The 72089-nt window shown below is 40.4% G+C and overlaps 1 protein-coding gene across 1 annotated transcript; it reads right to left on the bottom strand.

Annotated features, from left to right (window-relative positions):
* Positions 1-31061: 31061 nt before the first annotated feature.
* On the bottom strand, positions 31062-42281 carry ISL1 (ISL LIM homeobox 1). The gene is made up of 7 exons (XM_050328862.1): positions 42187-42281; positions 41966-42074; positions 40882-41071; positions 37685-37944; positions 35459-35745; positions 33844-34011; positions 31062-31509 (listed from the first exon to the last, which is right to left on the bottom strand). Exons 2-7 carry the CDS (start codon positions 41991-41993, stop codon positions 31393-31395), a joined length of 1050 nt encoding a protein of 349 aa, XP_050184819.1. The 5' UTR covers positions 41994-42074; positions 42187-42281; the 3' UTR covers positions 31062-31392.
* Between the last annotated feature and the right edge of the window lie 29808 nt (positions 42282-72089).

The raw sequence follows: 72089 nt of genomic DNA, 5'->3' as shown, positions 1-72089 counted from the left end.
ACCACAAAGATATTCATACAGTGGAAATTATTGAAGAGTGTTTTAAATAAAATTAAAGCAACTTGGACCAAAACCTGTGGGCAGGGACATGTCTTCGGACCTGATCTCCTTTGTTCACCAGCTGGAGATGTACCCATACTGTCTAACATTGGGCAGAGACACCTGGTGGTTGATGGACACACTGCCAAGGGGCTTTCCAGCCAGGAGAGGCCTGAGAGCCCATGGTGACTCCTCTGGACACACACTTTCCAGATTCTTCTGTAGCCTCCACTGCCATGTGCAATTTTCTGCCTGTACATGGAGCCCACCAACTTTGTACTTCTCTCCAGGAGTCAGTGGTTTTCCTTGGGTCCCCATCGGCACAACTGGTTGTGGTCACTCTGTGTTTCCTGTAAAACTCATTGTCTGGAAAATGAGTGAGACGTCTCTCTAAACTGGCATCCTGTGGGGTCAGTTTGAAGACAACACAGTTTACTCCACACTCACATGCCTTCAACTACCAAAAGTTCTCTTAAAACATATTGGGATAGCAGATCTTTCGTGACCAATCTTCATAGGCCCTTTTGTCTTTGAAGTGGGTAGCTACAAATTAAGCCAAAGTCACCGAGCATCAAATATTCCCAGGAGTAGGAACGAAGAAGTCAGATTTCAAGGAAAAATTTGAAACCTCTCTGAGGAGACTGCCACACCAGCTCTGGTACATCATACTGTAATGCCTCTGTTCAGCCAATAAAATCATACTTGCCAGAAATGTAAGCACCAGAATCTTCAGGAAGGCAAAGTAGCATTTTTTAAATTTAAAGAATGTTAAATTTATTATAGTTTAAAGTAAAATAGATTAAAATATGTTTATTCCAAACAAAATACAAACATTTCCACTTTATATGTAGAGTAGAGATTCTTAAAGCAATTCCATATTCCACCACTCACAAAATCTACAGGAGTCTGTTTGCTTGCACACAGACCTTTTCTTTTGAAAAATCTATAAAATGATCATCAATGTTAGCAGTCAAAGCAGTACAGGACAAGGAGCTACCACAAACCAACAGTACTGAAGATTTGAGGACTAACGTGTCTTCAGCAAAGTATAGAATCATCCTAGAAGAAAGCCTAGCAGACAGCACAGAGACATTGTGCCTGAAAATCTGCATTTACACTCAACCTGGGAGCCAGTTTAGGCTTATATATAGTGTTACAGTATGGTATTGCAGGACTAGATTTTTAACTCTCCAAAATTTTACACATCTGCTCCTCTACAATATCTGTCTTTGTCTTATTTCAAAGGACTAGTTGGAAAATGTAGCTTTGCAGGTAGAAGTGTTTTGGAACAACAGAATAGTTTAATTCTTTCTGTATGACTATCTACAACAGAGTACAGGAGAGTGTGAGTACAGAGTCATGAAAGTTCTATGCCACTGCATGTCCTTCTTGTTTAGGTAACTCTTAGGGATGTAGGTCATTTTGATTTCTTTTTTTCTTTAGTTTTTTTCTGTGATCAATCTGATCACTGGGCTCTTTCAGTCTTTCTTGTATATGTTCCTTCCTATGAGTGCAATTATCTTTATTTAGGGAGTGCTCCTGAGGTTTTCAGTATCAATGGCTTTTTATGATTTTATTTTCTGCTCAAACAATAATACAGACCGGTTCTCTGAGAACTAATCTGAATGTTATAACTAATATGTCTATTACATACAAGCAAAGTGGCACAGTGAACCAAGATGTCTTCATACTGCCACAAGACTGATGGATATGCGAATTTTTTCCCCTGAGTCTCTACACCTACAGTTATCTCCTAAAAAGACAACAGCATGCAGTGTTCTAATAACTAGAGTTGTTATTATCAGTCAGCATTTGCTGAACATATCTTCTAGCTTTGTTCTCAAACCATGACCATATACAGCTGTGAGCCTTGTTTTGAGGATTGTCTAATTTAGTTTGAGTGAGATCAGCTTGAAGAAAATTGCTTCAAGCTTAGAAACATTTTTGTTAATCACAGAAGTTGTAAGTTTCTGTTGTAGTTGTATGCACATCATTGTGGGTTTGCATTCTTTTAAAGTCGACCTAATTGCTTCCTACTTCTACTGCAAATTGTGTAAGTGTCATAACAATAAGAGAGGTGTTACTCTGGGTTCCAGAGGTTTTGGTATGAATGGAAAACTGAGCAAGCTGAATTCACTATCTTCCATAAGAGTACTGATAACCCAGAGTACTGCAGTCTATGCATATGCTGCAGCTAACCCACGTCTTGTATTTCAGTGGATTTTCCAACTTTCTGACTTACTAAAATCTAACAATCTCTAGCCCTTTTGACTCCAGAGACTATTCCTTCTTTGTTGGAAGCCCACTTGAGTCTGAAGACAGCCTGAAACAGTGACACAGAGATGTGACTTTTTCTATCCTTGAGTGTGTTTTTACTATCCTTGAGGCACAACTATTACACTGTAATGTCATCCTAATTGTTGAATGACTATTACTTTTGTGCAAAAGTGGTGTAGGAGTAAATTCTGAGTTAAAAAAAAAATTTTAAAAATTTTTACATTGAGGGATTTTTATTTTTTAAAAAGGAGAATAAAAATCACTGAAAGAAAAAAAGGAGAGGATGGGAAAGGAAAAGATGAAAATACCCCAAAAGAAGTTTTCCCTTTCTTGCCTTTTTTCTTTTTAATATATATCAGATAAAGATGAAGGTTTTTAAATTAATAAAAAAAAAAAAAAAAGACAGAGAAATTGTAGTTGAATTTATTGGTTTCAAAACTGCACTTCAAAAAACAATATAGAGCAGTGAACTTCTAATTTCTGTGCTGAATCCAGCCAGTTTATCCAGACTGAGGTTCATCCCTTGATGCCTCCTTTCACAGCACATCCTGGATGTTTACCCTCTGTTAGTTTTGCTTCCAAGAGTTTACATATCCTTCTTCTGTCAAATGTGTAGAGTTATGTACACCACATAACCAAATCTGTCACTATTAAGGGATAGTGAAGTAGTCCTCACTATTAACACAAAACAGATATGCCTCTAGTCAGAGGCTAGGGGCAATACATCCATTAAAAACGGCAAAGCCCAAGCAAATTATTGCCCTTGAATTATAAACAGTGGCTAGTTATTTCCCCACGTGGTATTGACTTAAGAAGCACAGCAGCTGTAGAGCCCTGGATTTCTGCCATAACCAAGGAGTAACCATTCAGTGCAGAATCTGACAGTTTCTTCTAAATTAATCTAACCTTCCTTTGTTTTAAAATTCAGACATCCTGAGACAGTAATAAGCAGTTCATTTCACTTCCTGGGCTGATAATTCATATATAATATAGCTGTTAATTTGGCAAGAGAAAGCATCAGGCATGCTGATATTGTGCACACACCTCTTTATCTCCTTTAATTCCTTTGTGTGCCATCATCACTGAAGATTTTTCCACCTCCATGTTTCATAACAGGAAGGAAGAAAGCTGAAGAGCTGCAATGATTTCCATCTAAACTACTCTCTTTTTTTCTGCGCTATAAAAACTAACACCCCTTTGCCAACATTTACTTAGACATTTTTCAAATGAAAGGAAATTATGGGAGTGTGAATACAAAAATGAAGCAAAATCTTCTTTTTACTATAAAGTGTGCATTGGAAATGAGTGAGTGCCCTACTGTTCAGAACTACATTTGAACAGTAGGAGACAATGAATGCTTTAAGAATTGTCTCCTGCCTGGTGACACAGTAGAGCAATCAGAAGACAGAAGGCTGGTTTTGGAAATAAAAAACAAATCAGTACTTCTTGAGAGCTACTGTCTGAGTTCTTTATTTCCATCTCTCCTGTCATGTTTCACAACCTCATTGGACTTTTAAACTTATATGCAGCTACACTTTTGTCCATGTTTTCTGGTCCTGGCATTTTCCCTGGAATATATAAGATTCCCAAAGATGAAATTTTGTAAAGAAGCCTGTCAGTTCTGCTACATTTGGGAAAAAAAATTAACTGGTTTATGTTTTGGTTTTTTTAGATTTGCTTTTGTAACTGCACACAGTATTTTCTAATAGGAGCTTTGTGATGAACAAAGCAAGGAGGAAGGAACAGAGGTATATGGGAGAGAACACCTGCACACAAAACAAGAAGGGTGTTCTGTATGCACTGCCATTTCTCAAGAACTCAGATACACAAAACATCAATCTCTGGAGTGCATTTATCTTAAATTTAACCAAGCATACAATTAATGTTTAACCTAATTAAATTCCAAACCTTCAGAAACCATGAGTCTAAGCATTTCAAGTCATGGCTTACTCTTAAAAATCACTTTTACCGTTGGTTTCTTTCTGTTCACCTTCTGGTTTCTAAACTAAACAAGGTCCGTATATCATATATTTTGTTTTGTTAGGGTTTTTTTTACAGCCACGAGAAATTGCTCAACTTATTGACTAGCTGAAAGATAAATAATCTGGGGAAATTCTATAAATAAATCGAAGGTTTAAGAAAAATCTTTGAATCTTGGAAGACATTATATTGCTGTAAAATTAACGAAACTCCACCCCTAAAGTTCCTAAACTCTTATTCACTTAAGTGCTGCACTTTACGGTCCTAACTAACAGTATTTTAAACTGACAAAATATTAAAATTGGGCTAATAGTCTTTTGATAATCAAGTAATGGTAAACTTGCTGGTCTTGAAGTTAAGTTAGCCCATTCTCCTCTGCAGAGGGACTGAAAAGAGTTCCAATGGTATCTAATACAAAAAGTAAATCTAATAGGAAAAGTGGATTCTCCAGCCTAGAGCTCAGGTCATTTTGCAGACTCTATTTATGCCACCTCTGAAGTACTGTCCTTCATATACAATTGCTGAAGCCTTGAGTGAAATTCCATTTCAATCAAAGGAAAATCACAAGACCCAGCTGGCTTTGGCATTGTGCAAAGTTTAAACGTAACACCTGGAACAAATCTCCTAGAAATATAAATTCCTTCTCAAGAAAACTTAACTGGATAAGATAAAGTCCTTTAATAAACAAAAATGACAACAAAAACCACAAACAAAATAAAAATAAGGATTAAAAAAAAAAGGGGAAACCAAAGAAACCAAAAGATGAAATACCTCCAAATTTATGCAAATACAGATGTTTCTTCACTAAGAAAACCTGTTGTAATCTCATCTTTAACTAAGTTCTTTACAACAGTTTGTGGTATGAAGGAGAAGAAAAGAAAAACTAATCCAATAAAATTAAAATCTTAACAAAAAACGAAAAACAATCTACTGTGCAAAATGTAGCCAGCAAATAACTTGGGCATAGTTCCTCTAAAAACTGTGATTATTTGGTTAACTTTTCTCACAAATATGTTTGTTTTTCTTTAATTCACCTTAGACTTATGAAGAAAAAAGCATAACAAAAGTATCACCAAGATTTCTCGATTCTCTACTCTGACTTTATTTAGATGTTAATTCAAGAGGATTTAGTAAAAGAAGAAAAAAATAAAAAAAGAAAAAGGGGTCAAAAGTCAAAGAGCCTTAAGAGCTTGGTAGGCCACAGCAAGTAAGGGCAATTTCCATAGTAAATGTGTGAGAAACAAATTAAATAATTGGCATCATGCCCAACCACCTCTGATTCACCAACAAAATGGTTCTTTATAAGGGAAAAGCAAGTGGAAGGAACATGGGGTGAGATCTAGGTTCCTGCCTTCGAACCATGCCAGTTCTGTTCTCTGTCATCCATTCTCATCACATAGGAATATTCAAAACTTTTTACTGCCTTATGCATATTCATAGTTTTATGCTGTACCTATTCATTAGTGTATTCTACCCTAATTATGGATTCATTGCCACTTCATGAAGATTTTCCAGGCATCAACCCAGGTGTATTTTGCCTTAAATATTCTATCAAATTATTTGCTTGTAAACAATCTGTATACAAAAATAAATACAGAGATTTAATTTTCAGTTGCAAAAAAGCAGGTGCATAAGAAAACCTACCCATCATTATTCAGGTTTCACTATGTTTTCATGGCCTGAAGCAGCCAGTTTGAATTCATATACACTCATCCTGTTTTAATACTGGTTATCCGTCAGTACTGAAACGAGTTAGACCTCTAAATCACATGAAAATTAAATCCCTTATAAGCTATTTCAACATTATTTTATTTATCTGTTTCAATAATCTTCGGTTAAACAAGGTTGAAAAAAGGAATTTATTTTCTCCACCAAATTCAAACACCTATTTAGTTGAAAATCTCAATGAATTAAAATCCAATGTCATGGTTGCTATGGCAAGCACAGCTTATATAATTCATATTTTTTAAAAAACATATAAAATAGGTCTGGAAAATTAGTCTTCCATATAATAACTGGGAGATAGCAAGTTGCCCTAGAACCACTCTGGGCTTGGCAGCAGTGAAGGCCAGCAGCATCCTGTGTTGCATCAGCAAGAGAAACACCAGATCAAGGGGTATGATTGTTCCACTGTCCTCAGCACTTGTTAAGCCACATCTGGAAAAAATTTTCAGCTTTCATTCCCAAATTCAGTAGAGATGTCAAAAAATTGAGAAAGTCCAGTAGAGGGCCACCAAGGAGGTTACAAAACTGGAGAACTTGACATATGAAGAAATATTGATGGAGTTAAATTTGATCAATCTAGAAGATGGAAGGAGGAACTTAATCACAGTCCATCAATGCCTTAGGTATATTTATGGAGAAGGTGGAGGTACTGTCTCTACAAGGGAATATGGCAACAAGAAAACGAGAACAACTTGCTTCATGAGAAATTCTCTTTGGATATAAGAAAAATATTCCTTACTGTGAGAACAGCTAAACATTACCCAAAAAAGTGGTGGAAACTCCCATGCACAAAGTATTGAATGCAGGGCTTAACAGAGCCCTGGAAAACCTAGTCTAAAACTCTGCTTTCAACAGAATATTGGACCAGATGATCCCAAGGGTCCCTCCCAATCTTTTAATTAATGACTTCTGAATGATTCAGTTTTTATTTTCTTTGGTATTCTTGTTCTATTTTTAAATACCTTTTTTTTTCCCTAAAATTATTCTTACTTTCTAAAATAATTTTTAAAATTATTTAAAGTACCTGAAAAAGAAAGTATATGTGGTGTATTGATACTCAGTCCCTCTGCTGGGTTTGCAAGAGCATGAAAGGGATATCTGAGAGGAAAATGAGAATGTGCTCTTTATCTGACTCAACTGTTCATGTAATTTCCACAGGAGAAACATATAATGAGGCTTTGAATTTAAGCTACAGTGCTTCTGGGTTCCTCCTTCCAGTTATCAGGCTGAAACTCGAGTCACATTACACTTATACAAGAGTGGGATTACACTCCCCTAATAGGGCAGGATTAAGCCAAAGGAGGTGGAACAGCTTTCAAAGGAGCAACTTCAACACAGGGGGCCAAATTCTACTCTCAATTACACACATGTGATTGTCACAGTGATTTCAATGGGGATACTCAGGTGTAACCAGGGGTAGAATGCCTTTGTGACATGGAGCAGATGTGAAAAATCCAAGTGTAGACTAACCATGAGCATCTAATTTCTAAACAATCACTTTATTGTGGATGGCAAGCAACAGAGCTTTAAATAGGAAATGATCTACTGCACTGCCCTCAAAAGCAACATTGTCTTCCATACTGAGTTCATCTCTTGCAACTGCTACAACAGACAGCAAAACTACAGTAAAAGACATTGAAAAATGAAGGTGAGATTCTGGAAGGTGAGATTCTCTTCTCAAAGAGCTTATAATTTCTCTGCTAATTGAAGCATTTGTCTCACCTCTAGCAATACAGAACCTGTAGTATCAGGTTGTGATCAGAGCTGCTTTATATCTTTCTATTTTAATTCTTTCAGCTTTAAAAGACTATGCTTTACTCTTTTTGTCTTAGAGGATTTTTTTACTTATATCTGCTTTCTGTTTTCATGTAAGTTATCAAGTGCAATAAAACAGTAATGAAGATTTTGTGTTTGAAAATTTTATGTAGGCGAAAGAGATTTTAACATGACTCACAATATGTATCCCTCATTTGAAAAAGACCAGACAAACTTTGCAGTAAATTTCATCCATGTCTGTAGAATAATTTAAGTTCAACAATATTAATTCACACCAGCAATTTTCCAGAGTGCTAATAAATTGAATCATGAGTGGCTGAGGTATAACCATATTGAAGGGAAGTGAAAAATATCAGTAGAAATGGCTGCCTGGAATATTACTGTCCAACTCGCCTTCTGTCAAGGATTAGCTCGTCTGATTCAAAAGACACCATCATACTCAGAGACTCTTCGCTATATTGTCTGTGTTACGAGACTATATGAGCAATGCTGACAGAATGACTCGTGCTATGGGCAGTGCACCTGCCTGTCACTCAGTAATGCAGAGCTTTGACTGTGCCTGCAGGAGCCACCCAGCACCAGAGAGAGTGCACACTGAGACCTCACTCATGGCCGTCCTGCAGACTACTGTCATTTAAGTAAAAGAGAGAAGGCAAAAGAGGAGGGGAAGCAGAAACAAAAGGGGAAGGGCAAGGAGAACTACTCTGGCAATAAAGTAGGGATTTGCTCTAAACGGAAAATGTAAACACAGACAACCCATGTAAACTTACTGTATATACTACATAAATTATTTCCATTGCATATTTTGTTTTCATGAGAAACATTCCTTTAACACTTTAATCAAGTGATTTCACTATCGTTTTCTAGAACTGACTGCCTCTACATCCTCAGCCTACTGCTGAAAATAAGGGAGGTAAGGATGGAATCCAAAACCAGGAATTAAGATACACATCAGTGACACATCTGAAATCTATTAGGGTAAACTGGGCTCAAAGTCATACTAAGACTGTATTCTTAAAAAGTTACAAGACAAAAAAAAGTTGCCTCAAGTAATACTGTGGTTCTACAATTTCCAAGAGCCATCAGTGGCATCTCTTACTACGCATTAACCCCCCAAAAGTTGCATATCTTGCCAAAATTATCCAGGAGAGGAGTCAAGGGAAGCCAATTAAAACTGAAATGCTGGGAGATGTCAAGAGAAACTCTTATGTTTTTGCTGAAGTGAAGCAGTACCTTTTCAGAGAGGTCAGGCTGGGACTTAGAAACTGCCCAGTGTAGCCCAACTTACACCATTAAGCATAGGATAAATTATCTGACAAAAAAAAAAAAAAAAGCCTCTTCCCAGTATTCTGCAGAACACAAGAGGAACCATGCAGCTACTAGAAGAAAGTTAGAAAGACTAAGCTGTCTCACTGTCAGGTTGTGACATGGCTGATGTCAGAAGCTCTTGTATTTCATTAGCATTTTCTGAAGCCATCTGAAACTGTAGCATAAAGAGAAACCACCACATCCTTTCATTCACACCTCTGCAGTGTATGATGTATTCAGATTCTGATTTTCATACTAAGTAACAGCAGAAAATGAATACTGAATAATCAGTCTATTTCATAAGAAAAATAACACAAGTATTTAAGTGGAATATGAAATGATCATCTCTCTAGGGGAACCAGAGAACATTCACAAATAATGTATTCATTACAAGGCATAGAAAAATAATTGGGAATATTATTTTGCAAATACTGTTTGAATAGCACTCATCTTAACCCTGCTTCACACAGCTGTCACTAAAATTTGCCATATCTGACTGCTCTTTACCATTGTCATTAACACTAATAAAAAAATTTAGTGGTATTTTATATTATCCAAAAAAAAAAAAAAAAAAAAAAAGAAAAAACCCTACAAGTACGGCAAGTAGGTGAATAAAAATTTGCAGGACTGACTAAAAGTGATAAATATTACTGATTAATAAAGTGTACCCCTCTGATATACCTTTAATTACTCTTTCCACTGCTTTATTCACTTGGGGACTCATTTGTGCATAGGTGAAGTTAGTGGTGTAGTACCATAGGTAGGCACAAAGTTGCACTTAGGTCGTTTTGGAAAATACTGAATAAACAAATCTCAATGACATTCATAATGTGTAAGAATGTTGAATGCCTTGATGGATTTAATAAAAAAAAAATTAGAGATATTTTCTCTGTATTTTTCTTTGAAACCAATTTTATTCATTATCCACATGTTTTCTAAGAAATGTGTAATTTCATTCAAAGAACTATTCACGAAAACTGCCTAGGACGTCTTTTTATCAGGACGATACAATATTTATCTTCTCAGCAGAGGACAGGAAAAATAAATTTCAGGTTCATGGACTCAAAAAGTAAAACATTGAGCAATCAAGTAGAAACAAAAGAATTTATGGAAATAGCATTTCTACCACCTGTTCATGCTATATCTTTTAGTCAGATACTTTGGAGCAGTCCTGTTCTTCAGCATGTACTTAGATGGCTCCTGTTACTCTCTGTGACTCCACAATAAGGAGCAGATACTGGTCTATAGTTTTATTTTTGTATTATAATTAGATTGAAAGGTAGAAAGCCTGAAATAATTAATCAAAAATATGTGTCAGTTCTGTTAGTGGGATGTTTGTTCTATGTTCATAGTGGCTTAGAAGGTCTTATTAAATAGAAGAAGAGTAAAGGAAGAAGTTTCATCAGATGAGCTATTTCATTATGTAAATCTCATGATAGTTCAAAATATTGAGCTGCTGGCCTTGGGTATTTTATATTTTCTCCAGACAACTATGAAACAATTCCAATGTGTTAAAAAACAGATGGTCAAAAAAAGGAGAATCTCTTTTTTGAGGCAATAAGAAATAGCTTGAGAAAACAATATTGAGATATAACATGACTTGGAGACTGCTATAGAGACATTATATTAGGTAAAATAAAATTACTTACAGAGTACTTAAAGAGTACTGAGTATGCCGTAATCTCTTTTCTCTACTGCTTTGGTCTTACTATAACAGAAATGCTTCTTTAAGAAGGCTGTCCCGCGATTGCAGTCATGGAGAGAATAATGCAAGCACTGAACCTGGTCACTTACACAAATTTTGATAGAGAGCTGATATAGAAACAAGAGATCTAAGAAATTCTGTTCCTGCTTCTAGGTCAATTGCCCTCTCGTTATCACAACATCAGAAAGTATGTGTGTGTTGATGCTGCATCTCTACCCAGCTTCCTTATGTACACTGAGACCACACCCACCTCCAGCAGAAGCAAACCAGGATGAAGAGAAAATGCCATATCCTGTCTATTAAAAGGGATCTATTCCAAAGGCCGAGTTCAGAGAAAAACAAGAACTCACATGAAGATATCAGAATTGCTCTTAGTATATCTGTACAGAGTCTTTGTGGTTCACAGTGATAGTGGCCCCTTATAAATATTTTACTGGTTGAGTTATAAATGCCATAATTATATAGGTTTTCTTTTTTCTCCAGTGGCAATAGAAGTGAAGATGCAGTTTTTATTCGAAATTGTCACTTGTCCTAATGTTTTATTGCTGCAGTGCATGAGAGCTTATGGTAGGTAGTATTGAAAAATTTCAGGCTGGAGGTAGTATCCCACGATGGTGAAAAGATCAGATCCCACATCCTTGGTTTCAGTCTTCTCTGAATTACTTTTAATTCACTCATTTACTTGTCTTGGAGCAATCCAGATTTTTGGTTTGTTTGTTTGTTTGCTTGTTTATTTGGGGGGGTGGGGGGTGGGTGACAAAACCCACTACATATCTTCTATTTTCAAAATCCTATCAGCTTATGCCAGTTCAGTTTGTACCTAAATTAATACATTTGGACAAAATCCTGAATGATAAGAAAGAGGCGTTGCCCTTATCAAGGCTTTTGAAATACGGTTTCCTTAGGAATGACCTTCACTGAGGGTACATTCTGTGCATACAAAGAGCAGAGTCATTAATAAATTATATACAGTGTAGGACTAGAAAAATACATACAAGGCAGACAAAGCTTTGTAGTTTAAAAGAGCTGTATGAAACTGTTAATGTATGATATGACATGAAATAAAAGTAACGAACCATACAAGTAAGGTTTTTAGAAAATCCAGTATCATTTGACTGGAAATAAAAATCAAAGGGGAAAGTCAACAAAATAATGCTACATTCAGCTTTTATGGACTGCTAGAAATAAAAGTTTCAAAGTTGTTCAAAGTTTGCCAATGAGTAGTTTATGGAAAATTTTGACCACTAAATTCTTTTTTTACTTGGAGAACTAAAACTACAATTTCAGGGATAAATAAATGAAAATGAAGTTTTATAGAGACATCAAGATAGGTAAGAGAGAGAGATCATAGATAGATAGATAGATATAGATTAGATAGATCAGATATCTGCCTGAAAATATATTCAAATAATTATTAAGATGGTTGTTTATAATACCCCTATAATATCACTCAGTTGAAAGAATTTTACTACACTAAAATACTAAGTTCAGTTTCAAACAGAATGTTTATTTCCTATTAACAGTTGTATAGGTTACTGGGAACAAACAAAATGGTATTAGAGGGGCTGAAAAATGGTAGGTCTCAGTCTTTCAAGGAGGAGAACTTTGAGGAAATGTCAAGAACCATCACCTCTAGTGAAAGAAAATGAGGGGATGTCAAGTACCTTTACTTCTGAACAAGTGAGTCAAAACTTTATTTTAATAAGGAGGACAAAGGCTTGAAATAGCAAGGACTCAATCATCCTGAGGGTGTAGTCAGTAGAAGGAAGTCCTTTGTCATTCAGTGAGTCGTGATGAAGAACTACAGTACCACATCTGACAAGGTACTTTTATCCTGTCTCTGCAGAAGCATAAGAAAACAAGATGCATAGAGAATGACCCATCTCTGACAGAGCCTTCTAGAGGTCAGAATTTAACAGAATCGTAGAATATGCCAAATTGGAAGGGATCCCTGTGGATCATCAAGTCCAACTCCTAGGCCTTCACAGAACCATCCACAAGAGTCACACCGAGTGCCTGAGAGTATCATGAACTGATTTTATTCCTTAAGTAATCTACTTACCTCTCAGCACCTGTAAAATCTTGTGACAGTGAACACTAAAGAGTTATTAATTATATGTTGCCAGAAAAAATATTACATATTGTTTGCTTTTACATCTGCTGCCTGATAAACTGGAGTAACTGAAGTGATAAATAGGCATTTTATTCTTTGTCTTCAACTTATCCTATATTATGGCCAGCTGAATCTGGCAGGTTAACAAAAGTTTAGATGGTGCCCTAGTCAGTGCCTAGTCAGACCACGGGACCTGTTTGTGGAAACCTGGTCTACTGAGGTCTGATGGAGTCCACCTAAAAAAGAAGGGGAAAAGCTTCTTTTATATGGGACTTTCCAGCCTGTTGAAGGGGGCTTTAAACTAGATTTATCAGAGGAGGGCAAATCCTATCCATCAGATGCCAACACTTTTAATGAATACCAGGAACAGGCCAAAGGTATTTCCAGACAGTGAGTCAGTTTTATGCAGAGCCTGACTCAGATGCCTCTACACAAATGCATGCAGTATGGGAAAAAACAAGAGGAATAAGAGACATGCAAATGCCTCCATGGATAGGATATTGTCACCACAGAGGCACAGTGGGATGGCTCCTGTGACTAGAGGATTGGTATGGAATGTTATTGGCTTTTTAGCAAAAATAGTCTATGGGGACAAGGAGGGTATAGCCCTCTATGTCAGTGTCTAACAGGAGAGTGTGGAACTCTGCCTGGGGATGAGTGAGAAGCCAATCAGATGCTTTTGGATCAAGATTGCAGGAAGCACAGGGACAGCAGATGTTATAGTAGGGGTCTGCTACAGACCATCTGATCAGGAAGATAGTGTAGATGAAGACCTCTACAGGCAGTTAGGAACAGTGTCATGTTCTGATCAAGCCCTGATCTTCCTGGGGGACTTCAACCACCCAGTATCTGCTGGAGGGACAACACAGCAGGGCATGAACAATCCAGAAGATTCTTCGAATGTGTTGATGACAATTTTCTCATAGAAGTGGTAAAGCAGCCAACAAGGAGAGGTGCAATACTGGACCTTGCGCTCACCAAAAGGGAGGAGCTGGTAGGGAATGTGATGCTCCAATGCAACTTTGGCTGCAGTGACCACAAGACAGTAGAGTTCAAGGTCCTCATGGCAGTAAGAGGTCATGGAGAAAGCTTGCTACCCTGGACTTCAGCACAGCAGACTTTAGCTTCTTCAGGGCCCTACACAGCAGAATTCCATGGGATAGAGTCTTGGAGAGCAGAGGAGACCAAGAATGCTGGCTAATATTTAAGGATCTCCTCCTCCAAGCACAGGAGCAACACATCCTGACAAGTAGGAAGTAAGACAAAATACCAGGAGGCCTCCATAGATGGATAAGGACCTGCTGAGGAAACTTAGAGGAAAAAAAAATAGCTTTCATAAGGTAGCAATGAGGACAGGTGGCCTGGAAGTAATACAGGGAAATTATATGGGAAGCTAGGAATAAGGTCAGGAAAGCTAAGGCGCTGGTAGAATTGAGTCTGGCCAGCAATGTCAAAGACAACAGGAAGGGCTTCTATACATATCTTACAAACAGAAGAAAGATTAGGGATAATGTGGGCCCTCTCTGGAAGGAAATGGGAGACCTGGGTACTCTGGATATGGAAAAAGGTTGAGATTCTCAGTTACTTCTATGCTCAGTCTTCAATTGGAAGTTCTCCAGCCACATCACCCAAGTCAAAAAAAGTAAATGTAAAGACTGGGAGAAACATCCTAAACTCACTGTAAGAGAGGATCAAGTTCAAGACCATCTAAGGAACCTGAACGTGCACAAGTCCATGAGTCCCAATGAGATTCATCCATGGATTCTGAGGGAACTAGCAGATGATGTTGGTAAGATTCTATCCACAATTTTTTAAAAATCATGGCAGTCAGGTAAAGTCCCTGATTACTGGAAAAAGGGTAGTATAACCTGCATTTTTAAAAAGGGGAACATGGAAGACCCAGGGAACTACAGACCCGTCAGTCTCACCTCTGTACCAGGCAGGATCATGGAGCACATTCTCACAGAAACTATTTTAAGGCACATAGTGACAAGTAACTAAAGGCAAATCATGCCTGACAAATTTGGTGGTCTTCTGTGAGTGGGCTACAGCACCTATGCACAGGGGTAAAGCAACTGACATCACCTACATAGACTTGTGCACACTGCCCTGCACAACATCCTTATCTCTAAACAAGAGACAAGGATTTGATAGGTGAACCACTTGGTGGATAAAGAACTGGCTGGATAGCAGCACACAAAGAGTTGTGGTCAACAGCTCATTGTTCATGTGAAGACCAGTGACAAGTGGTGTCCCTCAGCGCTCAGTACTGGGGCAGATCCTGTTCAGCATCTCTGTCAGTGACGTGGACTGTGGGATCAATTGCACCCTCAACAAACTTGCTGATAACACGAAATTGTGTGGCATATTTGACAAACTGGAGGGAAGGGATGCCATCCAGAGGGACCTTGACAGGCTGGAGAGGTGGGCCAATGCAAACCTCATGAAGTTCAACAACGCAAAGTCAAGGTCCAACATCTGGGTCAGGGCAATCCCAGGCACACCTATAGGTTGGTCAGTGAAGTCATTTAGAGCAGCCCTGTGGAGAAGGACTTGGGAATAACGGTTGATGAAAAACTCAGTATAAGATAGCATTGTGGGCAGTCACAACCCAGAAAGCCAAAGAAACCCTGGGCTGCATCAAAACCAGTGTGGCCAACTGGTCAAGGGAGGGGATTTTCCCCCTTTACTCTTCTCTCATGAAATCCCTCCTGGAATATTGCATACAGTTCTGATGCCTCCAACATAAGGACATGAAACTGTTGGAGCAAGTCCAGAGGAGGGCCAATGTCATTGATAAGAGGACTGGAGCACTTTCTCCTAAGAAGACAGGTTGAGAAAGTTGGAGTTGTTCAGCCTGGAGAAGAGAAGGTTGTGTGGAGACCTCACAGAAACCTTCTGGTATCTCAAGGGGGCCTACATGGAAACTGGAGAGGGACTGTTCATCAGGAAATGTAGTGAAAGGGTATGGAGTTCAAGAGTTCAAAACGAAAGAAGGTAAATTTAGGTTAGATGTACAGAAGAAATTCTTTACTGTGAGTGTGGTGAGGCACTGAAACAGGTTGCCCAAAGGACTTGGGGGTGTCCCATCCCTGGCAGTGTTCAAAACCAGGTTGGAAGGGACTTTGAGTGGGAGGTGTTCCTGCCCCCAGCAGGTTTGGAACTAGATGGTCTATAAGGTCTCATCCTAATAAAAGCATTCTATGATTCTAGGATTATTTGAGCCCATTATTTTATGGTGGTTGAGCTTTCATTATCTTCTATAAATGTACTTCAGGATCTATTGCTTTTATTGAGATAAATTTAGTTTCCCTCTAAAAGTATGTTGGGTCCTTACAACACGCCTTTCATACTTTACTATTAATTTCACACTCTGTACTGTAGTACAACATTATTCTCTTTTAGAGAAGAAAGACTATTAAGCAAAATGATTTTTTTTTTACTAAAACTTCAGCACACAGAAACAGGTACAGAACCTGTTTATCTGTTAAGAATGCAAATGTACTCTATTTTTATAGGTATTTCCAAAGAGAAACAATATAAATGCTATTTTCGGTTTTGTAAGGTACTCAGTGCAGCACGTGAGCTTGTACTCAGTTATCTTTTCCTCAGAAACATCTAGTAGATCCTACCTCCAGTGAGGTATTGTGTAAGATCATGTTTATAACTCATCAACCAACATGGAAAGGTGGTGAATTGTTGGGTTAATTCTGCTGTATATAAAAGGATGTAGAAATTGTAATGTTGTTAAAGTGAACATGCTTCCAAAATGGCTTTTGTAACTTGTGCAAACTTACCTTCTCCTTCGCAAAATCCCTCACTGTAGTTTTGGAATGTCTAAGAGATAACTGAAAGGTCATCTATTAGTTGTTAACCATTTATTGTCATTGGTTGTTTGTAAGACCTCCTGGACTCCCGGTGGTCACTTTGTGATCCCCTCAAAAGGTATTAAAGTCGCTACCCAGAACAATAAAACCTCTCTGCCTGCTTCTCCCTGCCTGCTGTAGGCGCCCTGGTCTCTTCTGTGGGGGCCATGAGGTGCCACGGGGTGAATGGGGGAGGGGAAGGGAGCACCGCTCCCCCTCGGAGCAAGCAGTGAAAGGAAAGGCCTCTTGCTTGGGGTTTCCCCTCCCTATCCAACTTCAAGGCTCATCAGTGAATCAATCTTGTGCTGCTCTTGTTAAGAGCAATAGCTTATGTCAGACCTTGTTGACCACACAGATGGCAGCACCTTGCTGGGGATGTATGAAGTGTAACAGTAACTTGTCATGTCAGTGTGTCGCTGCCCTCTTTCAGTGACCTTCTTACTATTTCTGTACCTGGGACTCACCAGATACAAGATTTACTATGCTGCTGCTGCTGTAAGGAGCTGAACTATGATTGCTGCCTGCTGCAGACCAAGGCAGAGAAACTCTGCTTTCGAGGAAAACACTATTTTGGTTTACTTAATGAAATAAAAGCCTCCAAGGACATTTGTTTTACATTATATACCCTTACAAACATGATGGCATCAAATATCTATGGGCTACTTCAGGGTCAAATTCTGATATATACCCATCAAATGGTATTCAAACCAGAGAAACTAAGTAGTATGAAAGTGAAAGTAGTAAGTCTCTCTCTCTGATATATATCCAGATATGAAGAAACTAGAATAGATTTGATTGTATAGTTTTATTTAAAAAACATTAGTCTGCACATTTGAGTAAACTTGCAGTCTAGCATATCGTGACAAAGAATTAATGGTGTCATAACACTGACATATGATAGAAACACTGTAAATATTTTTCACAAAGCAAACATTATCTTCGAATGAAAGCTCACGAGCTAGCTGAAAGAAGAAATAGTTAGAGATTTATTTAATGAAAGTGCAGGCAAAGCAAAGTTGAGTCCAAAACAGCCTTGTAGCTTGGGTGGGTTTCACTTGATCCTTAAAAAGTGTACAAAGCCTCATACTCTGATCTTCTGCTGTATAATGATATACCAAGTAGAATCTCCAAACCTCAGACAGACAGCCTTCCTGTGGGAAAATCCCTAACAACTTCTTTGTGATTCTGAATCTTGCTAGGGGCAAGCAGAAAAAACGTTTTAGTGATTAAGCTTAGGATAAATTCTTTCAAAATGTCTTTGGGGAGCTTTAGCTTAGTCATTGGACATATAGTATTATTAAACCTTCTGGATCAGCTCTTCAAACCATGCCACAGCTTCTTTGTGTTGTGGGTGTGGTACAAGAGACAAGAGCTGCCCTTGCAGGGCTTTGTCACATCTCCCTGAGCATGTGCCATGTTGTGAATCAGGACCAAGCCGTGTACCTAAATGAGGCAGAATAACAAGAAGGAAAGCTGCTATGATTTACTCACTTGCATTTAAAATCCACTTTAGATGGCACTGAACTATTTTGTAGCATATCTACTGCATACTGATTGAAAATATAATCAGAATGAACTCATAATCATTAAAACATCATTATTTTAGGAAAAGAAACCATGAATCACCCTATTGCTCTGGCCATATCTGCCCTTATTTTCCTTGCTTTATTTTTAGTCAGTGATGATGAAAACAAAGCATTATTTCTACATGCTGAAAAATATTTGTATTGACCACATCATCCTACCACTACTTCCCATATAATTTTAGCTGATCATTTTAAATTATTCAAACAAGAGGTCTCAATAAAAACCCTAGTGAGATTCTTTTGCATTCTCTGATACAGCCTTCTACTGCCAAGAGATTTCTTCTAATATTCATGGAGTCAGTTGCATTACAAATTGCAATTATTATCCAAATTATACTTACAATGTGCTTTTAGACAAGTCTACTTGTCTAAAGATGCTGGTGTTTGACTCACTCTGTAGAACTGAATAAAGCTAGGATTACCAAACTTAATTTGAAGAGGTTGCTGTACTTGAATCTGTGTAGGGTCAAGTTCTTGCACAGGAATTGCTCATTTGTTCGCACACCACACTGAATAGTTGCACAGCAAGTACAACATTTTGTCAATTTCTCAGTAAAACAGCGGTATTCCTAATACAAATATGACAGGGAGCTTCTGACAAGCTCAGGAAGAGGAGACCATATCTACCAGTACTCTAGGATGAAACACAGTGGTTACAATCTTTGAAGAGTAAATCTGAAATAATAGCTATTACAGATACAAATATAGTATTTAAAAAAAAAAATAAATTACATAAAGATTCACCTCTAACTAGAAAATAACTTCCCAAATATGAACACAAAATCTTACCCATTTCTCTCAAATACATGCCCATTTCTCTACAATCTCCTCTTCCTCACTCTCCAGTAAAACTTGGTCATGCACTGCAGGTCAGTGTATTCTGGCCACACAACAGGCAATGTCAGAGAATAATCTCAGAAGCAGAGACTTGAAAAAACTTGCTGGTAGGTGGTTCTTTTCCATTTTCATATTGTGGCTGCTCCAACATAACACCAGCTAGTGCAAGTTTCAGCTGTGGACAGATTGTGCAGATAGATGACCATATTCTCAGATATACAGGCTATATACACTCCACAGATCAAAATTATACTTTAAAACTAAACCTGGAGACCAACCACTGGCTAGCAGAGCTCTGGAAATGCTGGTCTTATGTTCCCAGTGAGATATATTGCTTAGTGAGCAGAAGTGGAACTCTGAACTGTAGCACAGACTGGTATCTTTGCTATGCATTAAACCTTAGAATAAAATGATGGGGCAAGTGTTGTGGGGAACATGCCTTTCATCTGCTGACATGGGGTCACCTGGCTACAGCCAAAACATCTGTAATGCTTCCAGCTCAGCAGTCAGCAGATTTCCCAGTAAATAGAGCAAGTATGTGTTCTGCCCTACGTGCTGGCAGCATCCTTCAAGCTGTGGCAGTGCCTTTAGCCTGATGAAGACTGAGCTGTGGTCAGAGAGCTATCAGTCATTTCCCAGTCTAATCCACACACTGGGAAAGCCATTTGACAGAAGAGAGTAAGTGAAACAAGGCAGAGATTCTGAGTCTCTATTTTCCATTGCAGGAGCCTTACACACCACTCTGACACTGCTGGAAGATGGAAGTTGTGTAGATCTTTCTTCCTGTGGAAGCTCTGGATCCTTCTGGCACTGCAAACACCCTCCACAGTGGTGACCAGCCAAAGAGGGGCTGAGGTATCCAGCATCAGCCTTGGATGCTATTTAAGCACTTAGGGACCAAACTGGGATCGTCAAAACTTTGCTCAACTGATGGTCGTTCCCATGACCTCTGCAGGGGACTCCGTTTTCTACGCTGGAGTTTCTCACACACCCACAGTTCTCTCTACACAGATGGCCAAGCCTAGTCTGTTTCTGACAGGTCACACACTTCAGGCAAGACCCATCCTCCAAATTATAGAAACATAGAATCATTAAGATTGGAAAAGACCTCCAAGTTCGCTGAATCCAACCAAGTGGACTCGAACTTTTTTCCCATGATACAAGTTTCAACCCTCAAGCTCTTGTTTCCTCTCTCCAGTCTTGCCCCTGCTGTGTAAAAGTGTTAGTGGGCAGGATGGAAACACCTTATAAGACACACACAGCAGCCCCACACACATACAGGAGTATCTTGGCTGGGGGAGCAACACATGGTTGCATCTCCTCAGGCATGAAGGGAATCTGAAACCTTGTTTGTCACATCCTAAGTAAACACTGGAATCACTGATAAGTTTTACAGTAGGGGAACCTACCACTCTAGGCATTTCTGAAGCTGAAAATTACACTTTCCATCCCTCACATTATTAATAAAATTAAATATATAAAAATTAACATTCAATTTTAAATTAATAATAAAAATAATAATAATGAAAATAATAAAGGACATTAATGATTGTGCTTAAGAAAGGGCCTTGGCTGTAAATTCTGGGAGGAGAGGGATAACTCCCAGTAGCACTGGGGCCCATGCCCTGAAGAAGGTCAGCGTCTGCTATACAACCCTCTGCTCAATAAACAGCAGCTGTTCTTCCTGTAAACCCCACCCAGAGGACTAAGGTCTCCCCATACACTTGTCACAACTCAAGACTCCAGTCTGCAGCCTATACTCCATTAACTAGCCAGATGTCCAAAGGGAACTTTTGCCCTGATAGAGCTCAACCCTCAATGGTGGAGCAGCTGCTCCTCTCCAGACAGAGCACTGTAGAGGCACCTCACAGCCTCAACCTGCCCCTCCTTACAAGCCTGGTACTTGGATGAAACATTTGCAGAAGCACACAGGCTCTTTCTCACCACAAGGTTTACGCAGAGAGTAAATGCGCTAAATCCTAGCTTTTTAGACAGAGGCCTATATTCTGTGATGAAGCACATACATGGATCCCATGCCAACTGAGGAGATGGAGAAGGCCCAGGTGAAACTTCACCCAAGCCAGCCATGGCATCCTGCACATAGCTGGGCCTGCACCACTGAGCTGGAATACTCTGTGCCAGAGGCAGGACCAAGGAATGGGGGAACTTAAGGAAAGGAGCAGGCCAGAGCCAGGCTCTCCCATATCTGGAGACTTCCAGGTCACAACCTGAGAAGCACAGATGGAGGACAAGCAGGAACACATTAAGTGAGGGCAGGCAGCAACACTCCTGAAAACAGGCAAGTTTCACCTCCCTGATCCAGACTCCCATCAACCACTTTGGAAGGGCTTTCATGGAGAGGGAGAAAGCACTGATGGAAACACCAGCCCAGGCCTCCCCCATAGGATATGCAAACCAACTACCAGTACTGCATTTCCACTGTAACAAAGGTATGAGGAAGTTTGTCAGGGGTGTCTGGTCTCTATCCATCATTGAATGATCAGTTCTCATTGTGGTTAGTGCCTCTTCCTGTGCAGACGTGAGTTTAAGGCAGCTCTATTGTTTAGGAACTACTTCGCCACAACTTTTTTCAGCACCCCTCCTAGGAAGAGAGTACCTGTCTAACCATCCTCACCAAGGACATCTCAGTCTCTGTCCAAGAGGAAGGAAACACCCTATCCCAGAGGAGCTCTGGTGCCTCTTGCTAGCAGTGAGCCCTTTTAGGAGCCCACACATGTCTGAACTGTGGCATGAAACAAGGGCTTCAGTAGCAGAGGGTAGGGTGTCACAGACTCTGTCATGACACAGGTAGACATAAACTACCTCCCTCCTCCCTTTTTCTCTTCCATGTTTTCCTTAAAATTGCATTTACCACTTTACTGCCCCTGGCAGTTTCACTGACCTAACTGAAACCACTGTTCCTGTTAGACTCCACACTCACAAAAGTTCATACGTCCCCTAACTTAGGTCACTTTTCTTTCAAAATAAAAAATATCTTACAATATTAAAACAAATAGTATGAAACATTCATTAACTAAGGGGTAACTCATACTAATAGCATCTGACTAATAGACATGATTAATAACTAGATCAGGTAACTCACCGTACTTATTTGATGATTAACTGGTTAAATTTTTTTCATTCTCTGCTTGATCAACAGATTCTTTAATTATTGCCTTTTGTCCAACAGTATATTAAAGTGTATATCAAAACTAAAAATACTTTCTGAAATATAAGTTATAGAGTTACCTTGCTAAATACTTGAAGGCAAATAAAACTCTAGAGAATGAATATCCTGCTTTGGTGACTATAATATTCAGTCAAACATTTGATCTTGCAGAACAGGGCTTTCAGTTTTCAGGGGTTTTTCTACTGACACTCAGTCCTTGCAACATAAAACTTGCATTGCTAATTGCAATGCTGCTACTTGTTATACTATTTCATTCTTAATTCCCATTTTAACTATGAGGTACTTACTGAATGAACAGACCAAATTCTTCTGTGGAAGTTGCCAACAATTTCACCATAGAAACAGGAATAAGTGCAGTGTTGAAAAAAAAATAATTTTATGGTAATTTAGCATTTATAAGACATAAGGGTTTCAGTCCACATTAGTCAGTTATTACCATAGAGTTGTATTAACAGCATTGTGTTGGTTTATTACTATTATTTGCTACAGTGGTTACAGCATTACTCTAAGAACCTTTGAGGAACATGGTCCATTGTAATAAGGAATACGTATCTGGAACAGCCATAAGTATCCTCTAATAAATCCCTGCTTGAGTGACCCAATGATTTCAGAAAGTTATGTCTTCCTATAAACAAAACATTCATCAGGAAAAATGTGAAACTGAAAAAGAATAATTCTGATTTGATAGTTGTAGGAAATAGTATCTGCCCTTCATAAATTAAAACTGCAAACACACTTTCTAATGTAATCAGTTTTGGAGAGCCAATGTACTGTGAAGCCAAGATCCCAAACAGTGAAATTTCACTTCCAGGACTACTTTAATGACCAAATCTTCTCTCTGAAGTACCTCATAACAGTATTGGTACCACAAATAAATATAATACGTAGTGGTCCTTGAAAAAATCTAAATGTTCTCTCCCTTTTTACAACATAATTGGCAGGGATTGTTGACTTTGAAATGGAATGGGCTAGGCTGAATTGAGGACACATGACTCTAGAAGATCAGGGATAAAACAGCTGTGCTTATTGGAATGACAGGGAAAGATGCATTGAAAATTAATACATTAGAAGGAAAACAAGAACAGAGATTTCAAAACCTAGCATTTAAAAAATGGGGTGAAGAAGACATGCCTTATGGCTTGAACACACTGCTCCTGTATAGACATCAGGAGTTAGTTGTTTTCCCAGTTTACACTAACCAGTAAGCCAATAAGAGCTGAAATGAATGCTCAACTAAAACACATTTATTTAAAGGGATACAACAGTTTGAGGTTTCTGGCCACAAAATGCTCAATCTTGTTCATCCCGAATTGTCAAAACTATGCACAGATTTTAGACTGAAAAGGCCCAGCCCTGACTAAGGTCACATGATTAACTAAAAAAGCTCTAGCCTTTCAAGTGCTCATTTTCTCTGGAGGAAACCCTGCATCTTTAGAACACCTCAAATTCCACTGACTGTGCTGTGTGTGAAGCTTGGGGTCATTCTACAACAGCCAATTGGGCTGCTGCCCATTTCAGAATGAGAACTGAACTTGAACCATAGTGCAAAACCTTCCTTACTTCATATCACAAAGGGGAAACATATGTAAATTAGAACTTCAGACCTGGTGTGGGACTAATTCTGTTATGTTTTGCTAAGAGTTCTCTACAGTAAAATGTAATATAGCTAATTTGTATGTAGACTCCTACCTCAAAATTTATACATATCAAATATCCCTTAGGCAGGAATAAGTGAGCCAGGGAGTGGCTGTTTTATTTTACAATATTCTCTACATTTAGATGGGTTATTGACTCTTGTTTCCGATTCCCAAACCAAGGAAGATGCTTTTACTGATACACCAATATCTTAAGAGGTTTTCTTCTCTAATAATAGAAAACTACTTCATTTAAGGTCAAATATGAAAAAAGAACGAGAGTGGTAGAAAGAAAATTACCTTTTTCCTACAAAATCACAACACTGATTTTATACACTGAATTTATATGATTTTTATACACAGATTTTATACACCAGTTTTTCTACCCACATGTCAAGAGAATTTTTGCCCCTAACTTCAGTGAGAGTTGGACTCAAGCCTTTAAAGCTATGCACTCTTGCTTCAATAGGTGTTAGCAGCAAATCTTTCACTACTTTTACTATTTTTGCAAAGTTTGCTCCTGCAATTTTTGTTTCATTAGAGTGCTCTAATATTAATTACTTCAGATTACTTACATTAAGATCTTTGATGGCTAAGACTTCAGTTTGTGTCTTCAAGTTGGGGAATAAATGTTTGGCCTCCAAATTTTAGAGTATTTTTAAGTATCATATATATTGTAAGATCTTTTACAGATCATCGTATCTTTGAAAAAAAGGTTAATTTATGGGCTGTACTTAAAACCTTCGTAAACTTTTCAAGTTAATTCCCACCATATTTTACTTTATCATACACAGTGACATGTCAGTTATTATCTCTATATACCTGCTAGGTTTAACAGTTTTCAAACAACACCTTGTATTTGTGACACTTAAAAATAAACACAAAATTTTACCCATGAGAAAAAAAATAAGAGGAGTACCAGGATCATGGTTAAGATTCCTTTTCTAGGAAATGTTGCTCTCTTGATCCTGAATTCCCTGAGTTATTGAGAGTTTGAAATGGTTTAAATGTGTTTGATGGAAAATTATTCCAAAAGCCTTGGAATATAATTTGCTCTGTAAAGGAAGAAATTTGCAACTACTAAATCTAGAAAATAGCACTTACTCACAAGCCTAAACTGCACAGAGAGACTCCTACCCACTGGTAAATTTCATAATTCCACATTAGCAGACTCAATTACAATATCCACTGCAAATAGTATATCAGTGCATCATAGTTACAGCAATCAGCTTCCAAAATAGGATATCATGGCCCTGAACTCAACCACACTGAGAAACAACACAGAGTTTTAAAAGCAGTGATACAGATTCACAGCAAACAGGATTGCATTTCAACAGAGAAATAGTGAAGGCAAAGGAAGAGCATTGTTCAGGAATTTGAAAACCCACCATTCAACCACCCAACATTCCAGGAGAGTTTGAAAGCTAAAAAAAACCCAAATGAACAAATAAAATGAGTGACATCCAAGCAAAAGATGCCTCCTTCTCTCTACTTTCTAATGCTTCTTACTTTTTAGTTAAATGCTTTTATTGATCCTAACCACCTCAAACAAGCTTTACCGCTTGCAATATTCACAAATCCACCATAAAGGGACTAACACAGAAGATAATTTTCTACTCCCAAAGAACATCTTGTTTCTAAACTGACTTCCTCTCATTTAATTCATTTGCTTCAATCGTTCCCTAATATTGGTTAACAAGAGTGAGTTTGGATATTTTTTCCCCATTCTCTGCAAAATTTCAACTGGAAAAAAGTCCTACAAATATTGTAGCAACACACACACACACACGAAGAGGGGTGGTCTTGGTGGGGGTGGGGAAATCAGCAGTTCTGAATCCAGCTGGGCTCAAGTGCCCACTGCCACATCCTGCCTCTGAGGTGGCACTTCGGTGGCCGAGAAGCAATCGGAGCAGCTGCGGTGGCAACAGAGATGTGTAGGTTCGACTTAGCAGAGGGCTGGTCACTCCTGCCCGGCTGCCGGGGCTGGGGGAGGCTGGGGTGCAGCCGCGGCGGCCCGGGAACAACAAAGTGGGCTGTAAAGCCTCCAGGTGGTGGGTGTATTTGTTGTCCTGTCTGCGAGGTGCGGTGGCTCCCCGGCAGATCCTAGTGCTGCTGCGGACATTAAGAAAAGTCTCTTTTGGCTGATTCCAAAACCAGATAAGGAGCCGCCGAGTCACCAGCTATGTCTAGACACCGGACCTCACAAGTCAAACGGGTTGTTTGAATTAACCATGGCGATCTACCGACCTGAACAGCTCTCCTAAAGAAAAGCCACAGAAACACCCTATTTTCCTCTTCCCACTGCCGCCCGAGGTCTTCCCGGAGATAGAAACCGAGCTCTCTTTTGGTGCCTGTAACTTATTTCTGGAAAAATTTCCGCCCTCTCTTTCTCCCCCTCAAGCACACTTTACTCTTTTTTTTTTTTTTTTTTGTCTGCCAGGAGAAAATAATAATAAATAAAACAAAATAAAAAATAAAGTAAAATAAAATAAAATAATAAAATAAAACAATTGAAAGAAAGAAAGAAAAAAAAGACACTCCAGCAAATATCCTGTTTTTCAACTCCCCTCCTTCCTTCTTTCCCCGCACTACACACCCCAGAAGAGAGCAGGAGTCGCAGGTGGTTCCTCCAGCGGCAGCCGCGGAGGAGCGTGGTCGGGCTGCCCGGCGGGATCCTTATCCCGGTGCCGCCAATCCCTGAACACCGGGCCCGGGACGCGGGTCTGATGCTGCGATGCTGCGGGCCCTCCCTGCCTCCATCACTCTCCCTCCCCAGTCTCGAAAAAGCACTTGTTTAGTGTTTATTAGCCTCTGCGAGAAAATTTAAGCGAAATTCAAACGAAACAACAGCGTGTTGTGAAAGCAGCATCTTTCAGCTGGGATGCTGGGCAGAGTGGAGATTAGAGCCTACCCTGAGCTCCGGCACGGGCAGAAGGCTCGGAGAAAGACCCCTATTTATTTTACGAGCCTTGCTGCTGGCAAGGCCCTCACAAGAAGGCAGATACTGTGCAATATCTAAAGGTCGGGTATACAGGCGAGCCTCCTCCGCTCACTGCTCCCCCCGCCCCCCGCCACTCTCCCCGGAGCCTGCCTCTCTTGGGAGCTGCCTTCTCTGCCTGCACTTCACAAGCCCCGGGAGGTGAGGAGTGATCCTCCAGCAGGGCCGGCACATTGGGAGCTGTTAAGTTTATGTTTGTGGCGCCTGAGCTCAAATAGTCATTCAGTGGCTTGCGCTGTTATCAAGAAAACAACAATCAGGAACAATCAGTAAACAGGATCTCTTTCCAGCCCCTTTATTAACTACTTACAGCTCCGCTGAAGCACGCAAAGCGCCTAACAGCAGCATCTCTCACCGTAAAACGCTGCCGGCGTTTCGGGCGTGCAGACGGAGCCAGGGAGGATGGGTGCTCGTGAAACCCACTCGGCACCACGGCTCCGTCCCTGGAGCTGCCCCGCGGCTGATCACTGCGGCTGCTACGCTGCGGCCTGAGGGCCAGCACTGTCGGAGGGACCCTGATTTCTTCCCTGACATCCATTCTTGGGTGACCCAACGTGAATTTGTTAGGATATGTATGCATAGATATGTATATAAAGGCAGACACTTACTGTTGAGATGTTTAACTGATCTCAACTCTGGAATTCATGTACCCGGCTTCTGCGTCTCATTGCCACGTTGGCTGGGAATGCTGAGAGCTAATTAACCTGGTACAAATATTGAAATGAGAAGAGTTTGAATATCGATCTCAGCGTGTGCAAACAAAATCCTCAGAGAAATCACAGCAGGCTTTAACAGGCCTTATCTGACATTATTAAACATAGCTGCAGCAAGAAGAAAACCGACAGACCTGGGACTGCTAATCATCACCCTCGTCCATATTTGAAAGAGAAATCAGAGCAGGAACCTGACAGAGCGCCATAAGGACATGCATTTCATGAAGAGGAGCTTTTCGCTCACTTGCACAAATCCTACTGCCCAAGTTCAGGAAAGGTGTTCTCCTGAAAGCACTGGGAGAATCCCCTCGACAGTTTGTCTTTATTTGCTCTACGGTAGAAAACACTCGAAGGTTTGCAGTGTGCTATATGTCATGGAAAAGGGACAAGGGAAAAGGCCATAAAAGAAATAATCTTAAAATAAGGTGAATTTTGTTTCGAGAGCAGAGGCTTCAAGGTGATCTCCAGTCTACAGTGCCGGGGGGGACGCGGAGACCACCGAGTGGCTGCCACAGAAGCGATCCGCCTGCCCCCTCCCCCTGGACAGGGTTGGGGGGCTCAGGCCCCCGCGGTGCTGCAGGCAGGAGCCTGGTGGTAGGTTCAGGCCCATCGCCAGCGGGGTTCCTGCCCTCAGCCCACTGCAGAACCGCGACAGCGCTCTGACTCCACAGACCTGCTGCTGTCCTGTGTGTTTCAAGGCGCAAGACCCTGCACTGGCAACCAGAACTTCAGCCCCTCCGCAACTTATCTCGGCGACAGCCCCAGTCGCCCAGAGGGCGCGCCGGGACCGTGGGGCCCGGGGCTGGGGGGCTTTCCCCCCACCAAAAGTCGCCTTTGCCTCCCTGCGCGGCCCTCGGAGCCGACAGACGTTCACCAGCCTCAAGGTCCTCCCCAGGGGAAGAAGGCGGCTCTCAGCAGCACACAGGTTGCTCTCTTTCGGGGTCCCCGTCCCCCCCGCGCAACCTCGCGGAGCCGCCGCTCTTCCCACCTACGCGTTAAGCCTCCTGGAGGTAAGAGGCGGAGGCAAAGGTCTCCGGATTGCCCTGACCTTACACGTTCCCAGCGCCACTTAAAGACCCCCCCGAGTCGGAGACTGCGTCTCCAAACTCACCCAAGTAAGAGTGACTCCAGCAACTTACACGTCAGACTACGGGGCAGATTTGACACCCTTTCTCCCTCCCGCCCCCCGAAGCGCCGTGCCAATCCTCTGATCCTGCATGAAAACACAAGGGTTACTGATCACACAGTTTAAGGTAGATTTCATATTTATTTAAATATTTATCAAGTACTCAAAAATGTATTACACTTGAGCATACAAAATGAATCCAGTTTCTAATCAGGATGATTGAAATCCTTGTATTAGATTTTAAACATTTTTTTAATGTTCTCTGTACTGTCGAAATGGTTTGTCTAAAGCTGAGCTTGCTCAGGGTGGGCTGAGATGGTGAGGAGGGAGGGGAAAGAAGGTTATGTTAAGAAAACATTGGGGTTTGGAGTAACTGACATGCAAACCAACTTGTCTTTGTCAGACTAAAATTCTCTGTATATTCCAGTCCTTAAGGGTGTTTTGAAGCGAACCTTTGTCTTGTGCTGCCCGCGAGCGCTAGGGAGCACTTGGATTAGAGCAAAAACAACCCTTTCCCATTTTTTTCCTTACTTCTTTCTACATTTCCCAAAACAATCGCCCACGTTTCGAGCTTTCACCACCCTCTGCCCCACAAATTAAAAAAGGAAGAAAAGACGGAGTGAAGAGAGGGAAGTCGACAGAAAATAAGGAACATATTCGTGCAATTTCACAGCAATATCCCCGACAGAAATATCCCCACAACTATTCCTCCTGCAGCATTATTTAATTGTTTTGACAGCAGACACTGATAAATAATGGTCATACTTGACTTGTTAAGCAAAAAGCGTCCTTTTTATCAGGCGCTTATACTTAAAGCACAGGTCACTTCAACAATCTCAACAACGAGGCTTTGGTATACAGCACTTTCTTTTTATTATTTTTTAAAAATAGTAGAACTCAGAAAAAGCCTGAGCTCCCAGTTCTTTAGATGTTTTAACGTTATTTCAGATCATGCCTAGAGTAATATCACTTTTAAGGGCAAGGGATGGGGTGGGGAGAAACAAGAGACTTTCTAACCTTATCAATTGAAAGCTAAGGCATCCAACTAGCCCTGATACAGTTGTTGAAACGGAAATTTACAAGCTGGTCGTTAATACTTGCAATAAAATATCACACTCCTTTTATTCACTAACGACCTGCTTTGCATGCAATATTTTATTTCAGGTATTTTAGCTGCTAAGCTGTAAATATTTAAAAGAGGGAACTTTGTTCATTATTTAATGTTAATATTATTATTATTATTATTTTCTCTATTTCAAACGCTTATCTAGTGAAATAGTCCTGAAGATATAATAATTCTACATATGGCGTTTTTATTTCACATCATATTTAAGGAAAGAAAAAGGACAAAACCCACATAGAATTGACATATAATTCAAAGACCACGGTACAACCTTTTCTTTTTTTTTTCCTTTTTTTTTCTTTTTTACTTGAGCAAACAAAAATAGTCAAATGACATGAAAAGTGGCAAGTCTTCCAATAATAAATAATAAATTACTTTATAATTTTGCAATGCAAGAGCAAACAAAAAGAGTGATTTTTTTCTTTTTGTTTTTTGGGGGTTTTTTGTGGTTTGTTTTTTTGTTGGTTTTTTTGTTTTGTTTTGTTTTTTTTTTTACTTTTTTTCTGTTTTTTTCTAGAGAGTGAGAGAGAAAGAGAAAGAGAGAAGAACAGTCCTTATAACCAATGACTATACACATCTTTGGGGGAGGGAAAGGTTCTTGGGCAGACACATTTCAAACACAATCCCGAGACGCTTTGTGGCAAAATAGAGGTATACCTTGTTGCAATGTTTTTATAAATTTGTTTTAAAGAGGAAATTGAAAATCTATTTTTAATCACTTCAGACTTAAGAGGGGGTGGATCTCAACCAAACAAAACCAAAACCCCGCTACAGACATGCTAGAAGAGACCCAGGAAACAACCCCTTGTTAAGAGTAAACTAAAAACAACATTGCAAATCAATGCAGCTCCACCTTCCTGCAAGGAATCTTTCAACAATGCAGGGCTGAATCGTCTCTTTCCTGATGATGGAAAACTTACTGGAGCTTCTTTTGGCAAGGCTATCCCCAATATAGAAACAGCACCATTCGGATTGGGAGGGACCGAATAGAAAGTCCCTCTACCTTGGTTTCTCCCTAAGATGTGCAGTCAAATGAAAAGATTTTTTTTTTTTTTTTTTTTTTTGAGATCCACGGGTACAAATCCTTTACGTTTGGAAAACGTCTTTTTGATCCTCCTCTGATCATTGAAAAGCGCAGGGTTTGTGGTTCTTTTTAGTATTTTTTTCTAGTAAGATCCCATGATTGTCTTCACAGTGTTGCTACCATATTACCTTGTCTTTTCAAACATGACTCCGTTCATCTCATGGAACAGCTCCTTGCTAGGTTTCTTACGGGGTTGTTAAATATTCTTTCCCCCTAAATTTCGGAGTCACAACACGTTCACTTTCCCACTCTCTCCAACGGGATGAGGATAAGGGCAGAAACAACAACAACAGAAATTTGAGCGAATGTTCCTCATGCCTCAATAGGACTGGCTACCATGCTGTTGGGTGTATCTGGCAGCTGAGAGGACATTGATGCTACTTCACTTCCAGTAGAATTGGAACCAGGTCCTCCTTCTGAAAAATTAACCTGCCAAAAAAAAAAAAAAAAAAAAAAAAAAAAAAAAAAAAAAAAAAAAAAAAAAAAAAAAAAGGGGAAAAAAGAAGAAAAATAAGAAAAAGAAGTTTTGCTACAACTGTAAAAATCAAAGAAAAGTAGTAGGCAAAGGCAAAGAAGAACACAAAAATAAATACACAAGGCATGCAGCGGAATGGCCTGATACATCTCCACAGGAGGTTGTGTCACTGCTGCTTGCTCTGTTTAGCTTCCCCATTGACTTCACAGGAACCCTCTTCAGGCCTTTGGCCAAATAACCGAGAAAAAGTAGATTAAAAAAATAAAAAGAAAGGAAAAAAGGAGACTCAAAAATCAAACAAATAAACAAACAAACTTATTAATGAGGTCTTCTTCCCTGTCTTGAAAGAGTGGCAATCCCAACAGGATGTTCTAGTCAATTATTTAGGAGTGCATGTGTTTTCTTGACACGAAACTGAAAGGGTAACTTTTTCCCCTTTTGTGCACATACCAAAATAAACCTGGAAGGAGCATGCAGGAGCAGAAGGCATTTGAAGCCAACCATCCTCTTTCATTTGTGATTTGAAGGGGGTGCTATCTCTTCTTAATGAGAGTCAGTTTGATAAAAAAGGTCACACTATTCCATCCTAATGTGCCCCACTGCTCCCGTTAGTTTAGGAGCAGCGTAGGGAAAAGCCATGATTCGAAGGGTGGAGTTTGCTAATCCAAAAGCATTTCTTTGGCACCTATTTAGCTGGTCAATCCTGTGATTAAGGCCCTTTCCAGATTAGAGACGTGCCTTGAACAGCGGATGAATTGTCTATTCCATCCACTATTCTAATTTATTAGAATAAATTCTATTTATTTTAAGTCTTTTTGGTATCACAATTTGGTATCACAAATTATGTCGAATGTATATTAATAATTATCTGTCAATCTAATGATTTCTCTATCTATAACCATATGTGTATTTGAACTACCCATCTTCTATTCTATTCTTCTAATTTTTTTCTCTCTCTCTCTCTTTTTCGGCTATTCTATACAAAAACTCACTGCATCAAAGATTTCTAAAGTCTCATAATCAATTAAGGCACAGTCAAGTAAGGCAAGAAAAGGAGATAATTTTTCCTCCTGTCTGATGGATAGTTTAATTGAAGCAGGAAAAAGAAGGGTTGCTCTAGATGTAAGAGAATGCAAATAGTCCTGCTGCTGTGCTATGTTTCCCTGAGCAAGTGCAGTGTGCCAGTGAGGGAAACAAGCTGCAGACTGCTGTCGGGTAAAAGAAAAGTGATTCTGCAAGAGAGCATGGTACTAAGCCTAAAAGATTTGAATACGGTGTTAGATTCAGCTACAAACATTTTTCTTGCGTTGTTTCATGTAAGAAAAAAATGTCCAACAGATCATAAAAGGGTTTATATGTTAATTTTTCATATCTATTATTTTGAATTATTGAAATACCATACACAACGTACCTTATTATTTTAAAAATCTGATTTTAACACACTTAGGCCAGGAAACTGAATTAAGGTTGAACTTCTATCCTTAATTGACCTTGTTGGGCCTAAGTAGTGTAGATGATATGGTCCCATATAAGCTGCCAGGTGATGTAGGCAGAGAGTTAAGAACAGAATTTGTTCTAAAAGATCAGTTTTCTTTTGGCTTAAGGCAATTTATTATATTCTTGAATTTTTCACCTGAATACGTACTAACGATTTCCTTTCTAAAGAAGGACAACATTTAAAGTAAGCTATATATGTAGGTGCTTTTGTCTGGCTATGTAGTATATGAAGTTTCATCTAGAGATATATGCTTTAAAAAAGGACTTCAAAATTTTAATTGATTGATATGTGTGTGACAAAACAAGGGCCCGGGGTTGACATTGCAACGACATGTATTTAAAATTCACCCTATGGCATAAAGCCAAAATTGGCCCAAAGTGGGGAGGGTTGAATTTTTAATTTTTCACTTAGATTTGTGAACTGCTTTCACAAATGTAAGTACGATTAAGTGACATGTGAAGAATATTTTAGTTCTCTGGATGAGGTGCTTTCAGTTTTCAGGAGTGTGAAATCTGAGTTATTCTCAGACCTGGGTCAGGTCTTACCCAAACTCACAGTCAACTTGGCAAGAGCTCTGCTGTACACTAAGGTAGATTTATGCATCAACCCCTATGATATCAATTCAGTTCTCAGTGTTTCTAGGTGCTATCATGTCCACCTTGTAATTTCGGGAAAAATCAGCTAGTCTGGATTTCTCGTCTCACTGAGAGCATCCGGCACTTTTAATGAATCCCCGATTGCACTGCCCCTGATACCGGCTGGCCTGCTCCGGCTGGGAACCGACACTTACTAGTTGCTGAAAAGCAGGTTGGTCTATGTCACTCTGCAACGCGAAGTCACTCAGTACTTTCCAGGGCGGCTGGTAACTCTGCACCTCCACGGGGTTCGCCTGCAAACCACCGTCATGTCTCTCCGGACTAGCAGCCACCATAGGAGTTCCTGTCATCCCTTGGATATTCTGTAAACAGCCCAGCAAAAGATGTTAATGAGCTTGATTAGGTTCATTGTATATAAGTGCTGAGTCAATAAACTGCTTTCTATCTTATCTATACGGTCTCTTGTATTTGCTTTGTTAATCTGTTGTGAATGTCTTACTCTATTCTACTCTAGGTCAGCCTGTTTCTACCCGCTGCATTTATCACAGTGGAAGTTTACTTTCTTTCCCTTTAATCCTCCTATTCGTCTCAAGGCATACTGCCTCCGTCCTAAGCTTTCTTAAATATGATAATTTCGTATCTCGACTGCCGATGCACGTCTCAGAACAAGAAACGGTTAATTCTACTCCCTTCCTATGTCGCATCCAGGTTGGTTTTGTTCTGTGTGACCTTAACTAGATCGTATATCCACTGCACGGCATCCGCTGGGGTACGTCATTACCTCTCTCTTAAAAACAAAACAAAACAAAACAAAGCAAAACAAAACAAAATAGCCCTCCCAGTATGTCTTGTGGTGCAGGAACAGTGTACAATATAACTCCAAGCCTCGACGAATAGATTGTTCAGGAAAGTTAATAACACCGTGTTTTATTGCATTCCAACAGGGTAAAATGAAACTCCTTAAATTCCACTTAACTAGGCAGCCTTATGAATTAATAGTCATTCTCAGGTCAGTCAATATACACAGGGAGAGTAACAGACTCTTATTGAAGTGGACTAGCGACAATAGAAAGAAAAAAACAATTGGCTTAAAATGGAGACAATCTGTTCTGCTTTCCGTTTGTTTGCATCACGCACGCTTATGTCCGCAGGCAACAACTCAAAATATACAAAACTATCTATAAATTAACCTGTAAACACGATGGTAACTCCGAAAAATTTGCATTGCATTTGTATTTTTCTACAGTAAGTGCACTGACAAACACACAACTATCACACCTATACAAACTGTAGTATATAAAGTGCTAAGAAAAACACATCTAAATTCCCTTATGCCTTTTTTTTCCTCTTTTTTTTTCCTTTTTCTTTTTTTTTTTTTTCCTGCTGGATTTACTCCTGTTTAAAACGAGGAAAGAGAGTGAAAACGTCATTTTCCCCTTAAGAAGTCCTTTGCATTTGCAGTGTCAGTATTACACAAAGCTGGGCTTACTATATCCCATGATCCCTCCAGGTCAAAATTCACGCTGCAGAGAAGAAATTAGTCTAAGCCGCTGCGTATCTTTAGCCTCGCAAAAGATATGGGTTCGCGTAAGCAGCCTATATAGGCTCCTCGCTGTCGTCTGTTTCGATTGCACTGACTGCAGAAACAAACGGGTAATAGCTAAGAGGTACAGTTTTCTTTGTTTTAAGGGAGTTCGCAAAAAATCAAAAGCAACAAACCGAGCCCTGAGGCTGTCCGGGCCGGACGTATCCCAGGCGTTTAGCCTTGGAAATTAAGGCAGAACACCGACAGAGGCTGAAGCCACTTACAGTTTTGTCATTGGGTTGCTGCTGCTGAAGTTGCTTCATCATAATGCTCCTTTTTTTGTCCTTGCATCTCTTGTTTTGAAACCAAACCCTGATGACCCTCGGGCTAAGGCCAGTCATTTCTACCAGTTGCTCTTTCATGAGGGCGTCAGGCCTGGGGTTGGCAGCGTAGCAGGTCCTCAAAGTGTGAAGCTGTTTTTCATTGAGGACAGTCCGGACTCGGGTGGTCTTCTCGGGCTGCTTGTGGACGTGGGGCCGCAGAGCTGGCTGTCTGGCAGAGATAGGTTCTGCTGTAGGGGAAGGGAGGAACAGGATCCCCATGAGTAGGAAGCAGAGAGTCTGCAGAGACTATGAATCTAAGCTGGTGGGACAGGGAGAGGGGGGCGGGGGGGCCGGTGATGAACCCTCTTTCAAAGGCCATTCAAACACTCAGATCTATCGGAGCTGTTGCAGACTCCTCTGCTTTATGCGCTGGTAGAGTGACTGACATTTCTAACTCCTCAGATAATTAATTTGCAAAAACAAACCACCCCCCTAAAACCCTTAATGACAGAAGCTTGAACCTGTGTGAGACTTGACAGGGGAGGGCGAGTTTGCTAAGGTGTATGTGTACTAGGAAAGGAGTGGGAGGGTTTTGTGTGTTTATTTCCTGACAAATCACCAAACCAGATTTTTGGCCCGAAAATTAATGAAAGAATACTTCTTAAATTAATCATAATTTGAGTCTGCTTCTTGTATAGTGAATCTAGCTGAATTTAGCCAGAAGCCGCCATAACGTGCAATACCTCCCAGTGGTTTGATGCTTCCAAATCAAAGCAAAACAAGCTAAATCCTCTGCACCAAGCCCATGGAGGAAAAGCCTGTGAGAGCCCTGTATACCAAAGCACAGAGGATGGTGTCTGTCTTAGAAAGTGAAGGTGTTAGGTGAATTTGTTTAGACTTCAGAAGAATATTAAAAAAAAAAAAAAAGTTTATCTGATTCTTTAAAAAGGAGAGCAAGCCCAGTAACCCGTGGAAACCGTCAAGAAATGCAAACCTACGGGTAGCATCACATCAAGTGCTAGAAATGTTCCTGTAATTCTGCCATTCTTCTGTCCGTTGTGTAGCTACAGCTGTGTAGGTGTAAATTGACTGAGTCAAGGGAAAAATAAAAACACTGCTATTTTTTCCCCTAAAACTGTTTAGCTAACATTCTGAGGTTCTCGCTTCTGTGCAGTCGGATTCCGGTTTCTTTGATTATAATAGTACATCAGCAAATGCGATGAAGACAATACGAAGGCTTCAAATCTTATCAGTATACCTGCCGGCACAATAAGGCTTTCGGAGACATGCACAAACACGTTATAGGGAGCACAGTCTCTCTAGAATTCTGCCCTGATCAGGTACAGGATTATTTCTCCCTAAATATAAGAATGTCACCTGAAAGCAGCTCAGAAGAGGGAAACGAGCCCGTTTTAGCATAGCTAAACATTGCAAATAACCTTCCGAGTTACAGTTACATGCACAGCAATAATGCCGGCCGATCTTGTGTTGTCCAGCATAGTTTGCTTCAGAGAGTGTCCCTTCCTAAAGCTAAGAGTCTCTGAGTATCTGACGTGCCACGTCGAGAACTACAAGTGTGAGTGAAGTTGTAAGGTGGGGCGAGTCTGAAGTTACTAGGCTGAGTTTTGAGATGAAATTCTCATCAAATCACAAGAAATATTTCAAGAAGGTAGAGTCACTTTAAAAGGCAATTACCGAAGATTAGCCTGTTGACAGTTTTAAATTACAGCCTAAGCGCTCGCCTGTACTTATGAAGTCTATCTCTTTTAGGACCCCACTTCCTCCAGCGTTCAGAACAGCTTCTGCACACTCTCCTGAGGCGGCCGGGGGATCGGCCGGCGTTTTGCCGTAGACCTGCTCCCCGCAGCGGCTCGTCCCTCTCCGGCTCAGACTCAGGCTCAGGGCTCGGGAGAGCGTGACGGAGGACTCCCGCCCGCGGTGCGCGTTGGGGGCAGGAGGAGCGGGGGTGCGGCCCCTCCGCAGGTGTCCCGCCTCACGCGTCCCGCGAACCCGGGCGTTTCTCGCGGCAGCAGGACCCGCGGCAGCCCCGGGCATGGGGCAGTCGCCCGCCGCCTCTCCAAGGAGGTGCGGAACCCTCTGGGAGCGTGGAGCTCTCCCGTCCGCCCTGCGTGGGGCCGGGCATGGCCAAACCCCGCGGGCTCCCGCGGCGCTGGGCGCGGGCGGTACCTGCCATCTGCAGCGGCCGGGCGGGGTGCAGGGGGCTGAGGGGGTCCCCACCGCCCAGGCTGGCCCGCTCCACCACGTCGTGGTCCGCCCGGCAGAAGAGGCCGTCCTCCCGCAGCGCGAATTCATCGCCAGGGATGAGCTGGCGGCTGCAGGCCACGCAGCGGAAACATTCGATGTGGTACACCTTGGCGCGGGCGCGCATCACGAAGTCATTCTTGCTGAAGCCGATGCTGCATTTGGCGCACTTGATGCCGTATAACCTGATCAGGGCCCAGCCCAGAAAGAAGGAGAAGGGAGGGAAGGAGGGAGAGCACAGGAGGGGGAAGGGGAGGGTAGGGAAGGGGCGGGGGGGAGAAAGGAAAGGAAAAAAGAAAGAAGTTTTCACTCCCGCTCGTGGGCAGCCCCTGGCCCCGTATAGACGCGCCACACGCAATCCACTTCTTTAAAAAGTACGAAAAATAAAGAAACCAGAAGAGGAAAGGAGTAAGCCGGGTTCGTTTGTTGTCCGTGCGCTGATCCCCATGCCGTAAAAGGTGGAGGGGACCCGAAAGCACCAGTGGAAGAGTGGTGAGGCAAAAAGCGTAAGGAGAAAAAAAAAGGACCCCTTTGCTTCCCGAGGAGATCCGACCTCTCCCTGCTGCCCCAGCGCCCGAGCTGAAGAGGGAGTGGGGCCGTTCCTGCCCTCTCCCTGCCTCCTCACCTGACCTAACCTGGCCTGGGACTGAACTGGACTACCCGGGTATACCGCGGAAAGGTGACGCTGCCAAAGCTGCCATGCACTCCCCACGCACAAACCTGCCAGCCTCACAAAACTATCATATTCATTTGAGCGGAACCCACTAAGGACTTGTGCCGCTTAATGTGTGCCTGGACTGCCGTTAGCTTAGCCTCTGAAACGCAGCAGGGGTGGCTGCCAGTGCACAGCCTCTTCCTCTCGTCCCCTCTCACCAGGTTAATTTTATACAACAATATAAGCATACACGTCTCCTCAGGCTTACATATATAGTAACGTAACTCCTCTCTTCTGCCTCCAAATAAAAGGCAGTTTGGGTGCTCTGGCTTTGCAGCCTGTCCCTTCTTCATCCTCCCTACTCTGTTTTCCCTTCTTCTGCCGCTCCCACCTTGAGCTAGGGCTCAAGCCTTCTTGCAGGAATGAGAGGGCAGCTCCTTGCTGACAACCCCAGAAGGCAAATAATAGGTTTTAGGAGTGGGTGGCGGGCTCCTCGTCTCCCGTGGAGGAAAGGGGGGCAGTTCACCCATCAGCAGATAAACACGAGAAATTCTCCAACTCTGGTGTCTAGCACTGCAGTCTTTTGGCTCCCAACGAGTGCTCTTTAGCCAGAAGCCTTCTTGATACGATGTAAAATTAACAACTTTCTGCAAATGTACGGATATATGCACATATGCATGCTCATGATCCATAGAACTGTGAAAACTGCTCCTAAAACTGAGATAATATTTATTCCTACTCATTTCCTCACCAGTATACTTTCTTGGAGATACAGTCTGTAAAACATGTATGTGGGTACAGATGTTATTTAAACACTTCTTTAGCTGCTACGGCTATAAAGGTGTGTTAGTCCTGTATTCAGAGCTACATATATCCAAATTATAAAGTTTTGAGAAGAAAACCCCCAAACAAACAGCTAAACAGCAGAAGAACAGAGTGATCATAAAGCATGTGCATTCATATGTACAAAAGTTGTGGTAGTTGCCCACAGGATTGACACCTATAGATTGGCTCACGGTCTAATTCAAAGTCACCTTGCATGTAACATACATATTCCTTTTTAAATTGTAGCAAATTAAATGTATTCCATATTAACTTAAAAGAGTGGTGGGGGTTTTTTTTGTTTTTTTCTGCTTACATTTCTCCCGCTGAGTTCCATCAGGAGGTAAGTGAACACAATTCAGTCCGAACGTTTTCCTTTCATTTGAAATCAGTGAAAGGACAACACTTAAAAGAATGGCCCCAAGTTCGTTTAAAAGTAAAGAATAAATAACTAAATAAATAAATAAATAAAGCTTAAAAGCTCTGGTTTTCGTCATTATAAAACTTGGAGAATAATCTCACAATGGCTTGAAGGAATGGTCTGTTTATAAATTGTGCACTGGAGCAGGAAGGAGTCAAGGGGTTTATTCAGTTCAGAATTGCACAAAAATCAGACGATATTTTAGGTGTCTCAGGGACTTGCTTCCAAAACTTTCTGTAAAAAAAAAATACTTTTCATACCACAGTGTCATTCAAACTTCTGATTTGGTAAACCCAGTAGGTGACACTGAAATGGATCAGCATGACCCAAGAGCACAAATAATAAACACACTCGAAATTCCTGCTTTGGTTTCTCTATAGTGTCAGGATTGGCAACGTTCACATTTTATCAGTTACCAGATTTTAATGTGAGGAAGGAAGCGGTTCCATTATCTAAATATACCCAATTGTTCGCGAACAGATGATGGGCAATTTGATCTGGTCTGTCTAATTCATCAGCACAGATAAGATAAGAAAGCAAAGGCAGTCAGATATCACCAAAGGGGTTAATATTTAAAAAGATTAAATGTCAATTATTTTAGCTAAGAAACATTTCAGTCTAGGTTTTAACATCGCCATAAAAGGAATCTTCAATATGAAGGAAATTTGCTTTTTGTTTTTGTTTTCCTTTTGCTTTCTGTTTTAGACAGGCCTGGTTTAAGTATTTTTTTTTTTCACCCGTGTATTTATTTTTGCGGCATACACGCTTGAAGAGTCTTTCTTATGAATGCCATTCTGCCTTTGCAAAAACACAGAGGGATGCTTTTCTCAGGTTGCGTTAGAAAGCAATCACTTCTATATTGCTAATAATATCTACATGGTTAAAAATATCCATTACCTACGATTTCCCACTTTGTTAGAATCAGAGGTTTACTTGACAAAGTCCTCAGAAAGATCGTACACAGTCCCGAACCTAGTTTTGTTTATACAGAAATTTGCATTTGAATTTATGGAAAAAAACTTCACGACTACCTTTTTTCCTTGCCGGTCTGTCTATGGGAAACCACGTAAAAATATACCAGTTGTCTTTAACCTCTTCCTCTCAATTTTTCCTCTTTATGCGTCTGTCAAATTTATAAACTTAAAAATAAAAATAAAATCTCACCGAAGAATTAAACAACATAAAAATAAAATCTCACCGAAGAATTAAATATAAATGGCGTACCTGATATAATCTCTTTTACAGTAGGTTTTGCCATCCCTAACAAAGCACGTACAGGTCTCGTCCAAATACTGATTACACTCTGCACACTTCAAACACGCCGCATGCCATTCCAAATCCGGAGAAACCCTCAGAATATACTGATCGTGAATTTGATTGCCGCAACCAACACATAGGGAAATCAGACGTTTTTCTGAAATGAAAATAAATACATGATTGACTAACCGTTTACTCTCCTACAGAGATAAACACACTTTTAATGCCATTCCCTTATAAAGCGTATTCTGAGAGTGTTGTTGTTTGTGTTTTGCCTTTTTTGTTTGTTTTGAGGGATTTTGTGTGGGTTTTGGGGGTTTTTTAAATGGGTTTATTGGTCTTGGGTTTGGGGTTTTTTTTTGTATTGCACTTTTGGATGATAACTGAAGTGTGCCATCAAAACCTTGCCTCGTTAAGAAAGGAGGCGGAACATATGGTAAAACGCAAATGTGAAGAGTCTTTGGGGTGAAGGTCCTCATTTCACAAGCCTTGCATGGAATCAAAACTCCAAACCCTCATGTTGTTTTATTTTTATTTTATTATTTTCTTGGTTGAATGCCCTGCCTTAGGAGGACAGAAGCTCTGTGTATTATTTCATATTTTAAGAGGCTGTGACTGGAAACGATGAAGCATGGCTGCGTGCACTTTCCATTCAGACTTTTCCCTCAGAAGAGGGGAGTCGAGGCTTCTAGCAAGAACGAGCATCATTAAGGTTGTCATTTGCTGCCTTTGCAAGCCTAATACGAACTACCCTAGACCGACTAGGTGCTGGACAGTTAGCCTCACCGCAGTCTATCACAAGAAGAACTTAAGGCTCCATGTTTGGAGATCCCATTAAAATCCTGTCTGCTCCACAAACTTTAAAAGAGAGCAGAACCCCAGGCTGTTAACATATAACGCTACGACGTTAAAACAGAGTAAGCATGCAGGCATGGCAACAAAGGCACCTTCTATACCATTCAAATGAAGTTCAGCACTAGCAGTTCGCCTGCCTGAGACGGTTACAATAGACAGCACATTTATTCCAACAACGGTAAAGATTCCGCCTTACTTTTTGGTGGGTCTCCCATGTCTCCCATATCTGAAAGAGGGTGTAATGTCCACAGTGAAATGGTGTACGGTTTCGTTTTAAGACCCCAAAGTAGGTTTGTAAGCTGTCGCTAAAAACAAAAATAAAATTAAAAAAAAAAAAAGTCGTGATAATAAAAAGAAAAAAATCGAAATCGGGAAAAAAGAAAAAAAAAAAAAAAAGAAAATGGCACAAAACACCACCGGCGTGGGGAGACAGTGTCAGGGCTGCGGAGCGCTCAGGGGGCGCGCGGTGCGGGGCGCGGCGCCGGAGCGCGGCGGGATCCGGCCGCGCGGCGCGGAGCGGAGCGGTGGCGGTGCGGTGGCGGTGCGGTAGCGGCGCGGGGCGGCGCAGTGTCGGTGCGGCGCAGTGTCGGTGCGGCGCGGTGCAGTGCCGGTGCGGAGGCGCGGCGGTGCCGAGCTGGGCGCTGGCGGCTGCGGGCACTCGCCTCACCCTTATCTCTTACTCAAACTTCTCTGCTCCAACTCAGCCCGCTCGCCATTGGCCCGACGTCACGCGCGGGGACGTCACGCCCGCGCGCGCCCATTGGCGGCGGGCGGCGCGGCGCAGCGGCCCCCCCATTATCGTGTGTCGGCGTCTGGCGGCGCCGCGGGCCCGGCTCGGGTTCGCCCGGGCAACTTTTCCCCCCGCTCCTTATTTGTGTTTCCCCCCTTTTATACTTCTTGTTCGATTCTCCTCCATCTCCACCGCTTATCTCCCGTTACACCTTTCGTTTTGCTTTCCCCGAGCCCCGGCTCGGGCTCCTTCACCTTCTCCCCCACCACCGGGTTTGCCTTACCCTGTATACCATTTCCATCCATACATATATACATATATATATATATGTCTGTATATACATATATATATATATACACACACACACACATATGTGTGTACACATACTATTTTTATTAGCCCAACTATTTCCTTTAGGAACGTTTATCTTTCCACGCTCCGGTTTGGCCAGGCGGAACTGCCCCGAGTTCCCCGAGGGAGGGCAGGGTGGGTAGGCTGGGCATGGCCCCAGCCGCGAGATGGGACGGTTTGTGTTTACCCTCCAGCCTCCTTTTCTCTTAAAACCGCGGATAAAATCTTCATGTATTTCTATTAAATACAAGGTCCAAGGAGGTGCAAATATTTACCTTAAATTGTCTCTCAAGAACTTCTGCCTTTCCCCAAGGAGAATCCCTTAAAATTCTTATTAAAAAAGGTGCAGAGAAGACGCACACTTGCTGTTAGAAAGGATCTGCTGCGCTGCTCCCTGGAGGCGTTATGGGAATTCCTCAGCCGAGAGCCGCGGCCAAGCGGGGTGCGGTGTGCTGCGGCTGCTCAGGGGCGCATGGTGCACCTCGGACTCCAGCGGGCAGTTATTTGAAAATTTCCCAAACCAGGCAAAATGCAACTTTTCCTTGGGCACTGATTTCTTTGTGTGTGTTTTTCAAAGGGCAGGCTCCCCTTCGGTTACTCTGTGCCTGTCGTTTAGCCTGTGTGAGGAACTGTACCCGTTCCCGAGCGTGTCCGCCCCATGCCCTTCTGACACCCACCCTCTCCACCCCGCGATTTAAACGTCCCCTTTGAGTTTGTTTAGATCCCATTTTTGTCTTCTGTTTCATATGGACTATTACACCGCCCTCAACAACGTAGTGTAGAAGTGCCCTCCAATCGCTATGCACCAGGAAAATATATCTGTTTTCAATGTCCTATGTTTTTAAAAGGCAACTGAGTTTGGGTGTAAGAGAGGCAAAGCCATATTAATGCAGAATATTTTACCTAGGAGAAATCTGCTTGAAAGGAAACAGTCAAGAAACAGTTCTGAAACTCACATTTGCTGATGAGACAGCTACTAAACAACGGATCTTCTCGGATTACTAACTTTGCAAGATATTTTCCTTTCTGAGGCTGAGGGGGCAAACACACTCTCCAGGTTTATTTCAAACAAGAAGTGGGATCCAACGTTGCCAATTGTGGAGATAACTAATCTGGCTTGAAATGATCTCAAGACAGTTTCAGGAGGTAGAGATATGATTGTAAACACGGGCACACAGTGAATTTACATATTCAACGTTTAAATAAACAGTGGGAAATGCAACTCTGCTAGGTGATCACTTCCACACCCAAGAAACTGGCGATATACATATATATGTTGGGGGAGGTGTACATGTGAATACATACACACACACACACACGCATATATATATACACACATATATATACATAAAAACTAGTATACATATAATTATGCATCCTAGGTAATTAGGTATAAGAATAACACCTATAATTCTCTGTGTTAGCTGAGTAAACCAAAGAGCAGTTATGACCAATGACTGCCAAGCGTGACAGCTTCGGTCAGCCTGGCGCGTGTTTGGGGCAAACAGATAGTAGATAGCCAATTTCACTCAAATCGGCGGGCTGCGGTGCCGTCCGGGCCGGGTAGGGCCGGGCCGGGGTTCAGCGCCGCGCCCCGTGCTGCCCATGGCCCCGAAATCCCCCTGCTCCGGCGCTTGGCGTTACGGTGCTCGGGGCGGGGGCTCCGCTCCGCGGGCACAGCGCGGTGCCCGACCAGCCTCTCCCCGCACCTGGGCGCGCAGAGACCGCGGCGACCTCTGCTGGTCGAGGGGCGACCGACCGCGGCCCCGCGCGGTGGGCGCGTATCGGAGCTTTTGTGTCCCTATCCCTCTGCAAATGTCACCTTCCTCCCCTCCCCAACCCTCCCCACAGAGCATGCCCGGGCCCCCTTCCCCCCCATACCCCTTCGTCCGGGGTGACCTGTCGCGCTCTGAGTTGGAGAAAGGTCCGAGTAATAAAAAAAAAAAAAAAAAACCCACCACCCCACAAAAACACAACACCAAAAAAACACAAAACAAAACCAAACCCCAATGACTGAGGGGAAAAAAACCCAAACAAACCGAACACCAAAAAACAAACCAACAAAAAACAGAGTTTTCCAAGACTGAAAGACGGAAGGTATTTTTCTGCACTGCATCCTATTCATTTTTTCCCCTTGGATGTTTGTATATCTTTTGGAAATTTGACCTGATTAAAGTACAACTCCTCCCAGCTTTGAAATAACACACCTTATTTTTCACCGTTACACCCTGCTTGAAAATAATTCCATTTGGTTGTAATTCTATTAACCCCCACCCCCTAACTTTTGGTTTAACTACTACTTCTGCAAGAGGTGACTGCATGTTAAGCTTGATCTTTGCAAATGATGTGCAATAAACGAGAAACCTGTCTCCGCCCCAACAAACCAGGATTGGGAAGAAAAGGAGGGCTTTGATCAAGGGTTTTTTTCCCCTCCCGTGCTACTGATTTGCTTACTGTGTATTCGATTCGCGTTCCCAGTAAGGCGAAGCTCTATATTTAGCCGGCATCAGAATCGGGTTTAAGGGAGTGGAATAATGACTGGAACTGCCAGTCTCAATGAATAAGGTATTGAGAGAAAAACCCTGCTGAAGGATTTATCTTTTATGATATCAATATGCACGTGAATGGGAAGACATAAAATGGGATTTGTACATATTTGAGACACTTCCGAAAATATACTTTCTTTTTTTCCCTTTTCGTATTTTTTTTCTTTTTTGGGATGGGGGCTGGGAGAGCCTGCTAAAAGTCTGTGACTCTACACGACAATCAATAGCTTTCATCACGCTGAGGGGCTTAAATGAGATTATATGCATTCGAGGGAAGGGAACGGGGTCCAAAAAAACCTCCAAAACAAACCAACCAAACAAACAAAACCCCCAAAACAAAACCAACAAAAAACCAACCAAACAAAAAACACCACCAAACCTACAACGGCAATTAACCCTTTCTGTCCTTTAAAGCACCATTATAAATTCTGTGCTGAATTTGCTTAGTGACGAAAACCAGGATGGTTTCCCAGGGAAGGGGTTAAAAAAAAAAAAAAAAAAAAAAAAGGAGAAAAAATCATCTTTGTGAAACGATTAGAGGTATTGCTTGTTTCGGAGGAGAGGCAGTGGGCTGGCTAGGACTTGGGTGAGATGCCCTTGGTAGGGACTGAGGCAGTACCGGGGTGCGGCGGCCGAGTGCCGGGTGCGAGCGGCGCATCAGGGACTCCTTGCCCGCCCTGCCGGAGCTTGTCGCGTTTACACTCCCAGGGCTCTGAGCAAGGGACCCGGTCACAGAGGCAGCGCACCTCTGGCTCCGGTCGAGAGGGCTATTTTTGTTCCAGGCATGGCGGTGGCTCAGCGCAGCCTCGCCATTCGGGCAGACAGAAATGTTCCTTCAGTCAGCTCTAGCTTAAAACTTTTCTTAAGGAGCTATGGACCAAAAGGATGCTGTGCAAGAAGAGTCTGGATTTGAGGTTCACAGAGGTTCAGATTTCCCCTCACTGTCTTACGGAATGCGGCGAGGAGCCCGTGCGATGTGCCGAGAGGCGAAGAGGTCTCGCACAAGGCTGAAACTGGAAACAACAGCGGAGAAATCAATCACGAAATGTATTAGCTGCTCTGGGATGTAGGCTTTGACTCATCTAGAGGTGTGCGATCTTTAATCTTCGAGCTACTGCCTGTGAGGGAGAAGTGTACCATAACAGCACTAAATCTATCAAAACAGAAGAAAACCTGTCAGTGGGCTTCTGCTCGCCCAGGAAACCTTCCCGAGTTTTAATAATACAATTTGGCTTATTAAATCCCATTACCGCTTAATTTAATAATAATAATTAAAAAAAAAAAAAAAAAAAAGAAGGAAAAGAAAAGAAAAGAAAGAAAAAAAAAAAAGGAGAGAAAGAAGCCATCCTTTCTCTTCTAAAGCTTTTACGGAGTTCAGTAACACTCAGAGTGTCACCACAGGACTGGCCGGCATCACCGGCCCCACTTATTCATCCAGTCAGGAATGGACACACTGCCACGGGTAGTGTAAGCAGGGGAGTGAGGTCTCTGGAAGTTGGTGTAAACGCACAAACACATAGACTCACCCCTCCTCCCCCAGAAATTCTGGGGTGAGGAAAATACTTAAAAGATGTTAAGGAGATGTCAGAGCATGGGTCGGGCTGGAAAAGAACTGGAAAACTGGAAAAGCCCAGTTTCTCTTCAGTCGAGTGCTGCCTGGCCTTAGCACCGGCAGCACTTGGGGAGAGAAGCAGATCGGGTATATTTATTACTTTAAACTTTCCCCTTTGTTATCTTCCCCATGTCAGGAAGTGTTCGAGGACAGGAAATACAGCGGCGATTTTGTCTCCGTAGTGAACAGAAATTTTGGTTAGCGAGGGAGTTTCAGGCCCGCTTTCAAGTCCCGACTCTGCTGGGGGTCTCTTCAGGGTGATCGGGCCCTTTCGTTTCCCCCACTGGTCATGGGGGCTGTGCGGGCCATGAGGGGAGGCGACCCGAGCCCGACGCCTCACTGGTCCCAAAAGGCGCACGTCCCACCCCGGGTATCGGACTGGCGGGAAAGGAGGGATGGGAAGCAGCAGGATAACCCTGTTCCCCACGAGTCTGTCCTGTGGTAAATATGCATAGGGGACACCCCAATCCTACCCTATTGTAAACAGGCTGATTCCCATGGGAAATTTTCCTCTCCAAAATACCCTTATTCTATCTTAGGGTTGCTACAGTGAACGCTTCTTCACGTCCCAGGAAACCAGCCCAGAACCTCCAGCTCTGGAATGCGGCTTTAGAAAGGACAAAAAAACCCCAAAGCCCAACTCCCTTCCCCGCCCCTCCCCTCCCCCAAATAACGAGTAACGTCCTCCTCATCAGCAACAGTGACCATAAAACGGCAGGGCGAGCAGCAGCCGAGACAGGCACAGGAGGTCGGTACTGTCGGGGCCCGCGGCCACCGCGAAGCCTGCGGGCCGGGGGGAGGACGTCCGCCTCCGGCTCGCCCGGTCCCGGCCAGAGGGCACACGGGTACATCGGCAGAGCGCGCCTGGCTAGGAGGCAAGAGGGGTGGATTCGCTCCCCTCCGCTCAGCTCCGCTCCTCTGCCGAGCCCCTCCACAGGGCTCCCGGTTGGGCGGGCCCGAGGGGCCGGGGAGAGGAGGAGGCGGCGGCGGCAGAGCAGCGATCCCATCCGGTGCGGGCGGCACCGGCTACTGCCCGAAAAACTGTTCCTGGCGGAGCGAAGGCGGCTTCCCTCAGATGCGGTGAAGCGTTCGCCGGTGTCACCCTCTCTCCTACCCCGTTCGCAGCAGCGTCTGCAGTGTTTCACCGACTCCGAATTGCGCTGTGCGGGAGGCACTGCCCGGCTGTCTTTCCGAGAGGTTCGCTTACCTCCCCAGCACCTCGCTGACCTTCACAACGGGGTTTCAGGAGATGCACAAAAACCACACAAAAAACGTACTACCCCCCCGCTCCTAAACCAAACAAAACCAAAAAACTAGACCAAACAACGGTAGTGAGCACCAAATAAATGAAGGAACATAGCAACTGGAAGAAACTAAGTTTGACCATTGGTAATCCGCTTGTCTGATGGGCAGTGATCTACTTTAGACGACAAAGGATATACCACCAGTCTTTGGCTATTACGAGATATATTTATTGCTTCTTAAACTAGCACAATAAAATTGACAGCTGCAACCAAAGCTAAAAATATTATATGCGTTTTAAAATCAAATATACATAGTTATCTGCATAGAGGTTAGACAGGTCGGGTTAATCAGCCGAAGGGAGACAATATGTGTAAACAAAAAATTATGCCTGGTTAAAGCAGTTATTATTGCTTAGATCCTGCAAATAAATCTTCAAAAATTGATGACTACAGAAGTATCAGGGAACCCCAAAAGAAGACAAAGTCCAAAAATGGAAAAGTTAGAACTCAGGGTACATAAATACCACAATTATGGTGTGCTCACATGAATATTCCTGCCATGTTTATTGCAAGTGTTCTGAGGAGAGAATACCTCACTTCAAAAGGAAAAAATAAAACCCAAACCAAATCAAAAAACACGGAACAAAATTTGCATAATGCTAACCCTGTAAATTTCAAAACTTTATGCAGACGCAAACTTGTTTAAGTGGCTACATACAAAATAGGAGAACCCTGAGTGAAAGTAGTACAACTAGCATATTAAAAGGATGAATTAAAGATGGACTGTGACCCTTTGTACAATCATTTCTCATGCATTAAAGTAAAAGAAGGATGGGAGAGGGGGAGAATTTTTATGTGTTGTCCACTGTTCAGTGTTTAGTGGTCTCGCTTTTAAATAGGGGTAAATAAAAGCCATCAATAAATATTAAATCTTACATTAAGAACAAGCAAGCACAACATACATATGGCTTAGCACTAGTTAATGGGACATATGCCATCCATTACACATGAAGATGAAAGGTATCTCATACAATAGGTGGTATTGGGTTATATATGTATGTAGATAGAAAGTAAATCAGAGTAGTATGCAATAGATACCACCAAAACATGTGTTACACACTTGTAACATTCATGTGGAGCATATAATCATTACTAAAGCTACTTGTGGTTTCCTTTGTATTGCTCGGAATCCTGCATTTAGTCCCAGCTCATGAAGAGAAATGTTTCATGGGTTAGTACAGCAAGAGCTTGAGCTGCCTGTCATCATTTGTTCTCTTTAGAAAACATGTATTTCTGCCTATATGGTTGGTTGTATCCATATATTATGACTTTTCCAACTGTATTGCACACAGCTTCCTTTTCCATGTGTAAACAAATATGTACCAGGTGAACTCAGCATCTGTAGATCCTGTAGTGCAGTGCATACTTTAACAGTTTCACTGACAAATACACATTTGGCAGATAAGGATTTTTTAAATGGTTTCAACTTCCTATCTGCACATATAATGTATTTGAAAGGCAGACTGGGGAAAATTTTGTCTTTAGGACAATTTTCTAGTTTGCCTGTAGATTGACCGCTATACCCTAGTCCACTTGGACTCACGAAAGGTTGGAAAGAAAATATCTTTGGAGGAGGTAGGCCAGTAAATATGTTCTAGCCCCGGGACTGTACTTAATACTCACTGTGGGCAATGCTGCATGTGCAACTGAGGCCCTGTCGTTCTCATTGTTGTCAAAGGTACCAAAATGAATGGAAGACCTTGGAGAGAGGCTAGATATGATGTGATATGATGACCATATGCATTTGAGCCATGTTGTAGGACAAAATGTGGATGCGAGGAATGACTAAAGAGAATGAGGGTTAGGGAAAAGATCAAAAAAGGATGAATGTGGCTTTAGGGGTGGGAGGAACATAAGGAAAAATGTATGGAGGAACAAATAGAGGGGTAGAAGTGAGAGAAATGTTCAAGAAATTGAATGCAGTGTCATCGGAAACTGAGAAAATAAGAAGGAAAGAAACTGATGGTGAAGAGAATATAAAAGGAAGAACATGTCAGAATGAGGAATGAAGAGAGGGAAGATGGAGACAGGGCAAGAAAATAGAAAGAAGGGAGAGCTTTTTTCCAGTGTGTGTTCGTATTTGATGCTGAGGCTGTGGCAAATCAGTTGTTGATACCAATGCTGATGATTTGGCACTCATCTGCCAAAGTTACCCAGTCTCCTTCATTAAAATATTTTTCTGTTAGAGCTACAATCAATCTTATTATAGGTGACAAAACATGACTATGTTTATATTAATTGCAACATTGTAATTATTTACTTTTTTGCCACTCTTGAATTTGTATCTGATTTCTTCTAAAAAAGAACTATTTTTTGTTGTTTTTTTTCTTGTTTATTTTGTTTTTAAGAAAGCATTGCTCTTCTAAAACAAAATATCCACAAAACCTCCCTCCCCAAAAATGTATCTCTCTTTCTGTAACTCCTGTAGGTCAAAGAGGACCACTGCTCTGCATATGTGCAGAAACTAACAGGCCTATAAAAACTTGATGTGAATAAGCACTGCTCCATTAAAGGTCAACTACAGCTGAATCAAGCTACTCTTAAAAGGCATCTACCACAAAGAAGAAATATGAGACAGACAGGAATAGCATAGAAAGGGATAGGTATTGATCAGAGCAAAAGACAGAAGGCAAACACCAGAAAATTCTGCTTTAATACTTTTCCACTGATATGTTCAACAGTGGCCTTATACCCTACACATTCTGGCTGGCTAAGGTCATGTTGATCTTAGCCATGCAAAAGGAAGCAGCTGTCAACTGTGGCACATGGCAGATGGAGAAGTCTTATCAGATTTTTAAAACATGACATTACTTTTTTTTTAATTTAGAAATTGATTTGCTGTGTGACATTAGAAACCCTTACACTGGCACCACATGTTGCAAAGAGCCGTCTTCCACCTCTGTGTGACAAGACAAAAATGTTTTTGCAATATGTGTATATATTGCCATACTTGAATTTTCAAAAATAATTAGGGTCAGCCTTATTTATTTGTTTCAGACCTCTTTCTTCTTTATCTAGTCTGTACTATAAATGTTATGTTGAAACTATTGAGTTTGACAACATTTGCTTATGTGGTAGAAAGGAAAAACACCTCTTTATTGCAGGAATTATGACAGGAGGTCAGAACAGGTGAACGAAATAGTCCCTGCTCTCCTTCAAATCTCTGTTAGATAGCTGGCAGCATTTCTTGGTGTAATTTCACTGACCTGAACAGTTTATAGAACCCATGATTCAAAAGTTGAGAAAAAGGATATTCCAGATGCATGAAGAACCTGCTTAGAAGCAACATTGAAAATTAATTTAGAATTTGCTTTATGACAAGATGTAATTGTTTGCTTTAGTAAAAAAGATAATACTATGCTCAACTGTAGATTTCTCAGGCTTTGAAAGACTCCACACAATCATTGCCTCAGGGAATCAGTTCTTAATAACATGGGAGTTGTGGATATCTGTGCACAGGCAGTCACCTCTAGGACTCAAAAAGTTTTTAGCCAAACACAACATTGAGGCAGGCAATAATCATTATACCCATTTTCCAGATACACTGAATTGTCTTTCAAGGAAAAAAGGGTGAAATTCTGCTGTCAATATCATCAGCAGGAGGTTTGATGTTGACTTACAGTGCAACAACCTGAGATATTCCCCAGCTTTATGCATCAAAGTAACACAATCTCCTCATCTTTATGTTTCATTAAATAAATCTGTGCTACAAAGATACCTCTGTGTGCAGTATTATACAGGACCATAAGCTTTAATACTTCAGCAGATATAAACCCAATATTTTTACATACATTTTTGTCTGTGATAGAACTAGATCTGCAGATATTACAGATGGCCTACTACAGTTATAAAGTAAAAACACCCCAAAAATTTTGAATAGTGCTTTCTTCCTTTGACTTCGAGGTTATTTATTATGCAAGTGGACTACTTATGGGCTTAAGAGCTTTGTTTATAAAGAGATTAGGCATTTGCCTACTTTTAAGGACTCAAGTCAGCCCACTGTCATAAGAGGCCTGACATAGAGATTTGAAGGTAGGTTCTATGTGGCTTCCTGAGCCTCTGTCATCTCTCATTCATTGACAATATTTCTCACTGATTGTCATAATCATTAACAAACAATTATAGTTGCTTAGGGTGAAATCTTGCTCTAACCTTATGGACAAGGAAAGAAAGACTTTCTGAAAATCACCAGCCTAAACTGCTATTTGACTTCATGTCTTTCCTTTTTTGGAAGAAGTGTTTGCATTTTTTGGGGTTGGTTGCATCTAAACGCATTTTACATCCGGAGTCTTCTATAAATGTAAAAGCTAAAATAGAAACACAGCCATGTACTTCAGAAGTCTGCTCTTTGATTGAGGGAAATAACAGGGTAAGGGTTTTATGGAAAATGTTTTCAGAAAGTCAAGAGAATGTTAAGCAGAGATTCTTGCAACTTGCTTCTTTTTTATGAATATGTTTCAACATCATTCCCTGTTGTCTTTTCTTCCTGTATATTACTCATATCCAGTATACGTTCAGTGGCAGAAAACTGAACAATTGAACGTAGATGCGCACAACTTACTTTAATAGGATTATCTGGAATAGTCAAGCATGACAGTCTAGAACAGCAGAAACCTACATTTTGAGGTCTAAACATACAAATTCTTGCTCAAATCAGTGATATTGGTGGTAGTCAAGCTACAGGTACATATATGTAGCTTTATTTTCTTAAATCACCTCTATTATAAAAGTTTCACTACAGAGTTCCGTGGCAGAAACCTTAGCCAAAGGTGTTGTTTTCCTCAGGTCAGTGCAGTTTTCATAAAAGGAAAAAATCCACATAAACACTTAAATATTTTTTCTGTCTCATGTATACATGGTTGATGAAGATTTTTTTTCTTCAGAAAGCAACAAGATTGAGTATATCACAGTCATCAGAATACTTTTTATCAGAATCTAGAAATATCTTGTTCATCTATGTCAAGAAATAAAATTTATATAACCTTCATGAAATTGAACCTAAGACAAAACAAATTTTTTCAAATTGATTTTATTGGAAAGAAAATGAGCACTGGATATTACTCATAGACAGTCAAAATACTGTTGAAAATTGAATTCTTAGGTTTAAGTATATATTAAAAATGAAGAATAATTTTATGAATACTTTATTCCAATTCATGTTCTGATGACATAGAAACAAAATGGAAAAGAAAGAAGGATGGTGAGAGGAGTGAAGAAGGATTAAGGGAAGTTATATACAAACTGTAGTCTTTTACTTAGAAGGATTATCTTGTGGTTAGTTAGTGGGATTAGAATTGTGAGTAACTAGGAATCAAACCAATAGTGTACCAGATTTACTTTACTGTCAGAATCTTAAGTAATGGATGTAGCTAAGTTGTATTTTACTTCCTTCTGTACTTTTTTCTGTTCTTTTAAAAGAAATTAAACCAAATATGCAATTAATATGCCAACATCAACAAGATCTTTAGAAAACTTCCAACAGAGAATAAGCATGTTTTTCCATGTACTGTAAATATTTACCTTTTATGATAATCCCCTTACCCATATAATTCTTGTGAAAATTTTGTGTGTCTAAGTAAACATCTTGATGTGATTATATTCAGAAACAGGCACAAAGTCTACTGCTTGTGAATAGAACACATATAATCTATATAAATCTGTCAACTCATTCATATTACCATTTCATTAGCCTCTGTGCAGCCATCAATAAGTTATGATTTCGCAGCTAGAACTTTAACTGATTAATTACAGGCTTTCCAAAACAAACTTAATTCCCCCCCGTTATATCTGTAATGGGGCTATTACATTAACAGAAAAAAAGTGTTTGCTGATACAACATTAAGCTTATAAAAGTAATTTAAAGCCATGACAATACTTTGTTGGCTATGAAATGCTGAATATGAGACAATACGCACTTTGTTTTGCTTAGGTATGCATGGGTATGCAGAAAAACTATGAAACAGACATAGTCAAACTAATAGCTATGACTACTATTTTCCTTGTTTTCAATTCAATTAATTATGGACAAGAAATATCCTCGGTTCCTGATTCCTGCAACTGAGCCATGGCAAAAAGATATAGTGCATGTGTCATACAATTGTGGTTTTGGGACGTACTTTTCTAAACACTGAATACCAGAGTCACAGTTTAAAATTACTATTAACTGATAACTATCAATTATGTTACAAAAGTGACCTGGGTGTACTGAACCCTAATGTGAATGTGCTGGAGGTTATTTTTCTAGTAAAGTAATGCCTATATGCTAACTATATATGACCTATAACTTATCAAAATACACACTTCTATATCAATTTAAAAGTAGATATAGAAATATACGAAAAGCTAGGTAAATGTCAGATACTGCTATATGCAGATGCTGGTGAAGAATCTCTGTTCAGTGCACCCACTGGGAGTAGCTCATGAGTTTGAGACCATACTTGAAGCTCCTTGTGCTGTTTTGGACCTGGCCCCCAGCCAAGTGCCCAAACCACAGTGGCAGCTTCCCCTCCTGCCCTCCACCTTATATGAACACAGGGAAGGCAAGGGAAGGACAAAAAACTGTCAGAAAACTGAAATAACAAAACCAAAACAATATGTATATATATTTCTATATATATTTACGCTTATATACAGTTCAAACCTATGTACATAAAAAAAAAACAACAAAAAACCCCCCCCAAAACAACACCCCAAAACAGAGAAAGAGTAGATATACTTAATCAATGGAGAATTAGTAAAGAAAACCTTAATACTTTCCTTAAGAACAGCACAAGTGACTCAGCCCACTATTGAATCTCTCCTCTCAAATCAGAGGAAAATAACAGCCTCTCAAGGCCTACAGGTCCACACCCTCACAAAAGGAGCCCAGTCACAGGGAAAGGTTGCTGCTTTTTCCAGCTTCACCAGAAGGGATCCAACTTCTAAATTCCTCTGCTCTTCTATTTTTATTTCTGCTTATGTAAAGAATAGAATGGAATACTGGGACATGAGTACTTCCTTAGTTTCGACCTGGTTACCAGGAAGAGGCCTAAAACCAAACCACTACACTCTTATGTCTTGGGGTCCTAAAGTTGATGTGAGAATGCATGGCCCTTTTTACAGGACTGCCTCATGATGTGTGCTCCACTGGAGTACAGCAATGCTCTGGCCACAGAGCATCTCTTCAACATATCTTTGAGCCAGCTGCTACTCCATTTTCTGTGCATCTGGTTGGATAAAAAGCTTAACAGATTCTGTGCATCACTGATATGAACAGGGTCAGAGTGGCCCTCAGGATATGCCTCAGTACATTCATGATGGATACAGAAAGGTAGTAAGGCAACATTCATTGTCTTTTCTTTAAAAGCTGTGGTTCTGGTTGCCTTCAACATCACCAGAGATGCTATTAACATGACAGTCTGCAGTGGGGATCAAGGCTTAGCATGTTTGCAATAATGAAAGTAAAATAGTAAAAACTAAGTCTGCCTCAAACCTTTTAAAATCTGTAATGCTGGCAAAAGGAAGCCGAGGAACTAGATATGACATATATAGTGAGTTTTAAAAGGCTAAGCTGCAAGCACAAAAAGAACATGGAATAAAATGTGGATTTCCTGAGGTCCATGTTATTGAATATCTCTACATACTGTGCACTTAATATGCATGATTGTTAAGTACAGTAGTGTTAGATTCAAGAAAAGTGGTGTAATTACAGTAGATTTACATCTTTGTCCTCCCAAATTTTTATTTTTTTTTTTCCATCATGAGGTAAATCTGTAACCTTGTATTAGGTATCTCAGTTTACAACGGTGGAGAAAAGTACATGGCTCCAAATATGAGTCCACCATAATAAAGTTTGTCTACAGTCAGCATGCTGATCAAGGAGATGCATAGAGATCCTGAGTGGGAAGCCCCTGAAAACTCTTATGTCTTCAGTCTGTTGACTACCTAACCACGGCTGTGAAAAAGGACTTTCGTCTGTCTGGAAGCAATGACTTGGTGATCTTGCAGATCTTTTACGAAAAGAAATCCATATTAGCAACAAATAAACAAACCTAAGAGAAAACAAAACAAAGGACAACATGTTGCTGTCAGTTACCCATTATACAATAACCTAGAGGTTACAGGACTCAGCCCAGATGTGCCTGAGAAGACTCAAGATGACACCTTTCGTGTCCTATCACCTCACTATTATTACTCTGGGGGTACCAGGGGACAGGGAAAATGATAGACGTCATCCAGCCACTCTACTGAAGGTGTACAACTGTAGAGAAGAGATGTGTGGAACCAGAAAGAGAGAACAGGAAAAAGCATGATTCTTAAGCTCAGTGATGGGTAATTAACCTGGAAGAAGAGAAACCCAGGCTGTGATCTTTATCTCAGGGCTTATCAGATTTTGTTCCTGAATGCTTCATGTCATTATTCATCGAGGAGCTACAAATAGAATCTTCTCTACTCTTTAACCAGCAGATTAAATGATTGTATTCCTCTGGTTCTCATCTTTTGGTCCTGTAAATTTTAAATTATTTTCTGGTTTCTGAAGAAGTCAGTTAAAGTATCGGAAACACTGTGCACACATTAGCACAGCTCTATGCCCACTCACAGGGAGTGGGTGAGCTCAGGTGACACCACGTGGAGCTGGTGTGGATATACTCCAAAGTGTCAACTGTGTGCTTAGTTACATATTTGCAAGACTGCCATATACTGATTCTCAGTAATGTATCAGGAAGAACACAACAGAAAATTAAAAAATATGTTAAAACTGGAAGGCCCTTTCCAGTTTATCATCACTTGTTTACTCATTTATTGTCAGATATTTCCAAGAAACAATTGTTTGTCTTTGACACATAGCATTGTTTCTCATTGTTTGTGAGCCAAGAGAATGCATAGTGAAGAAAAAACAACAAAATACTTTCCCTGTGACTTTTAGAACAAATAAATGTCTGTGCTATTAGTGTATGAAAATTTTTTCATGAGTGTCTACTTTACATTAATACATGGATGGACACTGTGGCAAGCAATAAATAGACAGTGGAGAAATGTTTTTCTATTCTCCACCAAGCCATCAAATGTAGCAGAACCGTCAACAGTGGGTGGTGTTAGTACTACATCAGAGCTCTCTTGTGCTGATGGAAGGATCCAGGGAATGGACATTATTTCCTGTCCTTATTCTTATTTTTGAAAAGTGTCCTTTTCGTCCTTTCCTGTCTTTCTTTGCCATTCACACACTCCTGGTCTGCTCACATCTTCCATCATCTTGTGTGCACTATCAATTCTGTTCTCTTTCCATTCTTTTTCCCTGTCCACTGCAGTCTCTCAGTGTCTCTTCAGAGCAATCATTCAGAGCATAAATTTCATTCTGCTTTTTATCCTAGCAAAGAAGGAGAGGTACTGAATTGTTAGAAAGGAATGGGAGAAGGACTACAGAGTAGCTACATTTGCTCCCACTTTGCACTTCTCTCAGAATGAAACTTTCCTCTTTATGTCAGAGCAAGGGAAAGGTGTTGCTCAGCTGCAGGCTGCTAAATGAGATGAGGCACACTGGCCTTAATATCATTAATGGCTTCCCAGATATCTCAGATATCCATTGCAAACACCAATTAGCATGGTGTTCTGCTTCTCAGCTCTTCTTTTTGTCTCTCCCAGCATTCCCTGTTCCCCTCAGATAATGTAGGTACTATTAGGAGTTTCACAACCTTGAAAAGACCAGTCTCATAACCCACAAATTTCAGGGGAAAAAAAAGTGACAAATTTTAATTGGACTATCAGTCTGCATGCATTTGTGTTGGCTCATATTTTCAAGAATGTCTCTGTAAAGAAAAGGGACCTCCTACTTGACACAGGTGCTAAAATTAACTTGACATTTAGAATTTTTCACCAGTATTGACTTTGTAGGTCATTAGAGCCATCTGGGACCTGATTCTGAAACTGCTTTTATCAGTAGTTAATGGTTTCTGGAACTGAAGATGTTATGAACAGTGAATGGAAGTAGATTTCTAATAGTAGATGCCTAATATTAAGTAAATATCAATGGAACACATTTAGAACTTGTAATTTTTTTCTTCCTTTTGAAGGCATATGATCACCCTGAAGATCAGAATTAGCAAAGCACAGATGTTCCTGGATTGCAAGGTAGCAATCCATTTGTTTAAGAGTTTGCAGCCTTTACTCTCATTGCTCTGATATGGACCTTTTGCAGTTACTCTTCCCATTATAAACTAAGATTAACTCTGTTGGTTAGATCCTGGTACTAACAATGCCAAGGTTGCAGGTTTGATCCCTCTATGGGCTATTCACTTAAGAGCTGGACTCGATAATCCTTGTGGGTCCCCTCCCAGAATATTATGTGATTTCATTATGTGATTATGTGTATTCTCAGAATATTATGTGATTTCAGAGCTTGCTTTTTGAGATTCTTTGAAGGCCACTAACCATGTGCTAGTAGTTCAGAGAACAATTTAGTATCCAATTACCTTTGCTGTCTCTGAGGAGTATGTTATCTCTTTTCCCACCGACTTCTATTTTGCTTGAAGGTCAGTTTGTGAGGCCGACTTTATGAACCCCTACATGTTTAGAGTCAGTTGTATCTCAGTTGCTCCTCTGCTGCACATTCAACAGCTCTGATTTTGTTCTCTCTCTTGGCACTGTGTATGACTTAGCTCTCTTTTTCTGGTAGGTGGTGGGACTACCCATTCCCCTTATCCACGTCACAGGCTCTCCTCAAAGCAGGTCTACACAATATGGAATTATGGCTTTGAAATATCTTTCCTGCTCTTTCAGAATTTGTGATATAGGAACCTATCCCATGTTCTGAGTCCCTTCTCTTTCCATGGATTATATGCTTAACTCCCTTCCTAAAGGGTGTGTGTGTGTGTGTATGTTTGTGTTTGTTTGCATATACGTATAAATTAGAGTTTCCATTCAGGAAAACCCAAATAAACATTTCACTCTGATCCTCAAGGGGACAACAATCCATGCATGTTGTGGTGACTGCTCTGTTCATATTGTTTGACGTCTTATAGTCTAAAGTTTTAAGCTGTACAGTAATCTTAAACTTATTGTACTAGGCTTATTTTCTAATCCAAAATGCCTCTTCACAGCCCAGGCTAAATCACCATCAGCACATAAACTAGCTCTCTTCTGTATGTTTACTGCTATAACCTGTCAGATTGCTTGTCACTGACCTTATTCTCTACCTTTCCTGGAGCTGGTGAATCTTAACAGCAACTTAACACCTTCTACACATCTGTTCCACAATGTGAGTGTTTGGGTTACAATCCTAGGGATGCTTCTTGTTGAAGCTGTGTCTGTGCCACATTTGGCACATCATGCTGCTCTAATTTATCACCGAATCCAAATGGGATGGCATACTGCAGTGACTTCCACTGCGAGTGTTACTAAGTGAGACAAATGTTCTAAACACTGATTCTTAGATTCTTGTGAGATAAAGCAGAAACTATCTGGAACACATGCAACTAAAAATTAATTCAAAGCAGGAAAGTTTTAGTAGATTTTACATTTGTTTCAAAAATTAGTATGAGTAACACGACAGATGATGTGCTACTCAGTGCACAAATACTTCCCAGAATAAACCTAAGTAGTATAGATTTCCCTATTTCCTCTGAATAATCCAGAAAAATGGTGATGAAATTGAAATCCATACCTGAACTAGAAAGCGGTACTGTTCTGAACAGTGTATGGAGAGGCCCAATAGCCTAAGGCAGCAGCAACAGCAGGTGATTGGAAGAGTCTCCAGACAGCAAAGTAGATGGAAATACTGCCTCACACCTCAGAGACAAGTTACTTCAAAAAAGTGAAACAACAGTGAAATTAAAGAGTGATGAAAAACATTGTTTTGTATAGTATTGTGTATTACTGTGTATAGTAGTGTAAAAAGTGATATAACAATAAATAACATTGCTGTATTCAGAGTATTTATCAGTTTCTTCATAATCTGTTACTTAATCTATAACATTGTAGTGTCTTAAAAAGATTTTCAGCCTGTAATGAAAAGAAGGAAAATGGGATTGGTGGAGTAGCAAGAAAGCAAGAAGAAGGTAATCCACGAAGCAATCAATTATTAGGAGAATATTTCAGTTGCAGGAGGAATGAACTCAGAAACATCAGGGGTATGTTTAAATTTGCCTCCTATTTTTATTTATCTTGAGTGTTTAGTCTGATATTTATTTTAGCCAAGTGATATGTATCTGATATTTGTGTTGTGTTGCTTTAGTAAAGTTTAACCTTTTTGCAGCACCTAGAACTTGGATTTATGTTTTTAACCTAATATTCTGCCATTTTCTCATGAAATTTTTTGACAGTTCAGTAATTCAGGAAGGACAAGAGGAGACTAATTTTCTTTTGATATTTATTGCAGGTGCATTATTAAAAGAAGTCACAATAATGTTAACAAAAAGGGGTTTATTAATGATTAAATGGTGATCCAATTATAGCTAATTGATGACTGTATGATAATCAAATAGTGATTAAGTAATAATTGAACCATAATTAAACGGTGATTTAACAACTATTTGACAATGGTTTAAACAATAATTTCGATAGTGATTAGGTGGCAGTCAAACACTCTACTACTTACTATACTTCTAATACATTACAGCAGGATATGTAAATGTTGCTAGCATATGATTAATTTTAGGCCTAGTATAAAATGTCACCTCATTACAGATCTTGAGGAGTAACCCTGTGCAAAGGGAAATCACCAGTGTGCAGCCTACTGCCATGCAGGAGAACTCAATGGGCTTGAGAGCTACAGGTATCTATAGGTAAAGGAGTTGACTGGCAATGAATCCCTCCTTTGGTGTGTGTGCAGCTAGTGCACAGCTGCAGCAGTTTTATTTTTGTCTCGTCCCAGCTCAGGATGGTACCGTTAGCTCCTGATAAGAGTCTTGAGTGCCTGAGAATATATGGTCTAGCACAGTTCTTACAGTTTGCACTTGTCAGTGATGCTGGAATAAAAGTACTGCTTACTCAGAGTGTGAACATCTATCACAGTATCCTTCTGTAAAAAATTGAGCTTTTGTGTGTGTGTGTGTGTGTGTGTGTGTGTGTGTGTGTGTGTACTGGGTTTGCATGACCAGGCTTTGGTAGCCGGGGAGCTACAGGAGTGGCTTTTGTGAGAAGCTATCAGAAGATTTCCCTGTGTCTGGCAGGGCTAATGCCAGCTGGTTCCAAGATAGACCCATCACTGTCTAATGACAAGCCAATCAGGAATGTTAGTAACACCCTTATGACAACATATTTATGAAGAAAAAAAAAGTTATTGCACAGATGTATCTGTGGCCAGAGGAGAGCAGAGTAAGAACATATGAACAACTCTGCAGACACCAAAGTTAGTGGAGAGGAGCTACTCCAGATGGCAGAGCTGAGATTCCCCTGCAGCCTGTGGTGAAGACCAGGCTGAAGCAGGATGGCCCCTTGCAACACGTGGAGGTTAGTGGGGGCACAGAAATACCCATGTAGCCCATGGAGGATCAGAGGGATGGATGCCCGAAATAGGGCTGCAAACCCATGGGAAAACACTGCTGGAGCAACTCCTGGCAGGAACCTGCAGACCTGTGGAGAGAGGAGCCTATGCTGGAGCAGGTTTTCCTAGTAAGACTTGTGGCCCTGTGGGGGATCCATGTGGGAGCAGCCTGTGCCTGAAGGACTGCACTCATGGAGAAGTGACCCACGTTGCAGCATGGAGAACTATTTTGTTCATGGGATGGACTCATTTGGAGATGATCATGGAGGACTGTCTCCCATGGGACGAACCCCTTGCTGGAGCAGGGGAATGACTGTTCTCTCTGAGCAGTGGCAGGAAAATTGTGTGATGAATTGACCGTAACCCCCACTCCCAGTCTTCCTGAGCTGCTGGGAGAGAGGAGGTAGAGCCTGGGAAGGAGGGAGGGGTGGGGAGGTAGCTATTTTAGAGATTTATTTTAATTCGCATTATCCTGGTCTGATTTTGTTAGTAATAAATTTAGTTAATATCTCCAAGCTGAGTCTGTTTTATCCATGATGTTATTTGGCGAGTGATGTCTCCCAGTCCTTATCTCAACTCTTGAACCTTTGTTATATTTTCTCTCCTCTGACCGCTTGTGAGGGGGACTGATAGGATGACTTTTGTAGGTGGTTGGCATCCAGCCAGGGTCAGCAGTGTGGCATAACAAAATGTTGCTTAAGCTTACGTTTAGCTTTTATGTTGTTTTCTGTCCATTACAAAGGAATCAGAATTGTTAAATTGAGCACCAACAAATAGATTTTAATAGATACACTTTTGTTCCCTTTGTTCCTGTTTGGTATTTCAGATTTTAATAGCTTGTGACTTTCGACTTCTGTTTACAACCAAATAATCCCTCTGTATGTAAAAGCCAAGATCCTTCTTTAACATTGATTCTAGGAGTTAGTGCCTAAGTGAAATATTGTGTGTCAGTAAAATTTTGAGACATGTCAGTGACTTTCACACAGAAATTCTGTCCTGCAGACAAAATACCATGACTTAATTGAACTTATTCTCACTGAATAACATTAGCAATAGTTTACATTAGTGGCTTTTCACCATTAAATGCCTAAATACTGTGTGTTATAAACCACTGAGGCGTCAGGAAAACAGCAGAATACACACCAAAAGGCAGAATTCTGAGCCATGCTTGGTGATTTATACAGGTTAAACCCCTTGTAAGTACAGATTTTTCTCTCCTTCTTCACACAGAGACAGAAGGAGACTTCATATCCCACTTGTGTGAATCAGTTCACCAAAGTGAGTGTAGGAGTCCTCTTCCTGCTTCTCAGCTCAAGGTTAATACTGTTAGACACAAGAGTTTTCAGTGACTTTATTCAAATTGATTTGGCAAAACGTCTCACAATTCCAGTAGAGTTGGAGATATATTAAAAAAGCAAACTAGTAATTTTTTTCTTTTTTCTTTTTTTTTTTTCAACTGTAACAGGGGCAAAACCTGTCAGTCACTCAGATCTAATACCTAGATTTCAGAGGATTTTTCCCATGCTGTTCTAGTTTCATCCTCATATTTGTTTCTACTGCTGTATATTTTCATTTATGTGCATGTAAGTTCCTTAAGAAAATGTTTACTTAAGTTTGACAGTTAGCAGCTTTTCAAAACAGAGTCAAACTAACTTCCTCCAGAACAGGTCTATTTTGCATGTTCCTTGATGCCTGCCAAATGCAAAATATTTTAGTTAAAATTCTAATTAAGTTTAAATTAAAATTCCTAAGATTTTAAAGTGACATGAAATATTTTATTACCTCTTTAACTTCAGTGCTGCATTTGCCAACATGCCTGATCAAGCCAGCCTCATTTATATGTTCTATATTTTTATTTTTTGTTGGTTTTGGCTTTGACACCTTAGAACTTCAACTTAATTCCACCTTTCTCTTCTTAAAACAACCTCCTCCAAGGTTTAGAGTCACAAACTTTCTAAAGAATAAATAAATGCCATGACCTTGTTGTACAAAAGTTCACACTTTCATGGTACTGAAAATTTTTCAAAAAAACAAGGCTAGACAGGAAAATTTGTGTGCAGATTTAAGTTATCATACTATACTTTGTGCATAAACCAAAGATTCCATAACATATAGAAAAGGTGGAATGTTTCCAATAGAATTAGGGAGTAGTGTCATCAACCCACCATTTGGAGGTACGCAAAACTGGCAGAGAATGTTCCACAGAAAAATTCTTTTTCCATCTTCTTAGGCTTATTCCAAGTTACTCATGACTTCATCAGGCAACTCTGATTCACTATACTCTTGTTTCTTTTAACTTGGTATCATAGATGAGATAACTAGTTATTCCTAATTAGATGACAAAGTACTACCGGCTCAAAAGGTTGCTGATTTGGTAGCTTAGGAAATCACCTTAAAAAGATGGCACTATTAACAGCACACATGACTTTAATATGTGCAAGACCAAAAGTAGATCTGTAGTACTGTATATTATTTCTGTGGAATATATACACATTCTGTAGGACAATAAAGGTTGAATAGAGTTTTATAGTCTGCATCAAAGTTTCTGGTCATCTGTTTATCATTTTTCCCCCACTATCCTTCCCAGTGGGGAATTTTTTGAGCAAGCATTTTGCTTTATCAATTCTACTACAGCAGAAAATTCTCCTGTTTCTCCCTTTAAAGTTTGGAAAGAGCCAAATCATCTTTTCTCCTGCTTTGAAATTGCTTCAAAACTGGTATTAATCCCTATTCATTATGCTGCTTCTTTCTCTGGATATGTATTTTGGTCGAAATGTATCACTTGACCAGGAAAGGGATGGTCAGTTTCATGACTCATTTTTGCTGTAGGAAAAGGACGCCTCTGGCTACTAATAGCCCAGATCAAGGAGGCTGCTAAAATGTGCCACAATGTCTTGCTGCCTTGTGTAACAGTTCTGCTTCGTGTGGACAGTTTGTTATAAAGACAGTGAACGTCTAAACTTTTTCACCAAACGTAGTCAGAAAGAGTCTGGGATGAGCGACTGCATCCCACCCCACATCCAAAACTAAATATAATGGGAATCTCCAGGGAACATTCTTGTTGCTGCAGGGAATTGACTATTTTGTGATTTTTTCTGTATTCTTCCTGTGAAACGCGACTCCCCTAGAATTTCTCTTTTGATGAGGAAATAGCTCTTTGGTTTTGCTCTTGTATTACCAGCTGGAAATTCCACAGCTTTAGTGTCATCAGACACTGAGGGGACAGATGTGTTCTTTTAGGGATCCTTAGAAGAAGGATGAAGACATTAATTCATAGTTACAATTAAAGCTTTAATTTCATAACAGGACATCATGATTCGTATAGGACATAATTTATACTACAGTGGCACAGGATGTCTATGAGCAGAACCAATGTAATACAATATATAAATACTGCAATATAAAATTTTTAACAAAGCTTATGATTACTAATCACCTGGACCCTCTGCAGATTGTGTCAGATCTTAACACATGGTTTGCTGTATCTATATAACAACCACAATGTAGAACTTGAAACTCATGTACTATACTTAGTCTTTGGAGGAAAGAGAGAACAGGGGTGATGTCTCTGGCCACTGTGAGGTTTTGAATCCCACTGTTCAGCAGCAGCTCAAGTCCAGATTCCCCACTTAGGACTTGTAACTGATATTGCTCAGAGTGTTCTGTCTGCTGTTGCGCTTCCCTGTGCTGTGGCAGGCCATCACCACCACCAGGCTGACTGAGCACCTGGGAACTCCAAGGCTTCTGAGGAAGGGCATAAACAGCCTGTCACCCAGGTTGGTAGAGAGGGGAAGAAGAAATCTGTTTGGTTTGTCTACTTGGTTCACAGGACCTTCAGGGACTGATAATGAAGGAAAGGGAACCAATACATCACTCACTCAGTCATAGAGAATGGCTGGTTGCCTTATAAAATGGCATTATTTATGCTAACCACATTACCAGGGGTTGGGAGCAGGGTGTGCAGGTCACACTTAGTCATCAGGAAACTCCTGGGAATGGAGTAATTTGCTTTCCAGAGGCTCTTACATGTTGTTTATAGTTCGTTTGTTTGCTTGTTTGTTTTTCTGTTTGTTTTTATAAAAGCTGTCCTGTAAGCATAGATTCTTTCATTTTATGAGATAATATGGTATAATGTGACCTCATATAGTCCATTTACCTTGAAACAAATCTCCCAAACATGGGCTTAATCACAGACTGCAGAGAAAAAAGGGAAACAGTGGTATCTGTAGAAAACACATCTGTATCAGGAAGTCCTAGAGCTGGAATGATGTAAGAGGGTATGCATTTTTCAAATTCTTACTCTTCCACAAAAATCAGTTTATGGCTTCAGTTTGCACAGAGCATGGGGATAGGTGAGTCTTGATTACAGAATGACCCTTAAAGCCACCCTCACATTTTTGCCTCCAATAGATAGTTGTTGCTTTCTTAATCTGCATTGCTTCGGACCCCCTTAAATGACCAGTGCACTAGATTTCACAGTGCAGAAGGAAGAGGGAAATAGTCTGGCTAAGCAGAATCCAAGAATCTGATGGTCACATTCACAGCACACTCTTTGTTCTTGGCTGCCAGTTGTTCACTGATTTGGGTCTCCAAATATGGCCATCTGTTTGTGTCTTAGCCAAAATAAAGGGTTTTTAAAAATTTGTGATGGAGCCAAATTTCTCACAGAGTCAGGTTTTAAACTACTACTACTACTGTTCTAGACTACCACTGCTAGACCCTGAATAATTCTGAACTTTCTATAACTATTTAATTTAGGAAATTTACTTGAGATTTATGCTAGTAGAGCAAAGACTGGAATTTCCTCACTGTGGTCATAGTTATGTACTTGTGCCCATTATCAAGGGAGCTAAGCTCTTAGCAAATACTGTAGCATTCCCTTTGACACCAAGAATAGTGCGAACCCTATATGTCATTAAAATAATGTGAGATTATCTGCATGCGTAGAGAATGGAATATAGAAAACTGAACCGAATAATAGAACTATTATCTGTTTAACATGCTTCATATCTAGGAACAATTCAGAACTGCTGATGATATTTTAACAATCTTGTTCTTAAGTCAGTTCCCAGAAGAATAACTTCTTCAGAAGCTGTCAAGGGGGAGTGACTCCTAGAATAGCTCTATCACCACTGCATAGCAGCAAAAAGGACTTAGGGACTCTGGTTCTGCAAATTACTCCATTTAGTATCTTCCCAGACCTCCAAAAAAGGCTGACAAAACAAAAGAAGAAAGGTAAATCATAAGTCAGAATGACAAAAAAACCTGTGATTTACAACAGTTTGAAAGACTCTTCACTGTAACCTCAGGGAAATGCACACTTACAAGATAATTATGTAACGTATCCCATTCCAAAAGGGGATCCCATCCCATGCATCTAAAAATTGCTAGAAAACCTTGTTGGAAAATCTTCTGAAGTGGTATAAACATGTCTGTGAATCTTCACCTGTAAACAAAAATATGCTAGTTGGTAACACTCAGGAAAATCAGCATAACATTTCTTCCTCTGTTTCAGAATAAGTTAAGTTTTGATGACAATGTGATAAAGACAGATAACTTTTCAAAGGCTAAAAAAATCTTTATATTTGAGAACTGACAATATTTTCAGAGAATTATTTTTTTTTAATCCTTTAAGATGTGTGTTCAGCTGAAAAACATATTGCTACAACAGGATGCTGTACAAAACCCAAAATAACATTATCAATACATTTCCTGAGCTCAAGCATTCCCATGTTGCTTTGTTCTTGTTGTTTGTTTGTGTTTTTGTGTTGGTGGTTTTTGTGGTTGGTTAGTTGATTTTTTTTTCCCCTGGCAGCATTTTTACAGGTAGCAACTGTGTCATAAAGGAAATAATTTTCTTCGGCTAGAATTCCCAAATCAGTCTTGCAGCCTTCAGTCCATGAAAACCCTAATTTCAATTTCTTGTAAATATGTACTTTATGTGTTTCATATGTAATTTGTGGCCATAGCACTATATTTCAAATTACCAGTGTTTCAGTAAACCAGTGAAAAATAGAGCCCTGTGCAATCTGTAGATTTATTTCTGACCACAGAAATAAAATTATGCCTTAATACAACCGTGAAACTGCAGCATTCCAAAAATGGCATATTTCAATGTGTCCTAGAGCATTAGATATCTGTTAATCTTTTAGTAGCTTTTTGAGCAGGACATCTCTTTGACCATGAATGCTTATTTCCAAAGAGACCGTGCCCTTCCATGGAGGAAGGTTATGAAGAATACTGAGGAAATATGTCAGAACACTAGATTTATTGTACTTCTCTTTTTCCAAATGTACCATGTAATTGCTAATCTCTGGAAAACTTTGATTTAACATGTCATCTAAAAGATATTACTATATTATTATTAGCACACTAGCTAGAATGCAAAATACAAGGGTGTGAGTAGAAGGAATGTCCCAGATTTTAGCCATGATTGGCTACAATCCCATGACACAACAGTGACAATGGAACCTTCCAGTCAAAATGTATCCTGTATGTTTACTGTATAATCTCCACTAGCATAATTTTCAAGGATTAAAACCCCAAAGTTTTACAAATGTAGTTTCAGAGAAGAAAATATTTTGTGGTGATAAAACATCCATTACAGTAATTTCAAAAGCCAACAGTTTTCTCATCCTTAAAATCTTTTGACTGGAAATAAGGAACCGTAGCAAATTTAAGTCTACTGTAACAGCCTTTGTTTTTTGTGTTTTTTTACACAGTAAACATACAGGACTAACAGCCTATCAAAGGGAAACCACAACTTGTCTACCCAGATCTTAGGGTTGTATGATGATTGATTCCTGTAAGCATACAGAACAGTATCAAGCTAAGAGATTTTAGAGAAAGAAATCAAAATATCAAGAGACTACTTACTAATTGTGAACTAGGAATACCAGAATAGGGTGTGCACCTCTTCTCAAGCAAGCTGTACATGTGTTGCCAGATAAAAATATTGGCCATTTCTGCTGGAATGTAAGTTAATTTCTTCCTATTCTTCCAAGTGATAATGACAAAAAAGAAGTATCATGTCCTTTTCAGTTCTTATTACAACTTGCTCATTTACAATTAGTCCTTACAGGTGTCTGCATAATCAAAACATAATTCTGTTTTTTTTCCTTAAGAATAGGGATGGAATGCTATGCTTTCAAGATGTGAAATACCACATCATATGAAACAAAATACATTGGCTGAAGGAATTTTAGAGTGTTATAATATTAAATTTCATTTTATAATGTCAAAGGTTCCATAGGCAAAAATTTGCAACAGTTAACAAGTATGACCTTTAAATTAGTCACATGAAATTCAAGGCATAAACTTTAATATTCGCTTGTGAGCCCCATTTTTTTGCCTAAAAATCTAATACAAGGAATGAATACATCGATCCATCACCTTTGTGAGTGATACCAGACTGGTGGTTAAAAACTATAGCATTAACTTAAGTAAGAGAGCAGAACTGGACCAAATGAAAGAGAAGATCCTTAAAATAGTTATATTTCAGCTCCTAAATCAACAATTTGACATTTGCAGTGGTAAGTATGTCAGTAAAACTCTGCTTTTCAGCTCAGTGCTTAAGCACTTGCTTTCTTACCTGGTGGACCAAATCACAATGAAAGGAATCTTATTAGATCTGTTCACACATTTATATTATATACAAGTAGATGATAACCAAAGCCCTTTTTTTTTTTTTAATTTTTCTTTTTGTTTCAATTGCAGTATAGAACTTAAAGTCCTTGTTAGGTACTTTAGATCAATGATGTTTGAAAATAGATTTGATAAAAAGGAAAAAAATAGCATATAATACGTTTTGAAAATAAGTCAGTTTTTTAGATCAAAATTCATCTCTATGGTCACCTACACAAATACTTACAAGAACTGTGAAATATACAGATATGTCAAAAGTAACTGCTGCAGATTTGGCATAGAATGTAAAAGCAAGACACGTTTACTACAGGCTGTGATTCCTTTTCCACTAGTGCCTCTCATCAAAAGCTAAATGTATATGAAATCTCTTGTAATTCACCAAGGTTATCATAACTTCATACCTGAGCTCTGAAGATTGTAATGAATTAATCTGGCATCATCATATATGATTTTGATGCAGTATATTTTATAAAACTGAAAAATGTGGTTATGAAGTCATCAAAGTGGTGGCCTTTGCTTTTCAAAGAGCTAATCTTACTCTTTGGGTTCTAAAGAATATTTGAAAATTCCATTTAATTCAGAAAGAACTGGGTATATATTCCAAGTCATGCATATGTACTCCTACAGAAATTGCTGGTACTGAAATGCTGTTTATACTTTAGTGTATACATTCAAAAAAGGATGTTGAAAATGAAATTAATAGCAGACTGGAATTAGCCTTTGTGCGACTGAATGAGTGGAAGGCTTGTCAGGAGACTTAAAACAGCTCAATGTATTAAGGACACCCCCCAGGCCCCTTGAGTTGCTCACAGTCTCTAGGTGTTTTTATGTGGAGAAAATACATAGTAAAACTAGACTTTTAAGAAAGGAATGACAAGATTCAACACAAAGAACCTGAGACCAGACAAATTTAAACAGGAAAGATATATTTTTAATACTGAATTGCAATCGGTGCCTTAAACTATCATCAGATTGATGCAGTTAATTGGCAGATTTTAGGATGACCTCAGCTGCATATTTAGAAGATGTTTTTTGATCAAGAGCAGGTTATTCAGACAGTACAGTGGTAAGACAACGAAATGTATGATGTAAGGTTGTGTTTGAAGAGGGAGTAGGTGACCACATAGGTTGCTGGTCCTGAACTCTCAGGTTGTGTGTATATGACCGAATTACTTTCAAAAGAATCACTGAAGATGTAGTCGAGCCTTCAGCATTTTCTTTTTGTTTATATTTCACTTTTAGGGATGCAAGATAAGCAATTTGTTTTTTCTTGATATTAATAACCATTTTAGGAGTTGTGTTAATGAAGTAGTAGAATAGATTCTACCATTCATGAACTTCAATAGTTTGATTTTTTTTTTTTTGCATTCTGTGTATATATACACATTTAATTTCTCCTTTTTTTTTTTTTTAACCACAACATAATTCAAGGGAAGTGCAGGGCTACTCCACATGACTGTTTTCATGTCAGACTTTTCTACATCATAAACAAAATAGATGCCATTTAATATCTTAAGGAGGATTTAATTAATAATGATATCACTTTACATTTGCATTGGTATTCATCTCTGTCAGCTGTGAATTGTTCACATTCTTTAAGAATTACAGCTCACTATTTAGGAAATGAAGTCTTAAGATTTTACAGTTAACTGATGTACTTTGGTTCTTTGTTTCAGCAATGCTATGGTAAGTGTAATAATGGCCAGTCTTCGCGAGCGAAGATCCGGGGAAGGTCTTTCCACCTTCCAGCCTGCGCATTGGATTTTTTAGGTGAGACACAGTGTGCGCGGAACTGAGCCCACCCTTTAATCCTAAGGTTCATCTGCCGGGGCCAAGCGAGCTTGGACAGTGGCAGTGAGGTCCTTAGGACGTAGGTGGGTTGCCTTTAAGGGCTAACGAGCTCCACCTGCCCGGGAGTGGCCCTGACCGGAATCGAACCCTGGTCTCGGCGGTGACAGCGCCGCACCCTATGGTAAGTGTAGAACTGGAGGGATAGACCAGAGTGCTGATGAGGACAACATTATACATGTGCAGGCACTGAAGAAGACAGTTGTGTCCTGTCCTCCCAGGATAAGTTGATTGAAGGGTATGCAAACTTGGGAGAACCAACTGTGCTTAACATGAATACTATGGTTTCCATGGGCTGCATGTTAGGAAGAGAATCTCTACAAAGCACAGATAAAAAATACGTGTACACCCTCCAGTTTTTCCAGATTTACTGAACCAAAGGCCTGACGGTCCCAATCCAGTACTCTCCATTTTCATGTGTAATGGTTATTGACTTTAAACAGGACAAGTATTTGCTGGTTTTATTTTTTAGATGGAAAATTAATGTACACATGGCAATCAACCATAGATCTTTACAGTTCTATTTGGTGGCTAATTCCATAGAATTACAGTAAGAACACAGAAATTAAACCAGTCTCTTGCTCCTCACACAGCCAGTTCACGATTCAAGCACTGGACTGTTTAGCTGAAACAGCACCATTCCCTACTCTAAGTTTGGATACTTTCTACATGGTTGAGTAATAAAAATAATAATTTTTGAGAAGAAGTGTACCAGGTAAAATGCAGCTTGCAGCAGACTGCCAAAAAACAGATCAAGACAGAAACAGTAGTTTCTTACTGAAAATGATCTTGAACTAAAGGTTAATCAGAAGAATGTGTGGCAAAC

Source organism: Myiozetetes cayanensis, unplaced genomic scaffold (genome assembly GCF_022539395.1).
Source record: "Myiozetetes cayanensis isolate MyiCay16 unplaced genomic scaffold, myiCay2020 scf4, whole genome shotgun sequence".
Taxonomy (NCBI): Eukaryota; Metazoa; Chordata; class Aves; order Passeriformes; family Tyrannidae; genus Myiozetetes; species Myiozetetes cayanensis.
The sequence above is the reverse complement of the archived record's forward strand: the minus strand, read 5'-3'. Positions and strand labels throughout refer to the sequence as shown.

Coding starts and splice junctions, on each gene's coding strand:
- ISL1 (XM_050328862.1), bottom strand. CDS start 41,993: ATGGGAGACATGGGAGACCCACCAAAAA. Junction 41,072..41,965: donor CATGGGAGACCCACCAAAAA/GTAAGGCGGAAT, acceptor TTTTCATTTCAG/AAAAACGTCTGATTTCCCTA. Junction 37,945..40,881: donor TGTAAAAGAGATTATATCAG/GTACGCCATTTA, acceptor GGCCCTGATCAG/GTTATACGGCATCAAGTGCG.